This window comes from Nansenia antarctica (assembly GCF_963989245.1).
Source record: "Nansenia antarctica genome assembly, chromosome: 15".
Classification (NCBI taxonomy): domain Eukaryota; kingdom Metazoa; phylum Chordata; class Actinopteri; order Argentiniformes; family Microstomatidae; genus Nansenia; species Nansenia antarctica.
In genome coordinates, this window is record NC_137685.1 from 4,439,461 (window position 1) to 4,502,390 (window position 62,930).

General features: G+C 45.0%; 4 protein-coding genes across 4 annotated transcripts; 3 read left to right on the plus strand and 1 right to left on the minus strand.

Moving 5' to 3' along the window:
- The first annotated feature begins 18,635 nt into the window (after window positions 1-18,635).
- Window positions 18,636-26,333, plus strand: LOC308171333 (inositol hexakisphosphate kinase 2-like). The gene is made up of 5 exons (XM_080546167.1): window positions 18,636-19,471; window positions 21,855-22,095; window positions 23,303-23,484; window positions 24,421-24,596; window positions 25,009-26,333. Exons 1-5 carry the CDS (start codon window positions 19,213-19,215, stop codon window positions 25,660-25,662), a joined length of 1,512 nt encoding a protein of 503 aa, XP_080402293.1. The 5' UTR covers window positions 18,636-19,212; the 3' UTR covers window positions 25,663-26,333.
- Window positions 26,334-37,349: 11,016 nt separating this feature from the next.
- LOC308170821 (protein transport protein Sec61 subunit alpha-like 1) lies at window positions 37,350-46,234 on the plus strand. The gene is made up of 12 exons (XM_080545668.1): window positions 37,350-37,444; window positions 38,583-38,650; window positions 38,784-38,849; window positions 39,369-39,447; window positions 39,819-39,950; window positions 40,167-40,276; window positions 40,929-41,082; window positions 41,559-41,719; window positions 42,251-42,448; window positions 43,095-43,286; window positions 44,979-45,055; window positions 45,193-46,234. The coding sequence occupies exons 1-12, from the start codon at window positions 37,438-37,440 to the stop codon at window positions 45,377-45,379; spliced, it is 1,431 nt and encodes a 476-aa protein (XP_080401794.1). The 5' UTR covers window positions 37,350-37,437; the 3' UTR covers window positions 45,380-46,234.
- A 2,227-nt stretch (window positions 46,235-48,461) lies between these two features.
- chchd4a (coiled-coil-helix-coiled-coil-helix domain containing 4a) lies at window positions 48,462-54,070 on the plus strand. The gene is made up of 3 exons (XM_080545892.1): window positions 48,462-48,600; window positions 51,345-51,443; window positions 52,495-54,070. Exons 1-3 carry the CDS (start codon window positions 48,579-48,581, stop codon window positions 52,971-52,973), a joined length of 600 nt encoding a protein of 199 aa, XP_080402018.1. The 5' UTR covers window positions 48,462-48,578; the 3' UTR covers window positions 52,974-54,070.
- Window positions 54,071-54,743: 673 nt separating this feature from the next.
- On the minus strand, window positions 54,744-60,353 carry LOC308170740 (netrin-4; the record flags this gene model as incomplete). Its single annotated transcript, XM_080545577.1, has 10 exons — window positions 54,744-54,880; window positions 55,427-55,597; window positions 56,058-56,126; window positions 56,217-56,344; window positions 56,810-57,026; window positions 57,578-57,766; window positions 58,202-58,328; window positions 58,404-58,715; window positions 58,930-59,408; window positions 60,305-60,353. The coding sequence occupies 10 exons, from the start codon at window positions 60,351-60,353 to the stop codon at window positions 54,744-54,746; spliced, it is 1,878 nt and encodes a 625-aa protein (XP_080401703.1).
- Between the last annotated feature and the right edge of the window lie 2,577 nt (window positions 60,354-62,930).

Here is a 62,930-nt window from a genome sequence, read left to right on the forward strand (position 1 = left end):
GGTGGATTGATGATTCTCTTGCTTAGTATTCAAATGTATTGATTGTAAGTCGCTTTGGAATAAGGCGTCTGCTAAATGCCAAACGCCAAAAATGTAAAATGTAAATCTTAAGAGAAATTGTTCCGCCACTAGCAGGGCACAGCAGGACTATGACAGGGATGTTGGGCCCAATCCAGTCCATTTAGTTCTTCCCCTTTCTAAGCTGGTTGGCCTGTCTGTCTGGCAGCGATGTTCTGCTGTGGATAGACCAGTACACTGGCCCAAGAGTGCAGGCCTGGCACCAAACAGGGTCAGGGCAGGGGGATATGCGTCATCCCCATTGAAACCCGAGTGAAAGGTCCACTCCCTCTCTGCCTCTCTGCGGTGGTGTTCTACTCAGAAGTGTATTATTAATGAATGGAGCGAGAGCGTTTCAGGGTGAGAGAGAGCGAGGAGAAGGAGGCACCACGGGGTCAGAGTGAGGTGCATAATGTTCTGATCTGAGAGAGGACTGTTGGACTACGTCGTAGAGGAAGAGGTGGGGAGCCTTTTGATAATGAGTGTGTGTGTATGTATGTGTGTGTGCGTGTGTGTGTGTGTGTGTGTGTGTGTGTGTGTGTGTGTGTGTGGTGTGTGTGTCGTCCCATCGTGAGCAGTTGAGAGCAGCAGGGTGTGGGCACATTCATCAGAGAACAATCTGTACCTTCTGCAGCCACTCTAATTTTCAACTCCCACCCTAACAACTAACTTACACACTTTGACATATTTGACTTTGACTTGACAAAAGAAGAGATTTGGTGAGGCTGCATTCTCATTTTATGCACGCAAATTGTGGAATGCACTGCCAGTTTACATTAGGGATGCAACCTCAGCAAATAAGTTCAAGTCAAGAAGACTAAAAACCCATCTTTTTAATATTGCCTTTAAATGGCTAAATAATTAAATGAAGATTATATAATGATTAAAGCACTTTGAGCTGCAACGTTTTGCAGGAAAAGCGCTATACAAATAACGTTATTATTATTATATTCAAAACAGGGAGATGGGGTAAGAGAAAAAGGCTTTTTCTGTGACATTCTGTGATTATGCAAGACTCCCTCAAAAACACAACAGCGACTGAGTGCTTCTCCAAGCACTAGCTCAGAGAGTTCTATCACTCTCTTAGTTTCCTGTTTGTCGTGACTTGCAGATCTAGCAGACTTTCTATGTCCCTTTGTTTTGTGCAGCTCCTGGAAAGCTTTATGCCAATCAAACTACTACCTGATTCAATTAGGTAATTGAATGAAACATTCAGGTGGAAGTGTGGAATCCAATCCAGACAGCCGGACGTGGGGGGAACATTAACTCTTTTCGCCTGCAAAGTCCATTCAGTCCTGTCCCAAACAGCTTCCACAGGCATTCCGTCTGAAACTGGCATCACTTGAAGGCTTGCGTAACCTGAACAACAGTGACTTAAACAAGCACAGTAAACACCCTCTGTCCAGTCCCTCAACACTGGGCCTATTGGACTGAGCGTTGGGAGGGTGAGACACACACACAGGGAGGGAGGGAGGGAGAGAGAGCAAGAGAGACAGAGAAGGGGAGAGAGAGAGAGAGAGAGAGAGAGAGAGAGAGAGAGAGAGAGAGAGAGAGAGAGAGAGAGAGAGAGAGAGAGAGAGAGAGAAGGGAAATGGAAGTTTGTCAAATAACTTCTTGTGCAGGTAGAAGATGGCAACAACAGCTACAATAACTGATATAACATTCAAGCTGAGTCCTGCCACTGACACCAAAGGGTTTGGAACAAGTGTGACGGTCAGCTATGAGGTGCTACAGTAGGCCCAACATGCAATTTTGGTGACAGTTAACGGTTACCATCAAGCATTAATAGCATCAAGCATCACTACTTCCACCTGAGACGCGTGGAATAGCTGTGTTAGGTCATGTATTCCTTGATGTGTCCTGTTAGACATTGTAATACTGCAACTCAGTATCTCTATCTTAGTTTACCACAGCAAAGTTACCCCAGCAACTCCAGCATCTCATGAGGAGTGGAAGGTGGTCCTTGCTGTCACATTCCTCCGTGTGTCACTGCGTTGACATGTCCTCTCACCACGACTGTGTTTCACATTACCTGTCACTATGTTTTTCTCCTTTCAGCACATTGGTAATTTTCTTTCCAATTTATATAAACTCAATTTAAAAATCTGACACGTGCCATACACAATAATAACACACATGGAAAGGACGATGCTGCAAGCCCCTTTCATATGGCACAACATTTGACCGTGAACGTGAACATGTTTGTCAAATGCTCCTTTTTCAATTTTCAAGGACAATAATCACAATAGACCCGTTTGTGCTGCTGTGTTTGGGACAGGCCTGTTTCACTCCCAAACACAATTGCTACAAAAACTCTCTTTCCTCTCAAAATGTGACAGGGGAGTTTGTCCATGGGTAAGGGGACAGAATGTGACTCATGCTTCTCATTGTTGGATAGAGAAGAACTCTATTGTCTTTTGCTGTGTGATTGAGAACAAAATAACTAACCCACACACTCTCTCTCTCTCTCACTCTCTCTCTCTCTCTCTCTCTCTCTCTCTCTCTCTCTCTCTCTCTCTCTCTCTCTCTCTCTCTCTCTCTCTCTCTCTCTCTCTCTCTCTCTAACCAGGCCTAGAGAACAGCGGGGGGTATTGTTCAGTGTATAATTTATGTAGATGCCGTTAAGATTGGCAGTGTTCTGACTTGCACTTTACTTTTGACCTTCACAATGTCTCTATGCTGATCTGCGTCACCAACATATTTCTAATACCATTTTAGGTAAACTGACTCTTTTTTTGTACTGTACATTGAAGACAATTGTAGGATATAATGAATGCTATGTGCTCGGTTTATGTAGGCCTAATAAATCCAAAACAAATTGATAAATTGTCTGATGCTGAATTATTGTCTTAAAATATGTGTTTAACAGTAACCTACGTAGTTTTCTTCAGATTGTTCAGCCTAATAAAGGCTTACTTATTATTATTATTATTATTATTATTATTATTATTATTATTATTATTATTATTATTATTATTACTTGACTTTCACTGACACTGGGTTGGTTGTCTCTCATTGGTTGACTCCAAAAGCCTAGAATCAAGAAACCGCACTTCCGGTCCCCAGTAGAGAGCTGTGACGTCACGCCATGAGTATTGGCCAATCGGAGACAGCTGCCCACGGTTTTGAACCTAACGGAAATACACACATAACAACCTGTAACTAAGCTTCACTGCCAGACAAGGTAAATATGCTTATAATGACGTCCAGGTTGACATTTCAATCATACAAATAATGTTCTTTGGTGCCAAATTGTGTTAATTGATTGTATGGGAATTCAGACTACTAACTTTATTGTTTATTGTTACTAGGCAACCTTGACCAGTTAGCCACAGAGCTGTTAGCTAGCTAGCTACATTAGGTGACGTTAGAATTATAAGGTTCTATCTCCATTTTTGTCAAAATTGAGTATTTTTTTTTACATAATCTGATCCATTAGGTGTTTATTAATGCCTGTGTGGTGTTATTTTTTAAAATGTTGACATTTTTGAGTTAGTAATTAATAAAACACAAAGGTTCCATCTCACAAAACATAATGGAATGTAAAAACTTTGACGCTCAATATCTCTGAACTGCCCTAAACGGAGATAGAACCTTATCATTCTAAGCGGAGATAGAACCTTATCATTCTAAACGGAGATAGAACCTTATCATTCTAAACGGAGATAGAACCTTATCATTCTAAGCTCACGATTTGTTAAATTCAGTCATTTAGCTACCATTGTTCACATTGTTATTATTCACATGAGCTGTTTTAAGATATATCTGAATTATAATAATGACTGAATTATGGAATCACATACTGGAGCTTTATGACACCAATGTGCTGTCAAATGATGGCCACAGAATTGATTTGCCAGCCCATTTAGTTTGAATGTAAACATTACTAGTTGAGTGTACAATCATAAGCTTTGACTTACTTTTATATGGATATTCTGTCCTGATATCAGTAGCTAACATGTTATGGAGATAGTGACTGAGGCCATATTGAATTAGGCTAGTACTTTCAATGAGGTTATTTAAATAATAATAATAACTTTGATTTCTATAGCGCCTTTAAACCCAAGGACGCTTTACAATTCTAAAGGGGAATGGTCAGACAGACAAAACAGAAAACAAACAAAGCAAAACAGAAACAGTGACTAGGGGCCAAAGGCCTTGGTGAACAGATGGGTTTTAAAGGGCTGATTTGAAGGAGTCCAGGGTGGGGGCTTTGCGGATCACTATGGGGAGAGAGTTCCAGAGGGTAGGTGCAGCCACGCTGAAGGCTCTGTCCCCAAAGGTTCGTAGGTTGGTGTGGGTGGTGGACAGCAGGCCCATGTCTGCAGACCGCAGGTTCCGGGAAGTGGTATGTTGGGAGAGGAGGTCAGTTAGGTACTTGGGGGCGCAGGTGTGGAGGGATTTGTAGGTGAGGAGGAGGATTTTGTATCTATATAGTTTATCTATATACCATAACATTTGAATGAATTGTGCATATTATATTTTGTATAGTAGTATTCAGTATACCTACGTATATACTGAAAATATGTTCAGAGTTGATATAATTGATTTCCAGTCTTATAGCACTACGCTGCTTTGGTAAGCCTGGAACGAATGCTGGGGAGAGAGGAGCCTGCATATTGACAAATACTGTAAGTTCCATGGGAAGTTGTATAGTGAATCATGAGTTGTTTGTAGGTTGGGCTCAGAATTAGGGGTGCAACGGTTCTCGGTTTTTTTACGGACGGTACGGTTTGCGTTCCACGGCTCAATTCACTAGTGAACCGTGACGGTTTTCGGTTTATGCTGCGATTTGGCTGCGTTCGTAAATTAGCTCTGAGAGCGCCGCAACAGTTTGAGGAAGCCCCGGATTCCTACAAGTCTGCGGTGTGGGGTCATTTCGCTTTTCCTGTTGAATACGACAATAAGGGGGGGAAAACAGTGGACAGAAATATTACTGTCTGCAAGCTCTGCTTAAAGCGTGTGCCATATGCAAATGGTTGCACCTCTGACATGAACCAGCATATTCGCCGCTACCACTCAACGATAACACTGACTGGGAGCAGGAAAGCCAGTCAGGTAGCGTCAGTGAGCAGACAGCAGTCTCTCTCTGATGCGTTCGGACAGACGTACACTACCACTTCAGAGAAACACAAAAAAATAACCAATGCAGTGGGGATGTTCATTGCAAAGGATTTGCAGCCCTTTTCGGTGGTTGGAGATTTGGGTTTTCGAAATCTGATAAAAACTCTCGTTACAGTGTCCCCTCCCGTACATCATTCAGCACCAAAATAATCCCCGGTATTTACCAAACAACGCGCAGAGGCATTGAAGACGATTTGGCAAAAACACAGAGCTTTGCACTGACTACGGAGGGTTGGACCTCCCGGGCAACGGAGAGTTACCTCACTGTCACGGTCCACTACATGTCACCGGATTGGGAGATGAAGAGCGCAGTACTGCAAACTCGTCCACTATACGAAAGATCGGCTGCTTTGCGCACGTCGTAAATCTCGCCGCCAAGAAGGCAGTGGCAATAACCCCGGTGTCCCGCCTCCTGGGTAAGATCAGACATGCAGTCACTTTCTTCCACAAAAGCACCACAGCCCACCATATTCTGACAATTAAACAAGATATGTTAGACTTACCAAAACACAAATTAATCCACGATGTCGCAACTCGTTGGAATACAACACATGACATGTTGGAACGCTATGTGGAAAGTGTTACTTTTGTAGTGTGAATTTGTTTTCCTCCTGTTTGTATACGGGCTACCAGCTTTCAAGGCTAAAGTGCACTTTTACTTTCGAAAGTGTTTATTTATTTTTGGACATTTGAAAGTGTTTTTTGTTTATATACAATTATATATACATTATATACATAACATATACATGTGTATGTTAAAGTTCCATATTATGTATAAGCAAAATAAAGTAAAGTAACAGTTTGTAAATAAATAGTAGCATTTGTTTCTGAACCGAACCGTACCGAAAACCGTGACCCAAAATACCGAACCGTACCGAACCGTGGGCCAACTGAACCGTTGCACCCCTACTCAGAATGCACTGTTCTTGAAAACAATCCATGGTCATTTCAAGGCATGAATTTGCCTCTCTCCTGCAATAGTTGGAACTGGAATATGCAATATTGTCTTGCGATACTAATAATGGTGTGTGTGTCTGTGTCTGTCTGCGTCTGCGTGTCTGTGTCTGTGTGTGCGTGTCTGTGTCTGCGTGTGCGTGTCTGTGTGTCTGTAATTAGTCCCCCCCCCCCCCACCGGTGGTGTACGTTTTGGGTCAGAGGCTTCAGTTGGTCTCTGGTTTCAAAGGACGAACGTCTACGTCTAGAACATCTATATTGCATAACCCACCTCAGCTTTCTCCACTACCTAGACTTTGAGATAGAGGCACTCAGTTCAGGGTAGCTAACTGCAGATAGACCCATCACCATGTTAGATTCTCCACACTAGGCCTACGCCTACATGTTAGATTCTCTGCACTATGAACAGGTAGCTTATTTCATTATGTGCATATATCTCTAATACCATTAGGTACCTTATAGCCTCTATATAATGTCCTGTATTGCCTGAGGGCAACCTACTATGATTGGCGTTGTTTTCCAGCCCATATGTAGGCCTAAGGCGTGTGAGGTCAGGTGTCCCTTAGATGAGAAGCTTTACCTTTGACCTGCCTGTCCCCATGTCCCAGGTACAGCTCTATGCTGTGGTATTTGTCCCCAGGGCTGTTAGTGGTGTTCACTGTCAAAGGAAATGTTAGGCTGTTGGCCTGATGATGTCACAATGGACTTCCACTGGAGATGGGTGGTTCAACCAATTAGGGTATGACTGGTCGTGCACATGCTCAGTGGAGCTCAGGCGGTTCCATAGGCACAAGCCATATTAAACAGGGAATGCCAGCTGTGTGGAAATGTTATGTAATCAATCTATCAATGCACCCTGCAGTAGCATCTGGCATGGAAGTGGTCACCCTCAGATGGACTGACGGAAAGTCCAATGACACTCCTTTGGAAAATGCACAGACCTGCATTAGGCCTATGTTAATTGTCAAACGATAAAGCCTTTTGGCAATCCATTGGATCCCATTAAAACCAAGAATGCTGATGAGCTACATATTCTTGAGTTCGGTTCAGAGAGCTCATTAAAACCAAGAATGCTGATGAGCTACATATTGAGTTATTACTAACAACAACTTTATGTTATTATTGTTGTTGACGTCTTGGTTGTGGCCTGTGGGCCTCCCAGAGTAGCCAGCAATAAGCATCCATCTTTCATTGTCAACAGTAGCACCACTCTCATGACCATAGAGGCGTTCAGAGTTGCTCTGGATAGTGCACCTCCTTAATTCCTCTCCCCAGACCCTCCATGACCATGTGACACCCTGCCCAGACCCTCCATGACCATGTGACACCCTGCCCAGACCCTCCATGACCATGTGACACCCTGCCCAACCCACCTCTCCTAGACTCCTATGGTCAGTCTGTGGCTCAGTTGGTAGAGCATGGCGGTAACAATGCTGAGGTTGTGGGTTTGATTCCCGCTCAGACCATATAGGCCCTATACTGAAAAATGTATTCACTCACTGCAGTGTAAGTCACTTTGGATAAAGGCCTCAGCTAAATGGCATACATACACACACATATACACATATATAGACATTTCCCTGCTGTGACACTTGGTCTCTGTTAATGTGAGATCCCTCTGATGTTAGGGCTCTGATTACACACACACACACACACACACACACATCGTGCCCATTTTTGCTGGGGTGGCGGTGTAGGAAGACAGGATGCTTTTGCACACACACAGACCAGTCATTTACCCTTAAATAGCCCTGTCCACCAACTTACACGTAGCCTAAGCCGTCACAGAGACAATGTCACATACTCATACCCGTAAAAAGCAAAAACCTTAACATCCGGCATCTTCACCTGCAAGATCGTCTGAGACCAGCCACCCAGACAGCCGATGCAACAATTGGTTTGTATTAGGGATGCTCCGATTTATCGGCCACCGATTTAAATCGGCCGATTTCACTCCAAATGACTCGATCGGTGATCGGCAAAAATGGCCGATCGCAAAAACCGATTTTTTTTTTTTTTTTTTTTTTTTCCTGGGGAAGACAGATAACTGAACAGAAAACATAGGAGGACGTAACAGTATGTAAACCATGAAGGCCACGTTTATGATGTATTTTATACAGCCATATCGACTGACTTGGGCTTCAGGCCCTAACTGGGTGATAGGCCAGACCTTTACTATGCCATAAAAATGGGTCTGCGTTTGCTTGGTGCCTAATGGATCAACACTTTTGTCTAAAGAGCAAAAAATATTTAGGCTATCCAGTCAGTTATGTATTTAAAAAAAAATCGGTATCGGTATCGGTATCGGTTGATCTTGAGGAAACAAATCGGTGATCGGTATCGGCCCCAAAAATCCAGATCGGAGCATCCCTAGTTTGTATAACCAAAGACTTTCTGCGCAAACTGTCAGAAACCGTCTCAGGGAAGCTCATCTGCATGTTCATTCATCGTCGTAACTGACTTGAGTGGGCAAAAAGTGTTTATATTTTTGTTTAGTGTATCTCTCACACGCTAATATACACACAAACACTGCTGCAGAGAGACATGGGCGAGACTGGGGAGAATGAAGCCCTATCAGGTTCTCCCCTCCCCGAGACACCGTGCCTTTATGTGTGCTGCCCTATCAAAGCCTGTCCCAGGAAGGGTGCCAGGAGAGCCCATCTGACCTTTTGAAATAAGTGAACCCCCCCCTCACCCACGTTCCTCGCCAATGTTTTTTGAGTGCTATCATTCCCTCCATGCTTTATAGCCTCAGTCATTCAGTCACTGTCATGGCAGAGGTCTGTGTCTTGATTTAAGTGCATGAATCATATAACCTCTGCACTTTTATTGTCCAGGCCTGCAGCAGTAATCTAGATAGACAGATAGATAGATAGATAGATAGATAGACAGATAGATAGATAGACAGACAGACAGACAGACAGACAGACAGACAGACAGACAGACCGATAGATAGGTACTTTATTGATCCCCGAGGGGAAATTAAGGCTTTACAGCAGTTCACACCACAAACAACAACAAAAGAAAGTGACAGTTGAATAATAGAATAAAATAGCACTCTTTAGTGCAGCGGTTCCCAAACTTTTTCAATCAGGCCCCCCTTGGGTAGTTGGAAATATTTTCGAGCCCCCCCTAACCCGGTCCCCACCTAGATTGATATAATTAATTGTATAAAGTTGTACAAACATTACATTTTCTCTTCTAATAATAACAAGACACATATATCCAACTATAGTTGTATATTTTATTATGGGTTGAAAAGGAACATAAGTGCTTGGCAAATGATCCTGTGCCACTGAAATATTCAACATATCAACATTAACTAATTTCTACTGCATCACTATTCTTACTCTACACATTCCTATCACAATTACGATCAATGACTTGTGTGTGCTTGCTTTGCCTTGCAAATCTTCTCAAAGCGGGGTTGTTGTTTTGAGACTGCCACTCTCAGTTCATTCTCAATGTTCAACTTCGACCTGTATTTGCTTTTGATAGCAGCAACAGCAGAAAAGCCTATCTCACACAGGTACGATGTTGCAAAAGGCAGCAGTATTCCCACAGCTTTTTATATATTTGTTTTATTTCTGCGCCCCCCCTGCAGTACCCCCGCGCCCCACTAGGGGGGCGCGCCCCACAGTTTGGGAAACGCTGCTTTAGTGCAACATGGTTGTAATAGCCTAGTCTGTTGCTAAAGGAGCTTCTCTGCTCTAGATCTGGTTTCTGGAGAAGTTACTTCAACCTATATTTAACCTCTGTTCTCATTTCACTGGGTTGTTACAATGTTTTCGGCCCAGTGGCTTGGTGAGGGTAGCAGCGTGGTTGGTTGCATGGTGAAGCTTATCCCCCTGTGGTCTCGCCTCCAGCTGGGAATAGCGCCGTGTCGCCAAGCTGAGCTCCAGAGAATTAGAGCCTCGTGTTCCCATTGATACAGGGGCGGCTGTGGCGCAGGAGGTAGAGTCGGCGTCTAATGATCGCAATGTTGGCAGATTGGCGGTTCGAGCCCCGGCTGGCCACATGTCAAAGTGTCCTTGGGCCTTGCATGGTAGCTTGGTCGTCATGTGTGTGTGAATGGGTGAGTGAGAGGCCGTTGTGAAGCGCTTTGGAATAAGTCAGTCCATTTACATTATATCTTGTTTTGTTATTTGTTTGTTTGTTGTTTTTTTCCTGATGAGTTGTGTGGTTCTAATTGCAGTGTGTGTGTGTGTACAGTGTATATGTGTATATATGTGTATATGTGAGTGCGTGTGCGTGCGCACATGTTTTGTTGTTCATCCGGAACACACTGACTGCTCCAACGCCGAGGGAGAGTTGCCTTGGACTCTTGAGGAGAACACTGTAAAGGGCAGCATAGTGAATCATGCACTCGGGAATTAAAGCAGCGCATTTGCAACCACTGCTTCCAGCAAGGACACACTGTCTGTTTTGTTTGTATGGAGTTCTCATGTTTGTGTGTTTAGAAGACCTGCAGCTACTGAGCAGAGTCATCTTCCCTAAGACGCTCCATCTATATTGCAGCCAAGTCAATACCACATCCTCATTCTTGTACTATTTTAGTAGCAATGCGTCACACTTTCACTGGGTAGGTACACTTAGTGGTTTTAGAGGTGTGTGTGTGTGTGTGTGTGTTCTGTCTGTAGTTGTGTTTGCCAACAGTATGTTGTTTAGCCTGTTTTGCAATTGGCGTTGGTCTCATAATGTGTCTCAACCAGTCTGCAGCCGTGGCCCAACCTGCAGTAACTGGAGCTCCGGGGGGGGAGCCATAGTGAAACGCGTGCGTGTGTCTGCGTGTCTGTGCGTGTGCGTGTGTGTCTCTCTGAGGCCGCAGTACTTTTCCACTACTCACTACTCTGCAGCTATGTCGCTGTGCTGTAGGTCTCAGGTGTGCCCTGCTCATTGGACCGGGACCAGGTTTCCCATCAGCACCACTCAGAGCCCATCAACACTGCCATCAGCCAAACCCGCGGGCGGGCGTGCCAGCTCACCTCACCTCAGCACCCTCTCTGCTGCTCTCTCTCTCTCCATCAGCAACACTGACGCTAGCCCTCCCCGGTCCCAGCAGGCAGAGGCGAGGGAGGAAGGAGCGAGAGCGTTGGAGAGGAGAGGATATCCAAAGTGGGAGGGGGTGGGGAGATAAAAAAAAAACATTGGGTCTAATAGCCTACGAGGAGAATTGGAACTGTGTTAATACCCACATAGCCTACAGCTACTATAAACAGCTTGTGTTGTTGCCTATAAACACAAACGCATTGAAACGCACACACACACAACATCTGTTAGTAAGTAAAACTATTATAATTGTTAGGCTACAGGCCTAAGAGTGGCACTCCAAAATGAGGGGTAGGGGTAAAAATTAGAAATGGGGTTGGGCCTGTATCTCAACGCCCAGACTCCACCACACACACCACAGCAAAATAAACCACCTGATAGACCAAACCTGTACTGATAGGCTACTGCATGGGGGGGATGGCACTATTATAGTGAAGGATTATAGCGCCTCTACCATGTAGACTATCACAGGCCTGTCCTGAAGAATTTGAATTGGCAGGGGGTCAGCCTGCAGTTGTAAAGCATATGCAAAAGCAAAACCCTGTGCCACCCTGTTTCCTACTACTTCCTATGGGTGGCTGTGGTGCAGGAGGTAGAGCCGCTGTCTAATGATCGCAAGGTTGGCAGATTGACGGTTCGAGCCCCGGCTGGCAACATGTCGAAGTGTCCTTGGGCAAGACACTGAACCCCAAATTGCTCCCAGTGAGCGGGCAGGCCTTGCATGGTAGCTTGCCGCCATTGGTGTGTGAATGTGTGTGTGAATGGGTGAATGAGAGGCCGTTGTAAAGCGCTTTGGATAAAGGCACTATATAAGTGCAGTCCATTTACTGACACTCCCTGTAATAGGTTTGTGTGTGTGTGTGTGTGTGTGGTTATGATCACATTTCCATACCTTTTGAAGCCAAGCTTGAATAACCCTCAGCCAGTCCACCAGACCGTGTGGTCCACGTGACATCCTCTCCTTCTCTCTCTCCAGCGAAGTCACTCCAATGTTTCAATCACGTGACCGAATGCATTTCTTTGTCTGTCAGTGTTACAGATTTGAATAGCAGGTGATATAGTGGTGAGAGAGATTATATTTAGTAGTAGTCACATGCTGGCTCCTTTCTGTCGCCTCACGTTTGGGGGGGAAACCAACACACGAAATCTCAGGGACACTTGGACACACTCCGCCCCCAATATCACAAACACTTCAGATGGCCGAGCCCTGGTGTAACGTTGATGCCTGGTTTAATCATCCTAGGCTTCCTTAAGTTCCCTTCAACATGCCTTTTCCTCTTATGCTCTCTCTCTCTCTCTCTCTCTCTCTCTCTCTCTCTCTCTCTCTCTCTCTCTCTCTCTCTCTCTCTCTCTCTCTCTCTCACACACACACACACACCCACACAGTTATGCTCCCTTTCTCAGTCCACTGTGCTATTATCGATCTATTGACCCCCTTGTACTGTACTTCTCTGTTTCTCCAGTGTCTATATAAAACATTTAAAAACCTAGGTTTAGAGGAAGGTTATGGAAGAAGGTTTTTCCTCCTATCAATGGCCCCGGACCTGAGCTGGATTACTCTTCCTGCTACGAATGGTGGATTGATGATTCACTTGCTTAGTGAAATGTATTGATTGTAAGTCTCTTTGGAATAAGGCGTCTGCTAAATGCAAACAATTTAAATGTCTATTGCAGTATTGGTAGCTTGTTAGTTTCCAACGGTGCCACGACATCAGCCGACGTTTCCATTGCCAAGATGTAATAAAGATCCCCTACTTCGCTGTGTGGAAATGCCATGACGTCACATTCAAACACAGCCAAATTCCCCTCACTCGACCGACACAAGACACCTGTGAGCCTGAGGGCTGGGCGGCTGTGGTTCCCTGGCTGACCGTGTACTACTGTCACTCACTACTGTCACTACTACACTACTGTCACTACTACACTACTGTCACTACTCCAGCTGGTCTGAAAGGTAGCGAGCTGGAATCCGAGTTCCCACACCTTCTGAAACGTCAAATTCAAGCACCTTTCAAGGACTTTCAAGACTCAATTCCCTCAAATTCAAGGACCCAACACGGCATAGTTTGAGACAGATCTAGATGAGAATTTATATAATAGGAACTATCCGCTCACAGACAACAATTAAAAAGAGAGGCTTTTGAATGTAGAGACTTGAACACTAGATGGTCTCTTGCCTTCTCTACTACAGCACAGCAAAACAATAGCCTAGGCTATATTGTGAAATATGTGTAAAGTTACTGTGTTAAGTTGAGCAATGTGACTTATCTATAGTGTTGTTCCGATACCATTTTTTGATCCCGATAGCGATACCGATACCGATACCTGACCGTGCAGTACTTGCCGATACCGAGTACCGATCCGATACCACGGCGTTTGAAAAAACAAAACAAAAAAACATGTTTTTTGGGCCGCATACTCACCTCGATGTAAAATTATTGCTAACACTTAGTCTGGCACTGCTCAAAACCTTTGTAAAACAGGAAAAAATGCTATAGAACTTTTTTTTATTGTCTACCTGGTATGGCGACAAGAAAATCAACCCCTTATAAAACCTGAAATGTGGCTCTCACAGATGCCAATCAGTGCAATATCCATTTAAGATATAAAACAGTCGTAGTAGTAGTGCAACAGCAAGTGAACATTTACAAACAAAATAACTTTAGTACTTAGTAAAAAATAAAAAAAAATAAAATAAAATGTTAGTACTCGCCGATACCGATACCAGCATTTTTGTGCGTATCGGTGGCCATGCCGATACTAGTATCGGTATCGGAACAACACTACTTATCTACTATAATTACATGAACATTTTTTAATATATATATCTTTTTTTGAGAAAGGGGAATTCAAGCACTTTCAATCACCCATGTCTATTTTCTAAAACTTTTACGGCCTTGATTTTTTCCCCCTCAAATTCACTAACTTTCAAGGATTTCAAGGACCCGTGGGAACCCTGTGGAATACAGACGAAAGGCCTGCAGTGCTTATAGAACTAGACTCAACATGGCCCAGTCTACATCAGACCTGGGTCTTAGGCTAGTCTACACCACCTGACCTCAGCTGCCTCAGTCCCTCACAGATCACTGTCTCTGTCTCTAAGCCAGAACCTTACAATAACACAACCAAGCAAACTTAAAGTGAGACACCCGCCCTATTCCCCATCGATTATTGGAAATAGGCCTCAGGGTAGCCTGACTCTTACTCCCTCCCACCTTTGTCTCTCACTCACACACACTACTGTGGGAAGTTTTCTGACTGCAGATCACTTGTCTTTTTCCACAGAAGCAAAACATGTCTGTAGTATGAGAGTGTACGTACAGTGGGGTGCAAAAATGTGGCCACCCCAGTTTGACACACTTCTCATACATTGTCAATGGGTGAATGGAGTATCATAGAGGTGATGTTTCTGAGAACTGGCTTAGCCTGTTTTAGGTTTTGTGTGTGTGTGTGTGTGTGTCGTAGATTCAGGATGCATCTATGAGTGTGAAGTCTACAACTACAGTAAATCACCAGTGTCACTGAATTTACCTTTAATTTGTAATCCCCTACTACCCTCCCTCCACCTTTGGCTGGACGATAAGACTGCATTGGTCTTCTAGACTCTACATTCTAGACTCTACATTCTAGACTCTACATTCTAGACACTACATTCTACTGATGTGGACAAACAGTAGGCTGAAGCTGGTAGGCTAGATTAAACATAGGCCTAGCCATTGTTCTCAATTTGACATTGATAGGGATATCATTTGTGGCTAGACTGTTTGGCCTGTCTCCTTCCACCCGAAGTCTCTCTCTGTTTGGAGAGAGGAGAGCCTTCTTGTTTTGGCAGTCTGATCCGAGGGGTTGGATGAGTAACAGGATGTGTGGCTGCTGTCCCTGCGGAGAGATCCGGAAAGAGATTACGAGGTGTCCTCCAGGCAGTGCTCTCTCCCCTGTCCGTACGCACACACACACACACACACACACATACACACACACCATCCTCCCACCCAGTGTGACAGATAATAAGTAGCCCCTTCATGTTACCTGGAAACCAGGATCTGTGGGGGGGGGGCAGGGTGGGAACAGGAAGTGGTAGGCGGTTTGACAGGAAACAGATGGGCTGGTCCCAGGCTGAGGGTGAGTGTGATGACCTCATCACTGTGTGAACTCATCACCTCTTCCGAGGCCACCACCACCAGCACCTGGCCTTCTTTCTGGCTCTCCTTAGTGTGTGTGTGTGCGCACGTCTATGTGTCTCGTTTATCTTGTTTATCTGGTATGCAATTAGTATAAGACACTAAGCCATCTGTCCGTCTCTCGTTGGTCTTGTCTCTCTCTCTCTGGTGTCTCTCTGGTCTCTCTCTCTCTCTCTCTCTGGTCTCTCTCTGTCTTTCTCTCTGTCTCTCTGCTGCCTTTCTATGATACCCTCAGAAGTAGGTCAGACGTGTTGGTATTTTCCGGGTGAGAAAGGTGTTTCTCGATGTGTCGCCGCCGTCCATGTTTTGGAATAAGTCTATTTTAGAGCGTCTTGTGTAGATGTGTGGCTGTGTGACGACGCAGTGCCTCTCACGTGCCTACTGTATGTGATGCACCGGTTGTTATTAGGCCTAAATAGTGTAATGTGTAATTGATAGCCTACACTTATTGACCGCAGAATGCAATGCTGGTATTTATAGATTCCCTATTCGCTCTGACACAGCGTGTGTGAGCGTGTGTGCGGCCTATTATTAGTCAGTCAGCCTGTCCGTCTGAATAGCTGGTAGCAGGTGGTATCTTTAGTGGAGGCTTACACGGGTGACCTGTAAGGATTGTCAACGTGCTTATCACATCTGAGCTAATGTGATGTGATCTGAGGAGATCTGTGGGAAATGTCTAGACATTATCACTGTGGGGAGGTGGTGAGACTTTTTTTCCACACTGCTTCAACCCAGAGTGATGGGGAGGAGGACATGGCTCAATGGAGAGGTGTGTTTGTCTGTGCGTGACAGAAAAACACACACCTCACGGGCTCTGTTTGTGTGCGTCCTGAGTGAGTGATTGATGTCCATTTCCAGGATGCGCGATCGATCCCATATGAGCTGAGGTCTAAATGATTGTGTGTCCTTCACAGTTCCTGCTCTCTCAGTCTTAAGTGATTCAGCTCCTTCATATTAGCCTCACTCCAGTGACTCCTGTCCTCTGGCTTTGCCCCTGGAACCAAGAACCAACCAGTGTCTACACACAAACACACACACACAAACACACACGCATGCATACTAGGGGTGCAACGGTTCTCGGTTTTTTTACGGACAGTACGGTTCGCGTTCCACAGTTCAATACACTAGTGAACCGTGGCGGTTTTACCGGTTTATCCTGTGTTTCATTCAAAGTCGGATGTTTGTTCATGGCGAGCGGAGTTGAGAACATGGCAACAGTTTGAGGAAGCCCTGGACTGCTACAAATCTGCGTTGTGGGGTCGTTCATTCTGGTTTTGGTATTGAATACAGCGATGAGGGAGTGAAAACAGTGAACAGAAACGTGTGTCGCAGAAATGCTTCACGCGTGTCCTATATGCGCTTAAAATGTGCATAATGGGTATATGGGATACAGCTGGTACAGCTCTCATAGCTAAAGTGCATTTTTACTTTAATTTCTTCCTCTCCTATTATATACTAGTCCTCAAGCCTAAGAGGCACTTTTTTAGTGACGCCAGCTGGTGAAACCGTAAACCACTCGCGTGAAACGGCTATATGTATACTTTGTGGAATGGATTCATTGTTATTGTTTGAGGGTTAGGGTTAGTTCACCACGAGTGCAGAGTGATGGAGGCTAAGCCTGATTTTCTTGTTTGAAGACATTTTCTAGGTCTGACAGGTCTGACAGATGATGATGAGTCTGGAGAACAGTCATTATCATTTGTTTCTCATTGATTTTTCAGCGAGTTTTGTCCTGGACTGCCTTGTTGGAGCCGTTTTAAAGAGAGTAAGCTTGTTCTTCTTTGAAGGGTCGGTAATGGGTTTTGTTTAAAGGGTCCGTAATGGGGTTTGTGCCCGGCGTCCTCTCAGCGATGAAGAGTTTGTACAGCTCTTGGCCCATCCTCTCTGCAGCATGAACAACATCAATCAGCTTCAGAAGGTTGTTGGCTTGTTGCTGTCTTCTGTGAAGGGTTAGAAAGCTGCACTAAGGTGCCACAACTGAAATACCTACATTCATATAGCCTAATAGACAAGTCTGGACCTAGAGAGCTATTGTAAATAAATGATTACATGAAATATGTTATGAAAATGTATATTCTCAGATACTGCGATTTCGTTTTAATCATTCTCACAACTGATTTCACCATTACCTATTCACCAGAACACTTTATGATGTTGTATATGGTACCATTATAATCCTTGACCTTTTTATGGCGGAAAGGAAAATAGCCGCCACAGCCACTAGGAGGCGTTTTTTGCGAGGGCTCCACGTCTGAAAATGTTCAGGACACCAAACTGTACAAATGTACCAAGTTTCGTGCTTTTATGAAAAAGTGAACGATTACCCTAACATTTTGCAAATTTTGCACAAGACATTCTAGGAGATTTCACATAAAACTCTGTTGGGAGTGTGCCTCAGTTTGGAGAGCCATGTAGCCTTACCACTTCGCCCTACCCCTCCATGCCAACAACAATCGGGACACCAAACCCCTACACGTTCATGTGCAAAACGGAGGGGTAGGGCTAGAGACAAGGGGTGAAATGGGATTGGACTTAACTCTGTGCAACTCAATTTCTGCTGTACAAGGCTGCTCCCAGTCAGCAAGTTGCACCTTACTGTGTTACTGACACCATTTGGTCCTCATTTGGATAAAGCTAGACCTTAATCTCCCTAAGCTCTTACGGTTGTTTACATTTGAGGTGCAAACTGAATGTGGGCACTGTGCACCTGCATTGTTTTTTTTGGGCCAGTCTGTCTCTCTTGCTATCTTTCTTCCTTCTTCTATTCTCTCTCTCTCTTCCCCCTCTACATATTATGGAAATTAGATTAGATTAGATTAGATTCAACTTCAGTGTCATTGAGTACAAATAGAGTACAAAAAGCAGTTCAGCATCTAAAATATGATGATATAGTGCAAAGACATGACAGTGTATGCTGCTTGTTTGTACGCTTCGTCATACAGAGAAAAAACAGCTTCAGTTCAGTTTGCCCTTCCTCCCTCTCTCTGCTGTTGTTGTGCTTCTTTCTCTCGCTCGCTCGCTCTCCCCCTCCCCCAGACCCCCCTCCCTCCCTCCCTCCCTCTCTCTCTCTCTCTCTCTCTCTCTCTTTGTTTGCTTGCTCTCTTCTCTAGAAAAGTTGCCACCCAACAACCTGCTCCCGGGGCCAGTGATTGGTGGATGTGGGTTGTGAGGGGCGGGCTCTAATGTCTGCTTGTGAGAGGTTTACCAGTGGAGAGCGAGCCCTGGCTGTCAGATGGGTTTCAGTTGCGCTCGGGCTCTGTGGCTCTCATATCTGCAGCTGCAGCACTAATGAACCTTTTTATTTATCATCGGCAGCCAGGACATAAAGGCCTTTCTTGTTCCAACACTACTAGCGGACTAACTAAAAGCCAAGAGAACAAAAAGGGATTTAAGATCATCTAAAAAAAACACTGAGACATCCTTTTTTTCTTCTTCCTCCTTCTCATCCTCTTTGTTTTCATCCTGCAGTATTGTCCCACCAGCACAGAGAGAGAAGACATCATCCTGCAGTATCCCACCTCACCTGCACAGAGAAGAGAGAGAGAAAGAGATCATCTGAAGACGATCTGAAGACGGGGGAGATCAAAATAAGCAACAAAAACAAGACCGAAAGGCTCTCTCTCTCCCTCGGGCTATAGTGTGTGCGTGTGTCTGTGTGTGTGTGTGTTAGTTAGTGCACATCCAGCTGTGTGTGTGAGTGTGTGTGTTGAGCTGTGTGTTAGTGCACATCCAGCTGTGTGTGTTAGTGTGTTACTGTGTGTGTGTTAGTCCATCGTTAGACATCCAGCTGTGTCCAGGCTTAGGGTGAGGAAGCTAATGCCCGCGGCGTGGCTGGGGCCAGTGGAGGATGAGTCCGGCGGTGGAGGCTGGTCAGGGCCAGGCCATGCAGGCAGAGCAGCAGCAGCAGGAGGAGGAGGAGGAGGAGGAGGAGGACTGCAACCATGAGAAAGGGGTCCTGCTGGAGCCCTTCGTCCACCAGGTGGGGGGCCACTCCTGCGTGCTGCGCTTCAGCGAGCAGACCATCTGCAAGCCCCTCATCCCCCGCGAGAACCAGTTCTACAAGAGCCTCCCTGCAGCCGTGAAGAAGTTCACCCCCCAGTACAGAGGTAAGAGACCACCACCCCCACCACGGACTAGACCACTCAACCACGGTCTAGTGTGTGTGTGTGTGTGTGTGTGTGTGTGTGTGAGTGTGAGACTTTGCTTATGTTGTGTTGGTGTTCGGTGTTGTTATGTTGTGTGTTGGTGTCTCTCTCTCTCTCTCTCTCTCTCTCTCTCTCTCTCTCTCTCTCTCTTTCTCTCTCTCTCTGTTGACTGTTCTGAGATGTTGAACAAGAGGGATAGGCTATGTTAGGTGCATGGTACATTTTGTCCTATTTTAAGGTGTATTAGCCGTATGGGACCCATCCAGCCACAGGAGGGCACTGTAGCAGTGTAACCTCTACTGTACTGTACCCCCACCAGGGTGGTCTTGTCCTAGGAGAAGAGGGAGGTAAGTCACCCAGACAGGTGGGAGATGGTGTTTCTGTGCCCATGTCTGTCCTGCCAGGAAGGCTCAGTAGAGGAGACAAGTCAACCTGCCTAGCCCAACTCCTCGTATGGCCAGGAGAAAGGGATCATTGAATGGTCAGTAGAGATCGCCTGAGAGGAGCTGCATGCAGACCCTCAAAGCCATCCCCCGGCCTTGGACTCCCTTGGCTCCCACTACGTATTTGACTACACTTCCCACGGTTTTGCTCGAGAGCTGCCAAGTTGTCAAAATGTTCTTGTTTTTCCTCCAAACTAAACACGAAGCACGTAGAATCAATGCATGATGGTGAAAGACAGGTGTGTCGTTTCGCCAATTCTTACATAATCATGCAAACGCAACGCACACACGCAGGCTTGTGCACGTACTCAACACAGATTCACCTTCACCTTCACTCTGCTATGCTATGCAATGTTTTTCATTGACAAAAATGATGATCCGGCAAGGAAATAATTAAATCTTGCTAGGCAATGACATCATTATCGAGGCTGAGATGCTGAAGGCAGTGAGGACTTCCCAGGGTCCTAGTGCCCGCCATTCTGTTTACTCTGCCGATGCCTCCCCTCTGCTGTGCTCCCCCCATCCACTGTCTGTCCCTTTAACTGTTATCTAATACTGTTTTTGCGGGTCACTGCACATGTTCCTCTCTTGTCCCTGAGAGAGATGTGAAAGGTCAACCTGGCAGTTTGCAAAGATCTATATTTTCTTTCCCCCCCTGCATTTTGTTTATTTTCCTAAAAGGAAAGCAATGGCATCGTACTCAGTTTTTTTTTATTGTTTTGGTTTATTTCTCTAGACTCTAGATTGTAGATTGTTCTATTCCTCTTTCTTCATCTGCTCATCCATCGAGCTCGTCTTTCCTTTCCATGTATCTGCAAGCTTGTGTTTCCTTTCCATGTACGTATCTGCTCCTGTTGTGTCTATCTACTTGCCCTCTTCCCAAGACCCTGTCTCTTTTGTGTGGTGGTGTGGAATGGTTTCTGGTGGGGCAGGGTGGGGTATGTTTGGTAAGGGTTAGAGAGTACGAGGATGGGTAGATCAATATGAGGGAAACTACCCCATTTCATCATGGGACTGTAACGGGCTTAGATCATCCCTCCTTGACTGATTGAGACTAACACTCTTGTGATTGTGCCTTATCTCTCATAGTTGGCAACATTGTATTGTATGGTGTGTGGGGGGATTGCATTTTGAAATGGTCTCTCTTACATGCTGCCTCATGATCTCATAGTTGTTGTTTTTTCAATGTGGTTGTGTACAAATGTTGTATTTAGCTCTCAGTCATTTTTGAGTTGACATTTCTCAATTGACGGTTTGTTTTGTGATGAAGCAGTTGGTTCTTCTGAATAAACATAAGTCTTCATGGCATCTGCTCCAGCCTTGTGTCGTTTGTGTTTGGACTGCAGTGATTCATCTTTGTGCTGCGTGTTTCGCAGCGTACTATTCCAAATGTGTGGGTTTATTATACTGGCATACTGTACACATGCTTTTATATTCATTCTATGCTTGTATATGTTTTTAGATTCACTTTATGTTCTTATTCCTGTTGTAAAGCACTTTGAGCTGCATTTCTTGTATGAAAGGTGCTATATAAATAAAGCTTTACTTACTTACTTACATACAAAACCGTTTCCAAATAGCCACAGACACACAAGTCCCCCGTCCCCCCATGTCTGTTGTCGGGAGATCAGTGTCTGTGCCCCATCCTCTGTTCTCTCTTGTGGACTTGTCCAGGTCTTGTGATCTCTTATCAGTTTAAGAGACAGCTCTGTACTGTAGGTTTAACATGCTGCAGAGCTAAAAGAGATGGGGGTAAGAGGTGCTTAAGACTTAATGTTTCCTACAGGGAATATCTGAGTACTTCATCAAGAGAGCTAAAACACAAATCGCCGTGCTGATCTATGATCCTAACGTCTCACGCATTGTCTTTCTACTTCTCTCTCTCTCCGTTTTTTTCTCAGGCGAGGTATCAGTGAGTTTCGAGGAGGACAGGGACGGGAACTTGTGCCTCATAGCGTACCCGCTGCACGGCGACCATGGGGTCGGGGGGGACCAAGGGAACAAGGACCCCTTGTCGGCCGACTGCGAGCCCAAGAGTAAGAAGCACAAGTGGGGCAACAAGGCGCCGTCAGCAGGCCTGCTTCTGGACAACGACACCTACAGCCAGGAGAGCTGGGTCAGACACGCCCACAAGGACAAGAGGTGGGAGGAGACCAACATAGACACACTTATACAGAGACACATCGTGACGTTAGAATTATAAGGTTCTATCTCCATTTTTGGTCAGTGGTTTAGTTTTTTTACATAATCTGATCCATTAGGTGTTTATTAATGCCTGTGTGGTGTTATTTTTAAAATGTTGAAATGTTTTAGTTAGTAATTCATAAAATACAAAGGTTCCATCTCACAAAACATAATGGAATGTCAAAACTTTGACGCTCAATATCTCTGAACTACCCTGAACGGAGATAGAACCTTATAATTCTAAGCTCACGACATAGATACACTCGTATGTAGAAATACAGATGCTCTCATACTTCGCATGTACACAAATACTATACTGTAGCCCACCATATCTGAAAGACCTTTTGCTAGCATATCAGCCCAATAGAGCTCTCAGGTCTTGTGCTAGCATATCAGCCCAATAGAGCTCTCAGGTCTTTTGCTAGCATATCAGCCCAATAGAGCTCTCAGGTCCTTTGCTAGCATATCAGCCCAATAGAGCTCTCAGGTCTTTACCTAGCATATCAGCCCAATAGAGCTCTCATGTCTTCTGACGCTGGTTTTCTCTGTGTACCACATGTACAAAAGAAGAGATTTGGTGAGGCTGCGTTCTCATTTTATGCACCCAGATTGTGGAATGTACTGCCAGTTTACATTAGAGATGCAACCTCAGCAAATATGTTCAAGTCAAGACCAAAAACCCATCTGATGATGATTGGAGCACTTTTGAGCTGCAACGTTTGCAGGAAAAGCGCTATACAAAAAAAGTGATTATATTATTATTTTCTATGATCAGGGTATATAACCCTATATTTCATTCAGGTATAATGTTTGCTCAGTAGCCCAGCTGCAGTACACCACCAGCCTAAAATTAGGTTTGGAATCTATTTTTGCTCAGATCTGAAATGATATTTTGTTGCTTATTATTCATAAGACACTAATGTACTAGACATGACATCAATTAATATGCATGCTGTGTCACCAGTTTTTAGACTGCATGAATCCATTGTACTCACAGCAAATGTCCATCTTTCCTGACTCCTCTCTCTCTTTCTCTCTCTCCCTCTCTCTCTCTACCCCCCCCCCCTCTCTCTACCCCCGCCCTCTCTCTCTACCCCCGCCCTCTCTCTCTCTCCCCCCCCCCTTCTCTCTCTCTCCCCCCCCTCCCTCTCCCTCCCTCCCTCAGTCATGAGCGTGAGGAGGATGTGGAGTTGGAGTGGTTGCAGAAGGCGGAGGTGTTGCACTTCAGTCTGGAGAGCGGCAGCAGCGCCTCAGTGCCCCAGCTCAAACACAACCCCTGGAGCCTCAAATGTCACCAGCAGCACCTGCAGAGGATGAAGGAGAACGCCAAGCACCGCAGCCAGTACAGTATCCTTCCACTGGAGACAAACACAGCTGTTTAAAAGTGCCCCCGACAGAGAGAGACAGAGAGAGAGAGAGAGAGAGAGAGAGAGAGAGAGAGAGAGAGAGAGAGAGAGAGAGAGACAGACAGAGAGACAGAGAGACAGAGAGAGAGAGAGACAGAGAGAGAGAGAGAGAGACAGAGATAGAGAGACAGACAGAGACAGAGAGAGAGACAGAGACACAGAGAGAGAGAGAGAGAGAGAGAGAGTACAGTATCCTTTCACTGTAGACAAACACAGCTCTTTAAAGCAGCCCCGGCCCTGCCTCTGACTCACACTCTTCTTTCCAAAGCTCCCAACGAGCTTATAGCTCATCCTCTCATGCAACTAATAACAATAATAATAATAATAATAATAATAACTTTGATTTCTATAGCGCCTTTCAAAAACCCAAGGACGCTTTACAATTCTAAGGGAATGGTCAGACAGACAAAACAGAAAAACAAACAAAGCAAAACAGAAACAGTGACTAAGGGGCCAAAGGCCTTGGTGAACAGATGGGTTTTAAAGGCTGATTTGAAGGAGTCCTGGGTGGGGGCGTTGCGGATCACTATGGGGAGAGAGTTCCAGAGGGTAGGTGCAGCCACGCTGAACGCTCTGTCCCCAAAGGTCCGTAGGTTGGTGCGGGGGGGTGGTACTGTATCGTACTTAATGAAGAAAAGTGTGGAAAGAGACCCTAACCCGATCTGCTATATTAAAACAATAAATGATGATTAATCTATATAATCTGGTCTGTGCAATACATTATTGGGATAATTGGGATGCAGGTATTGCTAATACACAGTATCAGTACACATTTTTGTGTACAACCAGGACCATTGAGTCAGGATATAGCAAGACTTCCGTAGTGCACACAGTCCCTCTGGTGGTTAAACACCCTTGACTCAGAGCCCCTTCCCAGAATTCATCCTGCTGGAGAACCTGACTTGGCGCCACACCATGCCGTGCGTGCTGGACCTGAAGATGGGCACGCGTCAGCACGGAGACGACGCCTCCGAGGAGAAGAAGGCGCTGCAGATCCGCAAGTGCCAGCAGAGCACCTCCGCCTCCATAGGGGTCCGCCTCTGTGGCATGCAGGTGGGCACGGCGCCAACGTCTGCACACAGCTGCTTATGGGTGTCGCTCCAGATGGTGGATTGAGATTAGTGGATTGTTGGCCAGGTTTAAATGAAGGGCAGAAGGCATAGTAATGGTTGGGATGGGGAAGATTTTCTGATCCATTAGGTGTTTATTAATGCCTGTGTGGTGTTATTTCTAAAATGTTGAAATTTTTTAGTTAGTAATTAATAAAATACAAAGGTTCCATCTCACAAAACATAATGGAATGTAAAAACTTTGACGCTCAATATCTCTGAACTGCCCTAAACGGAGATAGAACCTTATCATTCTAAGCTCACGATATCTCAGTGTCAGTTCAAAACGACGAGCCCTTAACAGAGAGAGTAAAGCAGCATTATGTCGTAACCCCTCTCTCTCCTCTCCCTCCCAGGTGTACCAGTCAGACTCGGGCCAGCTGACGTTCATGAACAAGTACCACGGCCGCGACCTGACCCTGCCCGGCTTCAAGGAGGCCCTGTTCCAGTTCTTCCACGACGGGCTGCGTCTGCGGCGCGACGTCCTCTCCCCGGTCCTCCGCAAGCTCCGGGACATGCAGGCCGCGCTGGAGGACTGCGAGTCGTACCGCTTCTACTCCAGCTCCCTCCTCATCATCTACGACGGAGAGCCCCCCCGCACGCACACCACACACAGGGGCCCCGAAGACAGGCTGTCGGAGGAGGAGGAGGAAGAGGAGGAGGTTGACGAGGAGGAAGTTGAGGAGGAGGAGGAGGAAGAAGAAGAGGCGGGAGCGTTCGGCTTCCCCCACAGCTCCGGGTCGTCCAGTGTTGTCAGTAGCAACAGTTGCTCGAGCGGCAATAGCGGTAGCACCGGCGCTGCCCCCTCCGGTATGGGGCGTCACGCCGCCCCCCGTCCAGACACAACGTGCCCCGTGGTGGACGTCAGGATGATCGACTTTGCGCACACCACGTGCCGCCATTACGGGGAGGACAGCGTGGTGCACGAGGGGCAGGACAGCGGATACATCTTCGGCCTTCAGAACCTCGTCAGCATCATCTCCCAGCTGGAGGACCACAGCACAGACTAGAGCTGCTGAGGACGCACACACAGACTCTCTGTCTGTCTCTCTTTATGACCCATGGAAGAAACTGGACTGCTAACTGGACTACAGAGGATGCTTAGGGAGGACTTGGGGACATTTTTGCTCTCTCTTTCCGACCCAGGACATTGGACATTGTCGTACCCAGTCTCTGTTTCTGTCGTTGGTGCTTCTCTTGGTGTTTCTGTCTGTTATCCATAAGGGATATAAAAATGGGTTGAAGAGATATTTGTTATCTTCTGTTGTTTACTTGACTTAGTGATTCTGTTGCCCCTCATGTGTTCGTTCTTATTCTGTTACAACGTTGACTTTTCTGGAAAAAGAAAATAAAAAAGTTGGACAATAGGTCCCAAGACAGCAAAGATGGATTCTAGTGGTTCCACTAACAAAGGTGTCGGCAACACACACATTCACCAACCAACACACATTTACTGATGCTCATCTGTGCTACTAATGGAATAGGTCTTCCTGAGAGAGCAAACGTTGTGCCTGTGTGAGAGGAAAGTTGACGGGAGGAAAGGCAAAAGGATGTTGCACCTTCGGTTTTTCTTCGCTACCGATTATTTTTGTCATCCCTCCTTCCCCCTCCCTCCTCAGAGACTCCTCCCCCTTCCCTCCTCAGAGACTATATTCAGATACATGTAGGTATTAGACACATACAGAGGCTATAATAGATATTTATTTATTTGACATTTTTTAATGTTTCTTATATAACTAAAACATTAAAAAAGAAAACGAATGGAGAACAAAAGACTACATTCCATAATAATAATATTATTAATGAATATTGTTATTTGACATCCGTTCCCCATGCCTCTATCTTGTTTATCTGTGTTGTCACAGTTTGTTGGAGGTGAAATAAAGATCTTTTGTTTGTGGTAAACGGCCTTCACTATGTATGTGTAATTCTCTTAGCTGCTGTGAATAGATAGTGAAACAGGAATGATAGGACTGTACTTACTAGAAATGAAGCTCCAGCTAAATTCAATGGCGGTTGGAAAAGTGTGTGTGTGTGTGTGTGTGTGTGTGTGTGTGTGTGTGTGTGTGTGTGTGTGTGTGTGTGTGTACCTGTGTGCAAGAGGGGGAATGACTGCTGAGTGCCAACTCATTTATGAAAAATGTATTCATCCATGATTAGCTTGGAAAGTATGAGAAGACCGCAACACGATAACTCCGTGGTCCAGTCTGCATCAGACTGCACCTAACCGCAGGACATTCAGATTCAGATAACGTTTATTGCCATTATGCATACACATATAGGAATTTGCTTTGGCGTTACAGTAAGTGCGTTTCTACTTTGTTTCACGTGTGATACATGAATACAAAAACAAAATACAAAAACAGGACAACACAGGACAGACAACAGTGCATTGGATAGTGCTACTGCTACATATAAAGTGCAGTGCAAAGTTCTTCAGTAAGTCCAGTGCGTATTCAGTGCTGGGCAGACTTGGGGGCGGGGGGGGTGGAGGGGGAAGCCAGAGTCATTTATCAGCCTGGCGGCTGAGGGGAAGAAACTGAGCCTGTGGCCTTTACAGCTTTAGGCAGCCGCAACCTTCTTCTCCCAGAGAGAAGCAGGGTGAGGAGGCCGTGGCCGGGGTGGGAGGGGTCGGCCAGGATCTCCCTTGCCCTCCTCAGAGCCCTGGTGTCGTGCAGGGAGTCCTTAAGATAAGATCTCTGAGCTAATGGATGATTGTGTACAGTAGATACAAAACACACCATCATGTTTGTGTATTGTCTGAAGGGATGCTTTTGATCAACACAAATGATACTGTGTTACCATTACACAGAGTGAAACAAATATATACTCTACATACAGGGTTCCTACAAGTTTCAACAAGTCAAATTTAAGACCTTTTTAGACCTTTTTTAGACCTCTTTGAATATCATTTTAGACCTATTCGCGACACCATATGATAGCTTTTTGTCATCCTCGAGGTTATGAAATTAGGGATTTCACTGCCATACAGACAAAAATCGGTTCCAGCTTGATTAATTTCCGCGTAAATAGATGTGGTCGGACTGATTTCCTTGCAGGATCTCATTTTTAAGACCTAGCACCTCATTTTTAGACCGAATAACAGAAATGTGGGGCCTTTTTAGGCCTTATAAATTGGATTGCTGGATTTGAGACTTTAAGGCTTTTTAAGACCAGCGCGGGAACCCTTTACATAATGCATAATGTATAAACTGTTACTCTCTTCTCATAGCCTCATATACAATGTGCCAGGAGTCAATAACCCGTAGAGAGGGGGAGAGGACGAGAGGGAGACAGAACATGCTGTGTGTGTGTGTGTGTGTGTGTGTGTGTGTGTGTGTGTGTGTGTGTGTGTGTGTGTGTGTGTGTGTGTGTGTGCGTGCGTGCGTGCGTGCGTGCGTGCGTGTGTGTGTGGTGAGGGCAGATGGAGGCCGATGGTACAGTGAGAGCAGCAGTGAGGTCACGCAGGGCTAGAGGGAGATCACGTCCCAGGCAGCCATGGCCAGGTCCTAACCAGTCTGAGGCGGAAAGAAGAGGGGGAACAAGAGAAAGGAGGAGAGTCACAAGTCAGTCAGTCAGTCAGTCGTCTAGTGTCTAAGGAATGCTGTGAGTCACGAACTTCAGGGTGCATGTGTCCACTCATCTGCTCAGTGAATGGGTCTTTAAAACTCAGACGACTTGGCTCTCTCTTGTGTACACAGTGTGGACAGACCATTAGGCTATCTGCCCAAACACATGCAGCAAGCTCAACCTCAGCAGTCTGGATCTCAGACAGTAGAATGTTCTCTGTGATCTACAGTAGCGTGGTGTAGCCAGGTCTGAACCTTTAGCGCTGGTTTATGACCCAGAGGACACAAGAGGTTGGTTTGAATCGCAGAGAGGGCAGCGGCTTGGGTCATGGCAGGGGTCACGGTGATTACACACAGGATGGGCAGTACACTCACACACACACACACACACACAACAAGCTTGAACCCATCACAGTTTATCTGATGTGATTTAGGAGGGTGTTTTCTCACTAGAACATTTTGCTTCACTTGGAATCAGAGTTTAGGATAAAGTTTGCTTTGCTCTGCGTCGTTTGGAGCTGTGAGAACGTGCATTCGAAGTCACTCCCAGAGCATACACCCGTCGGATGCTCCGCTTGAAAAGGGTGGTTTCGCTCCGGTTAGAAACGACGCATCCATCACTTTGCTTCGCTTCGCTTTTGGTGAGAACTGTGTGGCCTACTAACCAGTTTCTATTAAAATCACTTGTGTTTGAAGCCTAATAGCCGTCAATTTGCACTGGGAGGAGTTTCTACACCTCCCCAGCTATTAAACCTAGTGCCATAGTGTCATACATGTGGACTAAGTGAGTACGCCTGTCTACACCTGTCTGGATGTTAACTGATCGTTAGTTGGGAGGGGTTGCACGCCTACCAGTCTTCAGCAACTTCTGAAATCTCCATTAGTCTCCAGACTCCCAAAGGCGACAGCCTCCTGACACAAAGACTTCTGACAATAAGACAAGGGTCAAAGCTCATCCAGAACGCTGCTGTCCGTCTGATGTTCAACCTCCCCAAATGTTCCAATGTTACCCCCCTCCTTCGCACCCTGCACTGGCTCCTGATAGCAGCTCGCATCAGATTCAAGACCCTGGTGCTTGCTTACCAGGCAGCAAAAGGGAGAGCCCCTGCCTACCTGCAGGCAATGGTCACCCCCCAAACATCAGCCTGTTCACTCCGCTCCTCCACCTCGGCTGGCTGACTGGCCCCACCACCTCTACGCCAACGCGGCAGTCACACTGCCCGATCACGTCTCTTCACTACACTGGCTCCCCGCTGGTGGAATGAGCTTCCCACGGCTGTCAGAACTCCCTCCCCGACGACTGCCAATGGCCCCGGGCCTGAGCTAGATTACTCTTCCTGCTACGACTGGTGAATTGATGATTCACTTGCTTAGTCAAATGTATCGATTGTAAGTCGCTTTGGAATAAGGCGTCTGCTAAATGCCGTAAATGTGTGCATGCGTGCGCACATTTGCAAGCATGTGCTTGTGTGTGTGTTTGCAAGGTCTATACCCTTGCCATCCTTTGCAAAAAAATACAATTACTATGGCAACAGCAGTGCAGTATTTTTAGGCTTTTCTCTGAAGCTGTGAATGAATGATGTCCCAGACTCTCCTATGGTTGTGATCAGACCCTAAATGATGAAATACAATATCTTCCAAACAGTTCATTTTAAATGCCAGTGTGTTGTTTTTCAGTGAAAATGTGTTTAAGTAATATTAACTGTTTATTATTGTGTAACACTCTCATTGAACGAGCCATTAATGATTCTACTATTACTGATCATTAAACTGAATGTGTAGTGAGATTCAATTTGTAACCCTAGACAAGAGTTTCAACTTAGGCCTTACTGAACAACTGGCTGACCGGTAGGTCACCCCTTCCTGCTTCGGGAGGGGGGGTTACCTGTGGGTCAAGAGATGACCTTTGACCTCGGCCTCAATGCAACTCACAGCCTGTCTCTGCGGACCATTCCCTAATGTACTGTATGAATGTGACGGCTATCAGTAGCCTGGTTGTCTGTCTATATGTTTGTGTCTGTAGTAGTGTCTGTTCTGGTTGTCTGTGTCTGTGTCTGTGTGTGTTTGTGTGTGGTAGTGACATTTGATACCTGTCTGAATCCTTGAGTTTGCGTCTTAAGGGCTATCAGTAGCCTGGTTGTCTGTCACACTCCAAGACAGACGCAAAGAACGTAACAATGAACAAGTTAGGTTCAGGGCTGGGAGGATGACACAGTGTGACATTATATTCACTGCGTGTCCCCAGTGATAGGCTACGGATACATACTGGCACGTGCCTGGTCTCAGGGTCTCGGGGAAGCAGGCAGATGGTAGCCAGCGAGGCACCTAGATGTTCCCAGAGTTTCCGATCTTCTGTCCCCCTAGAGATTAGAATGCAGGACTCTCTGTGAGGAACCGTTATGTGTCTTATTAAACGTTACTTCATCAAGGCTGAAGCTCAGATACCGTGTGAAAAAACCCAGCAAAGAGTCTGTAATGTATGCCCTGTGAGCATGGCCTTCTGTTGCTGTGACTTTCTGTTGCTTGTGACGGAATGCGACGGAATGCCGCGCTTTGCAAACTACTTACTATTTTTTCTTCCTTTTCTTTTCTCTCTTTTTCTCCCTTTTTCCTCTTTCTCCTCCCTTTTCTTCATCTGTCCCTGTAATCTTAATCTTAGTTGCTTTGGATAAAAGCGTCTGCTAAATGGTTAAAATGAATGAATCTATAGAGCTTCAGTTCTTCAGCATGTCTGGTCAGTGGGAAAGAGATGTTAGTGATAATGAAGAGATCAAGAGAATGTCTGTCTGTTCCAAACCGTTTTTTGCAGTAGGCTGTTGCTTTGATTCTCTTCCTGTTTGTCCTTCTCCCAGCTCCATTCACTTTTACTTCTCTATTTATTTTTTATGTTTCCCCTTCATATATAGGATACATTGTCAGGTCATGAGGGATTAGTGTTTACTGTGTGTGTGTGTGTGTGTGTGTGTGTGTGTGTGTGTGTGTGTGTGTGTGTGTGTGTGTGTGTGTGTGTGTGTGTGTGCGTGCGTGCGTGCGTGCGTGCGTGCGTGCGTGCGTGTATGTGTGTATGTGTATGTGTGTGTGTGTGTGTGTGTGTGTGTGTGTGTGTGTGTGTGTGTCTGTGTGTGTGTGTGTGTGTGTGTGTGTGTGTGTGTGTCATTGACTGCTCTGTTGGGTTTCAGCCTGTGGGCCAAATACTTGCCAGAATATCGACCCTGGTTAGTCTGTTAACTTTGGTTTGTGCTGTCGCTCTTGGCCTCACAGTGTCACACTATTTGTGTGGAATCAAATGGAATCAGAATGCTTTCAAATGTAAGGTTCATTCCTTTTGCATAAACACTCCTGCCAGGACACACACACACACACACACACACACACACACACACACACACACACACACACACACACACACACACACACATATTAAGTGTCATCTAATCTTATTTATGAGAAGTTGGGCTCAACAAGAAGGATGCAAATATAAAAAGGGCATCAAGATAAACAAACAAATCCATACCCACATATGGTAGACCGGGTAAAGAAAATGACACACAAATAGGATTTGTTGGACTGAATAGATAGTGATTGCAGTTAGATGAACACACAAGCACACAGACAGCCACCCTATCACAACCACCATCACTCACGCAGCCACTCAGACATTCAGACACTCCTTTGTCTGGCACACAAACACTAGTGACTCTTCTGCTTTTGCTCCTCGAAAAACAAGAGTTTGTGGGTGTGTTAGAACAAGCCAGCGTTGTTGTGGTGGTGGTGTTTTGACAGAGGTTAAATTGAGACCACGTCAGTGCCTTGAGGGGGCGACCGGTGACGAGCTCTGCACAGGCGGTTACAGAAACTGAACAATACTGTGACAGGAGGAGATAGGAGAGAGATGGACTGATGAAAAAAATAAATGAATAAAACTCTCTCTCTCTCTCTTCTCCAGCCCCTCTCTCTCTCGCTCAAGGGGATTATGCAAAAAACTCCACAGCGATTACGACGATGATGATGATGAATTAGGGAATTATGTAGCTGATCTTTCGGATCCTTCAGATGACAGCTGATGGGGGCCTTAGGCAGCCAACTCAAGTGTGTGTGTTCATGCGTGTGTATGTGTGTGTGTGTCTGTGTGCGTATGTGCGTTTGTGTGTGTACTGTATATGGTGTGTGTATGATTAAGGCCCATTCAGAAGTCTGTTTACTCTTTATCAGGAGGCAAGGTTATGACGGATACAGAGAGACACTGGCGGACTCAGGGGGGGGGCAGGGGGGGTGACCGCCCCTCCTGGTGCCCACACGGTTGAAAAACGTCTCTCTTAAGTGCCCTTTTGAGTGGCAAAAATGCCCTTTTGAGTGGTGAAAATGAGAGGACGTGCCCTACTGGTGCCCCTCCAATGGTCTAAAATGGTCTTGACCATGTGCACTGATGGGGTCCCATGTTGTGCAGTAGGTGCCCTTTTTTCTTTTCGCCCCTCCTGCCCTTCAAACAGCCTGAGTCTGCCACTGCAGAGAGACGATAAGACTCAGAAAACAGCTGTGCTATAAGAGAGATACATCTATTATACAGGATATCTTCCGTTAACTGGTTACCCACTTAATCTCTCAGTCAGAGTGCATAACAGTAAGACGTATGTATGTATGGGAGCATATATATGGATACTGTAAATGCCAGATTCTTCTTCTTTCATGTAACGTCAGAGGTCCAACTCTGTGTCGTGTAGCCATGCCCGCATCTCTGGTTCTAAGTCGAAGAGGCTGGCTCCCGAGGGTGGTCTATATAAAGGGCAGATGGTGATTATATGGTGATTATATGGCCGGTGGTCTGCTCAGGGTCACCGCACTCGCGTGCCGCACTGTGCCAGATTCTTGTTCAGCATCTCCTTGCTTGTGTCAGGCTGGGCAGGTTTAGGCAGAGTACCGGTACTACTTCATTTCAATTCTCAACGCCATGTGACTCTGACGCAACACTTTTAATTTTTTAAATTATATTTATTTAACCTTTATTTAACCAGGCAGGGCCAATAAGAACAAATTCTTATTTACATTGGCGGCCTGGCAAAAGACAAAAGCCTCTTGGGGGGGTGGGGCTGAAAAGAAATCAGGTTATATGTTAAAAACAAAGAACACACACGACAGACAGCGGCACACATCCAAAATTCCAGCACAGTTAAAAGAGTAAAAACATACGTACTCCATCTCCACACCTCCTCCACTTACAGTCACAGCATCAAGTTAAAGGGACAGCATCTGCATCACACATCCACATAAACCCGCACGACACACAGCTCTATACACAGATCGCAGTCATTATGTGGTACATTTTGGCAAAGCTTTGGTGTGTCTCAACGTATCTGTATTGTGTCCCATGAGCAATTAATTATTATTAATGAAATTGAAAGCAATTTGGTAAAATGTGTGATTTTAAAAATGTCTGTTGGGCTGTGCTGTGATTGTTTGTAGCTTCTGCAAGCCGAGACCAGACAGAGCTTCACCACGGGGCTCTGGTTACCTTCACATCTGTGGTGGTTTCAGACCACACTTTGGGAGGGAGATAGTGGGAGAGGTGGTGAGATAGAGAGAGAGAGAGAGAGAGAGACAGAGAGAGAGAGAGAGAGAGAGAGAGAGAGAGAGAGAGAGAGAGAGAGATAGTGGGAGAGATGGTGAGATAGAGAGATAGAGAGAGAGAGAGAGAGAGAGAGAGAGAGAGAGAGAAGGAGGAGAGGAGAGGAACAAACCAGGCCAAGATGGAATTAGAATCTTACATAAGGACCGCTGCAGTGACGTGGTTTGATATGGCAAAGGGCAAGAATTAGCCCAAGGGTTCTGTCAGGCTGGTCCACACACAGCCTGCTCTGTCAAACACGTTGACACTGACTTCTAAATTACTTTAATGAGCTGCACACTGGGGGAAAAACATTTTTGTGTTATGATACTTGCTCACTAACTTGAAGGGACAATTATCTCTGTCCATAACGGATCAGAACAGTCAACCACAAATTATTCTGGTAGGAGCCAGGTGTAATCCTACCTGTGTGCCTGGGACAAATCATATTTTTGGTCAACATATTTGTATATGTCAGTTGACAGCAGCCATGGGCTTCTTTTGAATCAAAACATCTGCTAGAGATTATAATGATGTGATCTCTCTCATTCCAACACTCTATTTAATCAGAACATCCTGTCCAAATAATAATATTTGGCCCATCCCTCCTGCTTGTCTCTGAATCTATTCTGAGTTAGGATTACATAACTGCTTATTGCTATGTTTTCTGCCCAGCCTACTAGCGAGAGGGGATGCGAGAGGCAAGGGATGCTGTTTGTGTGTGTGTGTGTGTGTGTGTGTGTGTGTGTGTGTGTGTGTGTGTATCCCAGCTGGTGAACAGCTCAAGACCAGTGTAATACTGAGAATCTCAGTCTCAGTCACTCCACATCTAGCAGACCATCATATATATAGCCGCCTCTAAAAATAAGGAAAAAACTATCTGACCAATTTGAGTGGACGCAAATTAACTATCCGCCCCCGTCACGGTGTGGTCTTGTACACAGATCAGCTTCCCACTCCACAGTCTGTCTGCTCAGGTCTGCACATTGCTCTGAGTGGGCATATGTTTCTCTATATGTCTACTGTAACAGTTATGTGTTATTGAAGATAGGCAGATTGTTTCCTGGCTGGTGGCCACTAATGCTTCATGATAACATTTAGACAGATCCTTCTTTTGCTGCTCCAAAGCTGCTCCAAAGCTGCTCCAAAGCACTTTACAACGGCCTCTCATTCACCCATTCATTCACACACCAATGGCGGCAAGCTGCCATGCAAGGCGCTGGCTCGCTCACTGGGAGCAATTTTGGGGTTCAGTGTCTTGCCCAAGGACACTTCGACATGTGGCCAGCCAGGGCTCGAGCCGCTGATCTGCCGACCTTGTGATCATTAGACGACGACTCTACATCCTGCGCCACAGCCACCCCAACTAACAGAGAGTGGCCATAACCCCATCCTTCAAAAACCAACCGACTCTTTTAGGACCTTTGCTGAATGTCACTCTCAGAGTAGCAAATAAATACAGTGTCTGGGAAACACTGTCAGTTGTGATTATGAGAATGTTGCTCTGCATTGTGACAGACTCAATCTAAAGGTTTATGTATTGGAAATGCTGTGTAAACATTTGAGGGGTCAATGAATGAATAGTATAGTGTTTCTGACTGAAGAATAAATCAGTGGATTGGCTAAAGGTACAAAGTGACAAGTCAGATGGTTTTGAAGTCAGTGAGACTGGCATATTTGTACACTCCTACTGGACACTACTTCTGGATACCTGGATACCTATTTATGGATGTTTGTAACCCATCCTTTTCCTCACAGGTGTTAACAACTGTTTCATCTATTGGACCAGGTGCGGATACAAGCCACCCCTCAGGGTGTAATTCTATGTAATAGGGGCAGTTTGAATTGTAAGTCTGTATACTTAACTGAAAGCCAGAGAGACACAGCGTTCTCTATCATGACTACTCAAGCTGACTAAAGAACAGGTGTAGTTCCAGGGAGGAGGGAGGGGAGGGAGGTATCCAGAAATGTGACACTCATCCTGATTATTGACATTTCCTCACAGAGAACCTTATCAGTGTTTTGGCATGTAAATCTAATCTACTTTATCCAAAGCGCTTTACAACGGCCTCTCATTCACCCATTCACATACCAATGGCAGCAAACTGCCATGCAAGGCGCCGGCCCGCTCACTGGGTGCAATTTGGGGTTCAGTGTCTTGCCCAAGGACACTTTGACATGTGGCCAGCCGGGACTCGAACCGCCGGTCTGCCAACCTTGCGATCATTAGACGGCGGCTCTACATCCTGCGCCACAGTAAGTCTACAGTAGGTCTGCATCTCATTGACACGTTTCCTTTTCTTTTCATGCTTCTTGTGATCATTTCTTTTGATAATTTCTCTCATGAAAACACACTTGTAGGCTATATGCATTTGTGCATTTCTATGAACCTGTCGTCTCAATTCGCAACACACTACATAAAGTCGCCTGTCTGACTGTAGGCCCTAGGCTGTGGTGTGAATAACACACATTGAATGATCATGAGTAGTATACTGCTGCTGACCCCTAGTGGCAATGTACAGTATGTGTTACACAGACCTTTTCACTGGAACTGTCTCAGGCAGTCTGGAACTGTATAATAGTAGTAGTAGCCATTGGTTAATGGCTAATGGGGATCCAAATAAACAAACAAACAAACAATATTATACAAAAAGTTAAATTCCTTTCCTTCATATCCACTTAATTAACTTCCTTTTGCTGCATTTCGTTGTTTGGTACCTGTACTGTAGCAATGACAAATAAAGTCTATCTAACACAATGCCTACCACCAGCATCACAAGGCCAAGAATGCCATTCATTCATTCATGGATGGATGCATACATCAAAGGTGGACTATAAACCATAGACTAACTAAGGGAAATATTTTGGGGGGGGAAAGGTCGTGAAGCCTATTTGCTTAAGTTTAATTCACCAGACAACACTAGTTGTTCCAGTGTTGTATTCCATCATGTGAATAAATGAATGTATGAACAAATAAATGAATGAATACACAGAGTAATAATGAAATACATTTCTATATTTATGTATTCTTTTACGCATTCTTTCTTTGTTTTCCACATTCATTTATGTATCTATATATTTATTGTTAATTTTGACAGACTTGGTCCTCCATAGGCAACAGTCTGAATCCCCAAGGTTAATGTGCTGATTGCTGCTCAAGCAACTGAGAGAACTGAGAGGAAAGGGAAGATGACGTGTAACGCACACACACACACACACACACACACACACACACACACACACACACACACACACACACGCACACACACACACACGCACACGCACACACACGCACACACACACACACGCACGCACGCACGCACACACACACGCACGCACACACACGCACGCACGCACACACACACACACACACACACACACACACACACACACACACACACACACACACGCACACACACAGCAGCAGTCTCATTGGTGACCACAGCGACCCCTGCTGGTAGTGTTCTAGTATTACGTTCCATTGGTGACGTGTCTTTAGTCTTTACACAGCTTTTCCTTTCCAGTGCTGAGCGGTCTGGATGGTGCCACATAGACTGAGCTGATCTCCATAGTGGCACCGAGATTACCCTAGGAACCTAAGGACAAACGACACCATGGGCAGTGAGTCTTCATCTTAACCAATGTATCTATCTGTTTACCAGTTTAATTAAATGTTAAATGTTTTATCCAGGGGCATGGCAATGGTATGATTGAACATTGAGCTAGCTACTACTAGCCAGCTAATGCTAACATCAGCTGTAAGCTAGCTAGCTAGCTTGCTAACGTGTCCCTCAACTAGATAGATATATAGCTAGTTAAGTCCCCTTTAAAAAAAAACGTTAGCTTTATCAATTCACACATGTTTAATTGGGTTATAATGTATTTAAGGGATTTGGCTGCTAGCATAATGTTGGCTAGTTAGCCGTTGCATAGCTACAGCTGTGTGACACAGTCTGTGTTGCCAGGTAGACTAGTGGGATTTTAGGATTTTGTGCATATATCTAACTACAACAATAGATAGTTATCTACTGATCACCAGCTGTTAATTTAGAGTTGCATTGATTTGGAGAGCCCTGCAGACTGGCTACCTGGCTACCTAACTATGCATGATTCAGAATGAGCAGAAGTCTATTTTAATTTCAATTATTTGAAATGGTTGTAAATATATTGGCTACTGTTACACTACAGTGACCTTTGTCTCTGTCAATCTACGAGATCTACTGATCATGAATTCCACAACAACTGTCAGTGTTTTCTAGAAAAGATGCGGCCCTATAGCTAGATCTGTTTAGTTTGTAAGTGGAATCATTTGTGCATGCTTTGGTTTGGAGTGATGACGTTTCACTACAATGATGAAGAGTGTTCACTTGCAAACGATCAGCTATCGTGACGTTAGAATTATAAGGTTCTATCTCCATTTTTGTCAAAATTGAGTTTTTTTACATAATCTGATCCATTAGGTGTTTATTAATGCCTGTGTGGTGTTATTTTTAAAATGTTGACATTTTTGAGTTAGTAATTAATAAAATACAAAGGTTCCATCTCACAAAACATAATGGAATGTAAAAACGTTGACGCTCAATATCTCTGAACTACCCTAAACGGAGATGGAACCTTATAATTCTAAACTCACGTACTGAGCAAAGTTATCCTACTAACTACACTGTTGAGGGTCAGTCAAATAGTTCACTGTGGTTTAATCATAATGGGGATTGACATGTCCTCCTAAGTGAACCAATTTCCCTTTTTCTCTCCTTAGTCAAATTCTTGGAAGTCATCAAGCCGTTCTGTTGCGTCCTACCCGAGATCCAGAAACCAGAGCGAAAGGTACAATTTGTTTGAAATTTTTTGTGTGTTTAAGCTCTCTCTTAAATCTGTTAACTTGATGTATTAGTAGTATGCAACTTGGGTGCTGACATTTGAACAACACATCCCTCTTCTTCTTCTCTACCCCCTACAGATCCAGTTCAGAGAAAAAGTGCTATGGACGGCCATTACTCTCTTCATCTTCCTGGTGTGCTGCCAGGTTAGTAACTGCAGGTCTGACATGTCAGCGTTTTCAGTGGGAATTAATCTATGGAATTTGCAGAGAAACTACTCAGGCTATCTAGGATCGTATTGGCACTAGCTGATAACGCAGTGAAGGCCGCTGGTGGCCGATGACTTGGATTGGCTGAAACTTTTGGGTGTTCTAATCTTGACGGGTATATTATAGACATCCACTACCCCCCCAGCGTTGTCTCCTGAGACACACGCTTTCCCCTTTACTGTGTCCCCCTACTGTTTCCCCTTTACTGTGCCCCCCTTGTACTGTCTCTCTGTTCTCCAGTGTCTATATAAAAATAAAAACGTTTCCTTCTATCACTGAGACTGCCAATGGCCCCGGGCCTGAGCTAGATTACTCTTCCTGATACGACTGGTGGATTGATGATTCACTTGCTTAGTCAAATGTATTGATTGTAAGTCGCTTTGGAATAAGGCGTCTGCTAAATGCCGTAAATGTACATGTATATTGAGTTTCAAATCAGTTGTTGTTCTCCTCCAGATCCCTCTCTTCGGCATCATGTCGTCAGACTCCGCCGATCCCTTCTACTGGATGAGAGTGATCCTGGCCTCCAACAGAGGTGAGATGTCTGGCTCTACACGGTCGTGTTGCAAGACAGCTGGAAATGATATAACTGAACACATCCAAAACATCTCTTCTAACATGGAGAAAAACAATTATCTTTGATCTTATGTTCTTATTCCTGTTGTAAAGCACTTTGAGCTGCATTTCTTGTATGAAAGGTGCTATATAAATAAAGCTTTACTTACTTACTTACTTATCACGATCCTTATCTCATTGGACAAGCAGCCATGGCTGACATTCTTTTGCTGATATGTTGTTTTTTCATCAGAGCCTTGGTTGATTCTCTACTTCCACTATGACAGCGTAAGCTTGTCATAATGATTGATTGATGACAACACTGTCTCTCTCCCCCGTTTCTCCCCCCAGGTACTCTGATGGAGCTGGGTATCTCACCCATCGTCACCTCAGGCCTCATCATGCAGCTGTTGGCCGGAGCTAAGATCATCGAGGTCGGTGACACACCCAAGGACAGAGCACTCTTCAACGGAGCACAGAAACGTATGTCCACCTTACAAACTGCTCACTGTTACCATTCACGTGTCATGTAAGCAGTCTTAGCTCGAGTTATGTTAAGTTAGGGAATGATTAAAAAAAAAATCAACAACCTAACACTCACTATATGAGGTTTGTAATGTGTTCAAGGACATCTGTCCTTCACTATCCACAACAGTTCAATGAAATCGAATGCAACCCATCTTCCTTTGTCCCCTGCAGTGTTTGGAATGATCATCACTATTGGGCAGGCCATCGTGTATGTGATGACTGGCATGTATGGAGATCCCTCAGAGATGGGTGCTGGGATCTGTTTGCTCATCATCATTCAGGTTAGACTCCTCCCCACTATGCTCCTCCTCCTACTCCGTGCTCCAGTGGTGTAGTCTAGTGTTTTCTAGTGGGTATACTGTGATTTTCCCTCCCAGCCATTCACAGGCAGTCATTTCGGAACGCCATAAAAATAAATCTGCCCTCCCTGTCTAACGTTATATATATATATAAATTACATGTTATAAGGCTGATCTGTGCATGATAGTGCTGCATTTTGACATATTTCATGTCGCATCTCCCCCCGTTGATGGTATATGACGCTATAGTCAGTCCCGATGGCCCAAAATTCAAGTGCTTCGTAACACAGACGGGGTGAATTTTAGGAATGAAAGTGAAAGTTCTGACACAAAACGCTGTTACGTATCCTCACACATTTTTAAGTGGGTATACTATACAGAAATCCTTGGCCTTTCCTAGTGGGTATACAGCGTAGTCCTGCGTATCACGTAGACTACACCACTGCTCTGCTCTTGTTAAAACCCTAGAGAATATCCCTCACCATTTGTACTCAATCTATCACTTCAGCCTTCATCTAATAGAGGCTTTGAAATGAAAAGAGTGAAGTTCCCGTTTGATTGCATCCACTGAATCAGTCAATCAGACTGACTTGGGGGACTGCTTGAGCTTAAATGTTCTGTTCTGTCTCTCCAGCTGTTTGTGGCGGGTCTGATCGTGCTGCTGCTGGACGAGCTGCTGCAGAAGGGCTACGGTCTGGGCTCCGGCATCTCTCTGTTCATCGCCACCAACATCTGTGAGACCATCGTCTGGAAGGCCTTCAGCCCCACCACGGTCAACACCGGCAGAGGTATGTACACTAGCCTGGAGTCGCTAAGGTGTTTTTACACAAGCCTCTTCTGGTACTTTAAAAGCTAGACCTCCTATACACAGGGTTCCCACGGGTCCTTGAAATCCTTGAAAGTTTGTGAATTTGAGGGGAAAAAAATTAAGGTCTTAAAAGTTTTTGAAAATAGACATGGGTCATTCCTCTCTCTCTCTCTCTCTCTCTCTCAAAATAATTCAAAAATGTTTTACTTAGCTCGTCAACTAGTTCTGTCTCAAACTATGCCGTGTTGGGTCCTTGAATTTGAGGGAATTGAGTCTTGAAAGTGTGCTTGGAAGGTGCTTGAATTTGATGTTTCAGAAGGTGTGGGAACCCTGTATACACAAAATGTGTAATATTATCTGGTCAAAACCACTGGTGTTGCGAGACCTTTGATTCAACCTATTGCTGTCTGCAGAGTCAGTTGTGAGTTGTGACCTTGTTTCTCTGGTGTCTCTCAGGTACGGAGTTTGAGGGAGCGATCATCGCCCTCTTCCACCTGATCGCAACCCGCACGGACAAGGTGCGCGCCCTGAGAGAGGCCTTCTACAGACAGAACCTGCCCAACCTCTTGAACCTCATCGCCACCGTCTTCGTCTTTGCTGTGGTGATATACTTCCAGGTCAGCTGACAACTTTACTCTCTGTCACTAAATACCCTCTTGGTTAGTTTTCTAGACCTGTGAAGTTGAGAACATGAACAAGTTCTGCGAGTAGATTTCAGATTATTGGGTAAACAAGCAGATCTCATGACTAATAATTTAAATCTTCATACATACAATGATAAAAGCTGACTTTGCTGTCACTGTCCTGTTTACTTTCCAGTTTATGGTTGAATGATCTTAAACTTTCTTTGTCTTTTTCTTTTGTATTACATTGTGGATACTGATGTTTGTTATTTATTTATTTTGTGCTTCAGTATTAATTTATGAATTAATTAACTGGATTATATAATTTAAGTATAATTGTTCTCACTTGAGAGTGAGGGATAGGGGTAGGACAGGATAAGCTCAGGCTTCATCCTACTCTCTTTCCAACATTGATAGGCCTGTACTCTTCATATTAGTTATTTGTTCTTTTATTATTTTAAATCATGTTCGAAATAAAAGATTCATTCATTAATTCATTCAAACACGTCTCTCCTCCTCTTGCAGGGCTTCAGAGTCGACCTGCCCATCAAGTCTGCTCGTTACCGTGGCCAGTACAACACCTATCCCATCAAGCTTTTCTACACCTCCAACATTCCCATCATCCTCCAGTCTGCCCTCGTGTCCAACCTGTACGTCATCTCCCAGATGCTCTCAACACGGTTTAGCGGCAACTTCCTAGTCAACCTGCTGGGTACCTGGTCTGTAAGTACCTGTCCAAATGTTTTTTTGAATGCTGCTTTGCTTAGTAACCAACCATCATATCCATATGGGTCTCATCCCTTTGATCAGCAGTGTTCGACACTAACGCCGTTTTACTTGCCCGGAGCAAGTAAAACATTCGCCGGGTTTGTTTGTGATTTTTACCTGTGTGCAGGAAGAACAACAGACAGCGCAGGCATGAGACTAGACTAGATGATCGTGGAGTGAAGATATTATCAAAGCGTACGCGCCTGTCGATCACCCGTAAGCTTTGATAATATCTTTCACTCCACAATCATCTAGTCTAGTCTCGCGCCTGCGCCGTCTGTTGTTCTTCCTGCACACAGGTAAAAATATCCAGGATCCAGCAGCGTCGTCGGGCTCGCACAAACTTGCTCTGGGCAAGTAAAAAAGCGTTACTGTCGAACCCTGACTAATGTATTCCACTCTAATGCGACTATGAACAAAGGAGAGCCTTGTATGAACTATGAAGGCTCAGAGGTTATGATCACATGTCGTGGACCATTGTACAAAGGCAGGGAGTGCTCAGGCAGGTTGACTAAAATCAGCAGTCGTCCTATGTTCTAGAGATGACTCTACAACCACTCTTCTGTACGTGATAGATGAACTGTCTGTGTTGTGTCTTTAGGATAGCACCGGAGGAGGCCCGGCTCGTGCCTACCCGGTCGGTGGTCTCTGCTACTTCCTCTCTCCCCCGGAGTCCTTTGGTTCTGTTCTGGACGACCCGGTCCACGCGGTCATCTACATCATATTCATGCTGGGCTCCTGTGCTTTCTTCTCCAAGACCTGGATCGAGGTCTCTGGATCCTCAGCCAAAGATGTAAGTCAGTGTGTGTGTGTGTGTGTGTGTGTGTGCGCGTGTGTGTGTGTCAGCGTGGTAAGAGAGTCACCGGGTATATTTGCTCCAGTGCATTTTGATATACCCTTTGTTGTCCCCCCACCGATGAAATCTGAGAGGACACTCATGATTCGGTCACACACTTTTTTCTCCAACACCACCGGAACAGTTTGGACAAAACTATGGTTGCGGCGTCTTGCCATTGAGATTGTTTAGGAGTTTTCGAGATGATGCCAATTCATCATTTAAAAAAACGAGTCTTCTTCTTTTCGTGTCCACAAGAGAGTCAGTTACAAGGCTTGGCTAGATGTGATTCAACCACAGCTGGACACATTGCTGTCCCTTCTCATTTAACTCTGCCAAGTCCGTTGATGTGCAGGGCTGTTCCAGCAGGGGGCATATCAGGAGGTGCTGCATGGTCTGTGGTTCAGTGCCACAGTCGCACACAACGTCCCCGTCATTTAGGTATCCCCATTTGGCGAGAGTGGCTTTTGTACGTCCAACACCAGATCTTATCCTGTTTAGGCATTTCCACACTGCGTAGTTGGTGTCTGCTCCAGGGGGCAGTGCCTCGCTCGCCTTTAGCTCCATTGTTGTTGCTGGTGGGAGTTTGTCCAGCCTTTCTTCCCACCGAGTGACTCTTTCACTGCTTGTGCTCGGTGTTCCGAGGGGCGGGACGCTCTTCAGGAAACTTTTCCTTGATTTAAGGCGGCTTTTGGCTGGCACATGGCCAAAGAGAGGATGTCTTTGGTCAGTAGACTGTTGTCTAAAAACGAGTGCAATGTTGAGAGGTAGGAGTGTAGTCTAATGCAATGGGCCTAGCGATAGCCTAATGAGTTTAGAAATCAACGCAAAGCTGTAAGAAGCAAGACTGATAATTAATCAAATAAGCACTACACCTCGCGGTAACTTTTCAGTCTGGCTATGAATGCAGCTGTAGGAGTGTAGCCTAATGCAGTAGGCCTAATAGCCGAACGAATTTAGGAATCATATTTTGTGAATGAAGTCTGTTATGCAGCATAATTTATTTTAATTTAATTTAGCCTACCGAAACTCTGCCTATATCAATAAGGAAACCAGAGTTGTGTAACCTAGGTTTATAGCCAGTGGCATTTCTTTCTTTTTTTAAAGTTATTTTTTCTGAGTGGGGCAGTCCCACTCATATTTTTTCATTTTATTGACAGATGTAGCAGAGATTTAGACAGGAAGGATGGGTGAGAGAGAGAGAGGAGGGATGACATGCAGGATATGTCCCCGGCCGGAATCGAACCGGGGACCCTGCGGTTACATGGTCGACGCTTAAACCGCTACGCCACCTAAGCGCCCCCGCCAGTGGCATTTCTAACAAAATCATTTGCTTGTGCAAATATTTCATCTTCTCCTTTTGGTGAAGTACAGGCTAATGGCCTCTTTGGTTACAGAAGGTGATCAAACCAAGAGAAAAGCCCTTCCTATGTGCAACATGGACCCAGCACTAGTAGTAGTTTAGTGTCATAGTAAAGCATTTATGAATAAACATCTTACTTCATTCATAGGCTTGTCCATCACTCTTCTTTCATAGATGGACGCTACATCATTTGTGGAGGGGGCAACATGTTTACTGTACACTTGTTATGTATTGGTGTTATCATACATGTGTTCCTGACTGTTCCTCCTGGTGTTTGTGTGTGGCAGGTGGCTAAGCAGCTGAAGGAGCAGCAGATGGTGATGAGGGGGCACAGAGAGACCTCCATGGTGCACGAACTCAACAGGTAACATGCACGTTTGATACCCTCTGGCCCATGTCTATTTGTGATGCTATACCTCTAATTTAGGGATGCACAAGAGGAAGTTATTGGAATTGTTTGTCGTCAAATATTTCTAATCTCGTCATTTTCTCGTGTTAAAGGTACATCCCCACGGCCGCTGCGTTCGGCGGTCTGTGCATAGGCGGGCTGTCCGTCATGGCGGACTTCCTGGGCGCCATCGGCTCTGGCACCGGAATCTTATTGGCTGTTACCATCATATACCAGTACTTTGAGATCTTCGTCAAGGAGCAGAGCGAAGTAGGAAGCATGGGAGCACTGCTGTTTTAGGAACCCCCTCCTCCTCCAACACAGACAGACAGACACAGCCACTTACATTCTGCAAATTCTCTTGTTTTATTTTGCATTTTATCAAATGCGCAGTCGAATACATTCTACGCCTGGGATGCGTCCTGTTTCCTGCCATCTTCCCTCCCCCCCCTCCCCCCCAGTACCTCTGAGGACCTATATGCAGGTTCTAACTGGGGAAGAAAGGTAGCCTTTTGTCCCAGTATTCACTATGGAATTGCGCCTCTTCTTGTGTCATACGTTTTTTCAGTCAACTTTACCACTCTTCATTTGACCAGCCAGGCTGTAGTCGACTGACTTCTATCGTATATCTCCTAAAGAATGGTTAAAAGCACAAATGTCTGATTCTGTCATTGACTGACCCTCAGGCGTGGGTTGGCTTAAGAAAATGTAAGGCAAAGGCACACCATCTGAAGGAGTTGTGTGTTAAAACTAACACAAAGCACTGTACCTGGACATTTTTGGAGAGTGGAAAGAAAGCCATGTCATGTTCATTTCAGGTCATTGGAAAGCTGCGCGTGGGATTTTTGAGAGCCATGTTATTAGGATGTGAAAGTATAAATGAAATATACTTGTACATGTATTCCTTTAAATGGCCCTGTGGATTTCAACAAGCTTTTGTCTGTTTTCATTCACCTTTATTTTTTATGTTTAAACCATGGAATATATTTGTATTCACACTGTTGTCTTATCAAGGGCACATGTTTGTCCGTTGTCTCCGGGTCCCAAAGGGAAGTGTTTGTCTGTGTTGTTGTCGTGCTCTTTATTCCCAGACTGAATCGCTTCGGAAACTGCCTGGTCGTGGTTGGATGAGGGTGGGTTTGGTAGGGATGGAAAAAGGGGGGGGTTCATTTTTGGTTTTTACTTTATGTATTGGACATAATTGTATTATTAAAAAAAACTAGTTTTTTTTTTTTTTCAAAAAACACTGAAGTCAAGATTCTCTCATTTATGTTAACTTAAACATCATCACACACCCCAAAAATACACATCAACAGGCACTTTGTTCATGATCATTTTCAATATTAACTACCAAGAACTTCCAGTACTCGTGAGTCGTGACATGCAAAAAAATACTTTCACATCTAAATGAGGAGACTTACGGTGTGACTTATGGCACTGGTGTGAAACCTACTATGAATGTTACTGCTCTGGCTAGATTGTGATCAACGCGGAGTCCATCAAATCCAGTAGCCTCTGCCGTTGCAGAATCAGGACCTCTTTTTTTAGTAATAGCACTTCTTTTTGTATTTTTGCATTTTCAATGTCCAGGATGCATCTCTCTTTCTCAAGGTCAATCATGTCCTGGTGAGAGAAAAGCTTTGCACGCTTCACAGCGGGAGGTCTCACAGGCTGTGATGCTGCGTCTTCCATGCACTTATCATCTGGCTTCACCGGCTCCAGCACAATGATGGTCTCTTCTATGTAAACAAAACACACAGAGGACAAGACAAACCATTAGACTGCTACCTCCAGCTGTATGCACACACAGTCAGTGACCGACCACACGTTTACTCTGATTCTACTGAGGGCCACAGTCTCATAGGAAACAACAGATTTAACAGCACATTCCTGGCTACTACAGAAAAACAGTTCCATAACACAAACATCTAAGAGGTATATTACAAAGTATTTAGAGAAAAAATAACGCACATCCTCCTGTCTTCGGTGCTGAGCTATAACTGACAGTGCAGTAATATTTAGTACAAAACAAGGTAGGCCGCACTCACTTTTCGTTGCTCCAATTTTTATTTAGCAAGCAGCAAGCTAAATAAAAATGTGTATATTACAAAGTAGCCTAATGCATCAATTAGCCTACATTTTGTCATTACTTGATTGCTGCAATGAATCCATTTGGGTAGTGATACCAGGGGGTGACAGAAATTATTCTAACATTATTCACAGTGTTCACAGCCTATACTTTTGTTAACCGAGTTAATGCAGTACATAATAATAATAATAATAATACATTATTTTAAAAAGCAACAATGTCATGATTCAATTATAAAAATGTAGCAATGCTCCAATTAGGTGGTAGCTCAAACAAGCGTACTTAAAGCTTCTGTGGTGAACGTGACAGTGTTCTCCAGGGGGAGGGGGGGGCTCAGAGGAGGGATCATATCGATGGTGTTTTTGGACAACAGGTCCATGGTCACGTGTAGGGGTCTCGGCTCGGCGGTCTGAACCCCGGTCTCTCCTCCCCGCCTCTCTTCTTCTGCAAGAGCTTCTCTCTTGGCTTTGGCCTTGAGGTTTTTCCAGCACGCTTTCAGTTGGAACCTGTCCCTCTTCTCGTTGATGCCTGTGGAGACATTAAAGCGCTGGGCCAACAGCACCCAGGTCTCCTCCTTCTTGGTCAGGGTCCCGGCGTCGATCCGCTTGTCCTCGATCACTGACCCAAACTCCTCTGTTAGGTCAGCCAGGAGAGACCTCTCCAATGGGGAGAAGTTTGAACTCCTTGGCCGGGTCATACTAAGGCTAGTCATCTTAGATGCCTTAGAGCTCTCTCTCTCTTTCTCTCTTTCTTTTTCACTCTCTCTCTTGCTCTTTTTCTCTCTCTCTTTCTTTTTCTCTCTCTCTCTTGCTCTTTTTCTCTCTCTCTCTCTCTCTCTCACAATAACAGTAATTCTTATTCTTTCTTTAAAAAGTAGCAGGTTCACGAGACATTTGTTTAAAAAAGAAGTATCTAAATTATAGAATTTAAATTTAATTTAGAGCCATAATCAAGTCTTGAATTGCATCATGGCATGACAGAGACACCGAATATAATGTGTTAATGTTAATCCCTGCTTTAACTAACCCCACACGGTTAAAACGAACGAAGATGTGCAACAGGTCTCTGATTAATTATAAACGAGTTCATTCAAACCCTACATTCACTTACTACTACTAACCCTAGATTAAATCTTAAACCAGGATTAATTTAACCCAGCCTAACCAGCGTCGAACTATGAATCATTTAAATCCGAAACCAGATGATGTCACTAGCATGCGCCGCCCCGGAGGTCCGGATGACGTCACTAGCATGCGCCCCGGAAGGAAGTCGCATGGATTGAGGGGGGTCAGAGGTACACATGGCGTGTGAAGCTTGACAGCCAGGAGACACCGGTCCGGTTGATTTCCCCGGTAATAACCGGTCAGAAACACACGGGATTCACCGTTGATTTAAAGAAGATCGGCAGCCATGTCCTACTGCAAGCAAGAGGGTAATGATGTTTCTCTGTTTCCTGGGGGGTGTTCCATTCATTTCCATTCATCTCCCCAATGTCATTGACATCTAACAGCTTAGCATTCTGCAGCTAGCTAGTGAGTTAGCTGGCAAAGAAGCTACACTGAGACACAAGCTAATTTCCATAAGGACATTTAATTACCAGAGGAAGATACCCCGCCAATTTCCATCCCCCCAAAGCCGCCGATGCTCTCGGGGCAGAGGGTGGAGGCGGCGACGTACTCTGACGGGGTCAGGACCTCCGGCGTAGCTGTTCCTCCTCCCGTGGCCAACTGATGCCGTCTGTTAGCAGCGGCCTTAAGTTTGGAGTGAATATTTTATTTTCAGTGTCTACTTTTTGGCAATAGGCTATAAAGGAGGCTACAAGGTGCTGATTGCATTAATAATCACCAATACGTAGGCTAAATAAATAGTCACCATCTGGACTGAACTCAATGTACCTTGTGTTTGCCTTTCCTCCTCAAATCCCAGAACCTTTTCTTCGTTTGGCCGACGGTTCTGCGGACGCCGGAGGAGGCAGACACGGCCGCTGCTACTTCTCCCCACGCCTGTTTCACCGCCTCGGCTCGGGGAGGATTTCGCGCCGTTCCAAAGATCGCGAACTGACGAGCCTTGACCTCACGCACGAGCTTGTTGCTTTCTTCCGCAGAGAAGCGCGCTGACCTCCTTCTACTTCTTAGGACGTCCATAATAGCATAGCGCTTAAGACTCAGCCGGTTCTTAAAGGGAATGGCACCTGCTGGCACGCTGATTGGGTTGATTGAGAAGACGCCCAAAACACACCCACCATGACTAATTTCTGGGCTTAGCGCCGCCGGGTCTTAGGCGCCCACTACCGCACGCATAATAGCAAAGTGGCCTTGACCACGCCTCCACGTCTTAAGTTTAGATCTACCGCCTCGTCTTATTGCTTAAGACTTATGAAGTGCATAATAGGGCCCTAAAGCTCGCATGTCAGATAGATATGGTGGTTCCAGTATGGTAGCATATCCGTGTAGCATAATCATCAGTTTAAGGATAGTGTGGTTGGGGTTTTAATCCCACCTGATCATCAAATGTCAAGCAGAGTGAGATGGGAACAATCCGTCAATCCTATCCTTGAGGTACACATGACAGGAGTGCATCGAGCTGGATGAGATATATATATGTAATGTAATATATGCTGGCTGTAGCTTCATCTGTACTGTCTGTGCAACTGTGAGTCTGTCTGTCTGTCATCATCTAACATGGATGAAACAGGAGGATATTTGTACAGCAGCATTTTGTGTTTCATTCAGGGTCTATTATTCTAATATTCTATTATTATAATATTCTATTCTAAGATTCTAATATTCTGTTCTAGTGAATCTGCTCTAGTATTATGATCATGATAGGATATTTATTATGTTATTATATATTATGATCATGATAGGATATTTACCCTCTAGTATTATGATCACAATAGGATATTTACCCTCAGTAACAGACGTGATTAATAGGATATTTACCCTCAGTAACAGACGTGTTTATTAGGATATTTACCCTCAGTAACAGACGTGTTTATTAGGATATTTACCCTCAGTAACAGACGTGTCGCTCGCCGGGGCAGCAGTGGGTTCACTCGTGCGTGTGGTTTCATAAACCTGGCTGCATTCCCGCAACCTGAGCCCGTGCTGCGTCTGGAGATGTTTTAACATGTTGCTGGTGGTTCCACCCTTACTGGAGATGGTCATTTTACAGATGTTACAACTTGCAATGTTGTCGTTTCTCCTGGTGAAATAAAGCCAGGCTTTGGAGCGTTTCTTTCTAGACGCCGCCATTTTTTTGCAATGCGCATGCGCAATGCATGCCGGCATCGATAAGAGGAATCGATCACCTCGGAGGCATGATACGGTTCTGATGCATCCAATCAATTTGGAGCCGGTTCTCAGTTGGAACCGGTTTTCGATTCCCACCCCCTAATCGGGCAACTAGCTGTCGAAATCGCAGGTTAATTCAGGTCAGATCATTTTAGATGTCCATCCTGCCAGCTGCTAAGCATCGTTAACTAGGCATTGATCCAGCACTCTGAATTGCAGCTCACTGTAAACACAGACAGCATCGTTACAGCCCTCAACTTCCAGTGGGTTTCTGTAGGTGTCTGGGGATGCTTTGTGGCAATTTGTGTGTGTAATGTTGGGTCAGGCGTTAGCATTTTTATTATCTTATCTTACAGTTGTTCTCAATCGCTTTCACACTAACATCGGAACTTGAGACACAATCACCAAAACCTGAAACTCTGTGTACGACATTTCATTTTGAGCTGTGTACAACATTTCATTTTGAGCAGACGTAACATTATTTTGAATGCAATGTTTGCTTTTGCGAGAGATTTGTGGAGTTCAGCGTTTTGTTTGTTTTGGGATATGTGTTTAGAGTTACGTGAAAATGAGCCATGCTTTCAGAAAACGTGTGAAAGCGTTAGAGAAAAACAGTATTAGTGAATCTAGACCTACTGCAAGTTATGTTAGCATGCATTGCATACAGCCTGGATATGGGATGTAGTGCAGAGAGTTATCTCATGTTGAGGTGAATGACTGTAGTGCAGAGAGTTATCCCATGTTGAGGTGAATGACTGTAGTGCAGAGAGTTATCCCATGTTGAGGTGAATGACTGTAGTGCAGAGAGTTATCCCATGTTGAGGTGAATGACTGTAGTGCCCATGATGGTTTCTCTAGAGTCTCTTGTGTTTTTCCCTTCCAGGTAAAGACCGTATCATCTTTGTAACCAAGGAGGACCACGCGGCGCCTAGCAACGCTGAGCTCGTTGCCGACGATCCCAATGACCCATACGAAGACCAGGGTGAGTTGGCTGGCCTGGCGCAATACATTTTGGGGGATTGAGTAGCTGAATACATACTACCGTAGATTTCTCGTATACTCACATTTCACATACTATACAGTGTGAACGCACTGCATACTCAAAATCTACGTCATACCTAGTATGAGTAGTATGCTAGTATGCCATTCCGAACACACATCCCGAGTAAAAATGTGTGTCTAAAAAGCCACCAAGATAACTGGCTAACAACATAATCTATTCTTCATAGTAGTAGAAATGATTGCAAGATTAATGAATGAATGAATGAATGAATGGTCTTTATTGTCATTGCTATAGTACAGGTACCATACAACGAAATTTGGGAGGGGGGGCTCCCCTGGTGCTAGGAAAGAAAAAAAAACAAGAAGGGAAAGGAGCTGGTTTACATAAATAAAGGCTATGTACACTATCCACTATACTATACTATACTGTACAGATAGATGACTAGGGTTGTCATATTGCACATAGTGTTATTGCACATTCATTTAAAGTGTCGCAGTTTGCAGGCTTGAAACACTTAACATACTTTATTGAAACACTTAACATACTTTATTGGAGAATGCATAGGGGCACTTTGACTACAGTTGTCCTTTCCCCTTTACTCATTGATTTGATAACATTACAGAAATTAAATGAACAGAAATTGCAATTGCATGCAAGCATAAATCCTCAAGTTTAAATAAACAATGAGTGGTTATTATTAAAGATAAGCTCTGAATTCCTCCGCTGCTGTTGAAATAACGTTTGGCTTCATACAGCTATGTACAATTCTATACAGTGTGGAGGACAGTCACAGTAAGCAGCAACCTGTTTTCAACATAAATATGTGTTAAGGTTAGGACCGCCGCTGAGACCACCATCAGTGCTAGCGCTATAAATGTAGCACCGTTAGTGCTAGAACTAGTGCCAAAAATGTTATCCGCTCATTGATAATTTGTGTTAGTGCAAAAAAAAAAAAGTGTCACCTTTTTGGGCCATCACCAGTTTGCACCCCTGTAACTTCTAGTATGTGTGTTGTGTTTTCCCCCTCCAGGTCTGATCCTGCCCAACGGGGACGTCAATTGGAACTGCCCGTGCCTGGGAGGGATGGCCAGCGGGCCCTGCGGCCAACAGTTCAAGGAGGCCTTCTCCTGCTTCCACTACAGCAGCGAGGAGCCGAAGGGCTCCGAGTGTCTCGACAACTTCCGCGGCATGCAGGAGTGCATGCAGAGATACCCCGACCTCTACCCCCAAGACGACGAGAACGAGGGCGCAGCCCCCCAGGGAGGGGCTAACGCCGACGCCACTGCCCCCACCACTGACACTGATGCCCCATCAGCACCTGAATCTGCCCCATCAGCACCTGAATCTGCCCCTTCATCACCTGAATCTGCCCCTTCATCACCTGAATCTGCCCCTTCATCACCTGAATCTGCCCCATCATCACCCGAATCGGCCCCTTCATCACCTGAATCTGCCCCTTCATTGGATAGTGACGGTACACCATCCACAGACAGTGAGGCTGCCAGCTAAAACCCACCCCCGCCTCCACATTCCCTTACTGTCTCACTGAAACCACTGAGCCTATAGGCCAGCTCTGAGGAGGGACGCTGTGTGTGTGTGGACCTGTGTGGACAAGTACCTGAGACTTGTCCTACGGGTTCAACATTCATCAGGATGACCTTCCAAATGGGCCTCGAACTGCTAGATGAGCTCCATCTCTCTCTCTCTCTCTCTCGCAGGGAATATCAAATCAACGAAGGCCATGAATCAAGGAGAAGGACGATACAACAGAGATGCAATGTTTTTGTAAGGCCATATACTGAGGTTGTTGAGCTCCTGATTGGTTGCTGTAGGGCACTTACTCGAAAGGACTCACATCCGACATGATTTTGCTGCTTATTTTCGAGCTTCGAAATCAGAATAATTGCTGTGCCCCGTGCAAATCTGCACTAACGCGTTCACTGGTTTGTGTAACCTACTATTAATGTTACTGCTCCGACTAGATTGCGATCACTATGCTTTTGATGGTTAATTTTAAGATCAAGAGCTTGAATTAAAACTCAATCAGTTGTGTACTCAATTTCTGGCCAAAGCCTTCTTTCCCTTCAGTTTTATCTTGTCTTGTCGTTATAGTCTGTATTTCCATTTCTCTTTTTTTGTCTGTTGAAACTATTACAAATTTCACATAATTATGTCCTACATACCTTTCAATGCTGTTCAGGTGTTATTGTTTTGTCTTCATCTAATAAGCTCATAAGCTCATATAAAAGCTCCATTAAAAGTCCCCAATGTCACTGACTGTCATGTATTCAAACACATTGAGCGAGCGTAAGTTCGGTTATTGTGGGACGCACAGTGGAAAGGAGAGCAGTTTGAAACAGATTATTTATTGGCACTATGAACCTCTCCAGAAGTCTCCTGTTGATATCATCAATACATTATTATCATGAAAAAAGTGTGATGGGAAGGTCAGTATGGAGTTATCGGTGTTAGGCAGTCACATAGTTGCAAATGTTGTTGTTGTGTATAACACTGCCATCCAAAGTTTAATTTGTATTTACAGGGCTTGCCTCACCCGCTTAACTGAAACTTGTGTAATTGAAGCCTTAATGTATGTCATGTCCTAATTAAACCGAACACTGAACTATACTTAATTTTCTTAAAACATCTGTCTATGTATCTATGTATGCAAATTCTTTTCAACCACAAATGAAGCATACTTTCCATCTATTGTGCTACTTGTGAATGATGCTAGTTAAGATGCTTTGCCATTGTCAGGAAAAGTTAAGCTATTGATTGAAATTGAATCCGGCTCTGTAAGCAATGCAGTACATAGAAAATGGAGCCAGAGACTGTTGGTACTGGAATGTATGTATTGAGACAACCATGTCATTTTGCTCAGAGAATATGTTGAAAACATTCGTAGTATAGTTATGGCGTGCACAAAGGCTGTAAAACCTGCATACGAGAGTTCATCGGGTCAAATAGATCACACATACTAGCCGAAATGTCTCCCAGATGTGACCTGACTGACCTCCTCACGCATTCATTGGATTCCATTCATGGAAGGTATGTTTTATCCTGTCCATGTGTGTGGGGATGGCCCCCCCTGTGTAGCCACGATTCAGGCTAGGCTACATCTCATCCTGTTCACATTAGACAAGGCAGGATATTTCTTAGTGACCGTTGGCTTTGTCCATTGAGTTTAAGTCCTTTAGGCTCAAATATCCATTGTCACTGTGTCCCACATTGTCTCTGCTCTGAGAGTCCCTCATGTTTGGTGTTGTTGGGGGGAGTTGTTCAGGGGCAGCCCTGCCTGAGGCCCTCTGATATGTGAGCCCCCAGTCTAGGGGTCCAAGGAACCACCAAACTCTGTAGGGTGACCAGCAATCGCCCTGTCTCGGCTTCCTCTGGACCGGTCAGAAGGTACTCCATACCTAGAAGAGAGAGAGAGACAGAGAGAGAAAGGGGGCTGAGTTCAGCCTGGATCGTCTTTAGAAGTGTACAGTTAGGATTCAGAGGAGTTCTTGAACCTGACATGTTGATGTACAGATATGGCGTGACGTTAGAATTATAAGGTTCTATCTCAATTTTTGGTCAAAATTGAGTTTTTTTTACATAATCTGATCCATTAGGTGTTTATTAATGCCTGTGTGGTGTTATTTTTTAAATGTAAAAATTTAAATTTTTTGAGTTAGTAATTAATAAAATACAAAGGTTCCATCTCACAAAACATAATGGAATGTAAAAACTTTGGCGCTCAATATCTCTGAACCCCTAAACGGAGATAGAACCTTATCATTCTAAACGGAGATAGAACCTTATCATTCTAAACGGAGATAGAACCTTATAAGCTCACGATGGGCCAAGTTCAGACTACTTCAGCAATGGGTATCATCAGCTTTTAGGGGTAGACCTGCCAACCTTACAGAAAAATACAAATGTCAAATATAGTTACTGTGTTGTATTTGGGCTATGGCTACCTGGGTTGAGGATTGGGCAGGTGCATCCTCGACTGGTCCAGGGCAGGGGGTAGAGACTGACGGTGCCCTGGGATAGCGGTACCTGTCCTGTTCGCAGGACCTTGCGAACTTTGACCCGCACTTCTGCGTGGCTCCCCTTGTCGTGAGCAGACAAGACGCTGGCTTTGATCACTGCAACAAGCACACATATGCAAAGTTCAGCTCAATTGGAAAACAGTTACCCAGTGGAATCGAAGAATCATGTGAAATATAACCAGTGTTAATGTATTACATTTCATGCATAACCACCATTGTAATCACAACTTCATTTGTTACCATACACAGCTTAGCAAGAGCTTAGAACTTTTTAATCATTATACAGATCAGTCAATAGAAAATGGAGAGAGGGTCAGATTAAGTATATATGTTACAGTACATGTGGGAAAACTAGGGTTAGGGTTAGGTGCTAGGGTGCTACGGTTAGGGGTAGGGGTAGAGTTAGGGGTAGGGGTAGGGGTAGGGTTAGGGTTAGGGGTAGGGTTAGACATGCCAGCATGTACCAAGTCGACGTAGCACCTAACCCTAACCCTAGTTTTCCCACATGTACCGTAACATATATATCATTTGTGAATCTCTATATGCTGTCTCTTACCATAGTCATGTTTGGTCTTACAGAGATCAGAGACACTCCTCAGCTTTCTCTCCTTACAACTGCACTTGCCTGTAGGAGCCAAATGGTGACAGTGTCAGAGGTTTTACTGCATAATAAACTACCGCAAAATTCAGTCTGTGGTATACACTGATCATTCACCTGTGTAGTGGAGAGCAGAGACCGCAAGATCCTTTGACCATACTGCCTCACCCTCATTGGTCAACATATGGTCCATGTCAGGAATCTTTCCACCAATAGGCACATTGAAAACTTGGTTGTTTGTGTAGCTGCCAACGTGAAAACAGAGATGAGGAGGTACAGGTAAGAGGTCATTGCGTCATACTACAGTCGATTCCTTTCCAGTATCTTGGAAGGTTTAATACACTTGATAAGAGTATGCAGATCGTGTTTACATATCCAGTCCTTTCATACCAGTAAGGAGATGTATCGTGAGCTTAGAATTATAAGGTTCTGTCTCCGTTTAGGATAGTTCAGAGATAATGGGCGTCAACGTTTTTACATTCCATTATGTTTTGTGAGATGGAACCTTTGTATTTTATTAATTACTAACTCAAAAATGTCAACATTTTAAAAATAACACCACAGGCATTAATAAACACCTAATGGTAACATCAGATTATGTAAAAAACTCAATTTTGACCGAAAATGGAGATAAAACTGTATAATTCTAACGTCACATACTGACAGAACCTTATAATTATCATAAAGGAAGACATGAGAAATTGGCTTACCTGTCAAGGCAATGGCCAGTGGTGGTGTCACAGTTTTGGGAACAGGTACAGGGCTTGCACCCCTCCTCCCCAAAGCCCCAGTGCCCAGGGAGACAGTGGCTGCAGCTTGTGCCCCCCACACCAGGCCTGCAATGGCACTGCCCACTCCTGGGGTGGCACCACGGGCCCTCCTCCCCAGAGTGGGCTGGCAGTGAGCCCAATGGGTCACACCTGCAACCTGGGGAAGACAGAGAGGAGTGGGGGGAGGAGGATGGTATGATCTCTTTCTTCACGTGATACATAATGGGGCGGCTGTGGGGCAGGAGGTAGAGCCGCCGTCTAATGATCGCAAGGTCGGCAGATCGGCGGTTCGAGCCCCGGCTGGCCACATGTCGAAGTGTCCTTGGGCAAGACGCTGAACCCCAAATTGCTCCCAGTGAGCGGGCCAGCCGGCGCCTTGCATGGTAGCTGGCCGCCATTGGTGTGTGAATGGGTGTGTGAATGGGTGAATGAGAGGCCGTCGTAAAGCGCTTTGGATAAAGGCGCTATATAAGTCAGTCTGTTTACCATTTACATAACTAATCCTATAAATACACAGTCTAAGAAAGGATGTCATTCTCTCTCATTCTGCCTCACATACTGCTGTTCCACATCTATACCAGCAGAGGGCGGTATATGTTTTACAATATGCATTGCCCACTATGCAATATCCCACACACTTCACTTCATATGGTGATATCCAGGTCGTCCCTCCCTCCCTCCCTCCCTTTCTTTTGTCCACTCTCTTACGTGTGCAGGTGTGGGTGGAGTTGAGTGGCTGAGTTGGGTCGCGGTGGTAACCGTGGCGACAGCGCTGGCACCTCCGGCCAGCTGTGTTGTGGCGGCAGTCGTCACAGACGCCCCCGCTGGTGCCCCCTGAGGACAGCCACGCCCGCTGGGAGAAGTGGCAGCTGTCTGCACGCCCGTGACACTCACACCCTGGAGCACAGCAGGAGGACAAAAGGAGAGAGAAAGGATGGAGGGTTGAGAGAGGATAGATGCCATTGCAGAGTCACTACCCATCTTCCGTCGTAGACTGAAGACCCATCTCTTCAGGTTACACCTTAACTGCTCCTCCTGAGACATCTACTACCCCCCAGCACTGCGTCTCCTGAAGACACCCGCTTTTCCCCTCTACTGTGTCCCCTAAAAACTTCTATTGACCCCCTTGTACTGTTTCTCTGTTTCTCCAGTGTCTATATAAAAAAATATTTTAAAAACCTAGGTTTAGAAGAAGGTGATAGAAGAAGGTTTTTCCTTCTATCAATCAATTATTGTGCCATTTCAGTCTATGACCTTCAGCAAGACATTCTAGATTGAATGACCCCCGACAACCTGGCTATTGACCCTCCTTAGTACACTTCGGGCACTCACTCTGGCACGGGTGTGGCTCCCGACTGCTGCCGTTGGCTGGCCTCCAGGGACGGTCGTTGTAGAGCGGAGCACACCTCTCACAGTGCTCTCCTGCTGTGTTGTGACTACACACACACCTGCCCGGCACCTGCAATACCCATAAGGCCTATTAGAAACTAACGTACAAACGTACAAACATACCTGCGAGAAGAGTGCATCTCACCATGTTGCTGTCCTGCGGTGCCTCCTGGCTGCTGTTGTACAGTAAGCAGCGCTCTGCATGGCCGTGACAGAGGCAGGTCCCTCGAGCCAGAAGACTGTAAATGGCAAAGGCTTCTGAGGTGGAGGGCTCTGAGCTGGGCTGGGGGGTCTGGGAGGATGGGAGGAGGGGGGGGCTGGAGGAAGAGGGAGACGGAGGGCAAGTCTGAACTTTGAGGAGTCTTATGCGGAGATTGGTGAGTGTCAGCCGGGCAAGGACCTTTGGACTGTAGGGGTCAACCACACCACTTCCAGGGCCCAGGGTCCGAAATATCACCTGGGAGAAATATAAATGGTAAATGGACTGCGCTTATATAGCGCCTTTTTTGCTGCTCCAAAGCTGCTCCAAAGCGCTTTACAACGGCCTCTCATTCACCCATTCACACACACATTCACACACCAATGGCGGCAAGCTGCCATGCAAGGCGCTGTGTGTGTGAGCTGTGCAGTATTGCAGAGCAGTGAATTGTATATCAGACAGACCCCCTTACCTCTCCCCTGGTGCACGGTGTGGTACCGGAGTAGCGTGAGGTACAGAGAGAGCCCTGCTCAGTGCTGTCGTCAGGGAGACCGAACGACAGACTGCAGTTCTGTGCAAACAGTTTCAGAGTCTCCCATGTCCGCCCGAAATCCTGCGAGCGTTCCATCGCCATGGCAGCGGGCCGGGGGGACCGGAACAACAGCACCACGTGGGTCAGACAGAAGCGGGTCTCCAGGTCCAGACGGATCTCTTCCTCCTGCCCAGCGCCTGCCCCTGAGGCCCACCAGGTGTCCTGATACAGGAAGGGGTCGTCTGCCATGTGGGCGGGCGGGTGAGGGTCTAGTGGGCAGGCCTGGTGGGGGGTAGGACATGAGGAGTCGTGGGAACCGTGGGAACCGTTCCCACAGCAGCCTGACAGGGCGGTGAGGGTCCTGCCGCTGGCCAGGTTACCCATGGGGGGACTGCAAGCCTGGTCCACACACCTGGAGGCTGAGGGGCGGAGGGGCGGAGGTGGAAATAGAGGGTCAGTGAAAGTGATGCGTTATAGAGAAATCTATATTGTGTGGGAGAGACGGCACTGAAAGTGAATGCGAAGAGCGCATAGATTTAGAGGTGATGGTTTGTTAATACATTTACATTTTTGGCATTTAGCAGACGCCTTATTCCAAAGCCTTGACTTAGAATCAATACATTTGACTAAGCAAGTGAATCATCAATCCACCAGTCGTATCAGGAAGAGTAATCTAGCTCAGGCCAGGGGCCATTGGCAGTCTCAGTGATAGATTTTGATAGATAGATTTAAAAAATATATATATAGACATATATTTACTAGGTCTACTGATAATAATTGAGGGGACATGATATTGCATAGGATAGGCCATATGTCACAGTCACAGAAATATTTAGCTAGCTTCGCAATTGTTAGCAATACCCAGCAGATGTGATTGAGGATAGGCTAGAAGCAAGGTCTCTCGTGGGAGAGCAGCAATGCAAAGTGCGCTCAGGTTACATTTGCAACGGCAACTAATAATAGCGCAGCTCAGTCAATAATGAGTCATCGAAGTTATCAAGAATTTATCCTTAAATTAACGTAAATATAACAAGAGAGATATACATATCAGATGGTAACACAATGCGCAACACAATAACACAATATTGCCCAATATAAGACACCAGAAATATGATCAACATGGAGACAATATAGGTCATGTTTTTCCTGAAAACGTATATATTGCCAGAAATCCATTGAAAAATACGAGTAGCATCCAGCCAGCCTATATTCAGTCATACATTATAATGCATTGTGATTAATAACATACATATCTACTGTGTGTAGTTAAGTCTATTGATAATTCCTATCATCATCCATCCATGACTTCACTCACCTGTTCCGCTTTGTAAGAGCGCCACAAACAGCGCGCAGATCGCCAACATTTCAAGTCGGAGGCTGTCTTCAATCGGTGGCATAACAGTATGGCTTTGATGTCTATTATCTAAATATCCACAATCAAAAGATCCCTTCGTCAAAAGTACAGATGCGTCTCAGCATCACGTGCGTTTGGTTAGTCCAAAAACGACCACATTCCGATGCGATAGATCAATTGCGCACACGCACAGCATGCCCACGGACACTTGACGCAAATAGCCTTGCCTTACCCAAATGTTTAGTCTGTCATCTAAATGAGAAGATGCTAATCGTGACGTTAGAATTATAAGGTTCTATCTCCATGTTTGTCAAAATTGAGTTTTTTACATAATCTGATCCATTAGGTGTTTATTAATGCCTGTGTGATGTTATTTTTAAAATGTTGACATTTTTGAGTTAGTAATTAATAAAATACAAAGGTTCCATCTCACAAAACATAATGGAATGTAAACACTTTGACGCTCAATATCTCTGAACTGCCCTAAACGGAGATAGAACCTTATCATTCTAAGCTCACGTAATGGAGAATAATTAGGCCTATCATGATAGATTTATTAGCCTATATCAGGCCTTACTGCTCCCTTAATCTATGACAATGTGTCCTCCGTTGGTGGTGATGGTGGTCGCGTCTTCAGTTAGAGGTAAATCCAACCATGCACAGTTACATTCCAGAATGAACGCACTAGTAATGTCAAGCACGAAAACAGCCGATGTATTTTCGTAAAGGATTTAGTTTAGCCATTGCATTGAATATGATCAGCTCCCTCTTTCAACTCCTTTGCAGAACGTGGGACCACATCTCTCTGTCGTTTCCAATGTGGTCTTGAATTGAATGAGACTTCTCTAATGGGTAGAGCACCCGCGCGTTAATATTGGTGTGGCTTTAGGATGCCCAACTCCATTTACGCACAGACGAGCCCGATGGTTCTATTATATCCAAAAAGACGCGCAGTGGGCACATGGTGTACTGCAACAACATTTCCACGAAATTAACCTAAACGTGACGGAATATCGTGACATTAGAATGATAAGGTTCTATCTCCGTTTAGGGCAGTTCAGAGATATTGAGCGTCAACGTTTTTACATTCCATTATGTTCTGTGAGATGGAACCTTTGTATTTTATGAATTACTAACTGAAAAATGTCAACATTTAAAAAAATAACACCACACAGGCATTAATAAACACCTAATGGATCAGATTATGTAAAAAAACTCAATTTTGACAAAAATGGAGATAGAACCTTGTAATTCTAACGTCACGAGATTTGCAAGGGCTCATGAACGTGGTTAATGGGAACCAGCCGCAGAGCGCATACCAACCACACCAGCTCCCCTCTCGAGCACGCAAACCAGGGGCCTCTTAATGGCAGGGAAAGGAAATTAGTTTATCTACTTTTTCCTCCTGGTTTTAAGCCGTAGTAATTTCATATTACAGCTCTCTTTGATGCCCAGTTGGAAGAAACCTGAAACCTCGGACGAAAATAGCCTCAGAGCACTCAATTATTATGGCTTGGTTAGCCCATTGTCACACTTTGTAGGCTAGTGGACCTTTGAAGGAGAGGAAGGATCCAACTGGATCTTCTGAAGACTTAATTCACGGTTGAATATGGTCCAAAGTGCACTCTATCTATCTGCTGCCATATGTTTGACATCTAAAACACAAGACAGTGGTACTCAATAACAAACATATGGTCTTGAGTGTGTTAATATACCACAATGGTTCTATAAAATTCCATTTTCACCACATGTATGTCAGGAAATGAACAGTTCACTGTTGATCCATTGCTGGTCCCTGGCACACACACTGAGCTGTTGGAACAAACACCGTGTCTCTTCGGTTTAATGTCTCAGCGTAAGTGGAAGGATTTAGAGAAATTGGAATTGACACAAAATTGGAATTGGTTCCCATAAATTCCTTTATGCTCTACCAATTATTTACAGACAAGTATGACAGGATGCACAGTTCACAAGGTGTTGGGAAAGATTATCATTCAATGACAGTGACATTCAGTCCATTATATGCTGCCCCCCATTTGTACCTCCAATGTACCCCCTCTATATAGGAAACCATGTCTGACATACAGTACATACTAGGCTACATACTATATAATATTGGTTCTATTATGTAGCATATAGCTAATATTATGACTGACTCATGAGACGAGACTGATCCAGTATGATGAGTTTAATACTGACTCATGAGGTGAGTTTGATACAGTACTTTCACACAACAGTATTTTCAGCTATTGACGTCGTTGGCCTCCTCTACCTCCATTCCAACAACCCCTCTTCCTACGCTGTCATCTCTAACCTTCTCTCGCTCTAACCGTTACATGATCTGTTCTCAATTTGTTTTTTCATTCTATCCGTCCCGCTCTTTATCTCTCTCTTTACCGTCACCCTCCACCACTCTCTCCATCCCTCTCTCGATCCCTCTCTCTCTCCATCCCTCTCTCCAACACCCACCAGTGTCTGGCTGCCCTCCAGACAATAAAAGGCTCCTTCATCTTCAAACATCTCATTGTTTCTCCTTTGGTCCCTCTCCAAAGCTGCAGTATGTGTCATAAATATATTTATGATATTG

Coding starts and splice junctions, on each gene's coding strand:
- LOC308171333 (XM_080546167.1), top strand. CDS start 19,213: ATGAGTCCGGCGGTGGAGGCTGGTCAGGGCCAGGCCATGCAGGCAGAG. Junction 22,096..23,302: donor CACGCCCACAAGGACAAGAG/GTGGGAGGAGAC, acceptor TCCCTCCCTCAG/TCATGAGCGTGAGGAGGATG. Junction 23,485..24,420: donor CAAGCACCGCAGCCAGTACA/GTATCCTTCCAC, acceptor GCCCCTTCCCAG/AATTCATCCTGCTGGAGAAC.
- LOC308170821 (XM_080545668.1), top strand. Junction 39,448..39,818: donor GATCCTGGCCTCCAACAGAG/GTGAGATGTCTG, acceptor TTCTCCCCCCAG/GTACTCTGATGGAGCTGGGT. Junction 45,056..45,192: donor ATGGTGCACGAACTCAACAG/GTAACATGCACG, acceptor CTCGTGTTAAAG/GTACATCCCCACGGCCGCTG.
- chchd4a (XM_080545892.1), top strand. CDS start 48,579: ATGTCCTACTGCAAGCAAGAGG. Junction 48,601..51,344: donor GTCCTACTGCAAGCAAGAGG/GTAATGATGTTT, acceptor TTTCCCTTCCAG/GTAAAGACCGTATCATCTTT. Junction 51,444..52,494: donor TGACCCATACGAAGACCAGG/GTGAGTTGGCTG, acceptor TTCCCCCTCCAG/GTCTGATCCTGCCCAACGGG.